The 62,462-nt window shown below is 41.5% G+C and overlaps 6 protein-coding genes across 6 annotated transcripts in view; 5 read left to right on the top strand and 1 right to left on the bottom strand.

The window, feature by feature from the left end:
* Positions 1 to 3,758: 3,758 nt before the first annotated feature.
* psmg3 (proteasome (prosome, macropain) assembly chaperone 3) lies at positions 3,759 to 5,207 on the top strand. Its single transcript, XM_083676700.1, has 3 exons — positions 3,759 to 3,865; positions 4,209 to 4,439; positions 4,562 to 5,207. The coding sequence occupies exons 2-3, from the start codon at positions 4,224 to 4,226 to the stop codon at positions 4,712 to 4,714; spliced, it is 369 nt and encodes a 122-aa protein (XP_083532826.1). The 5' UTR covers positions 3,759 to 3,865; positions 4,209 to 4,223; the 3' UTR covers positions 4,715 to 5,207.
* Positions 5,208 to 5,463: 256 nt separating this feature from the next.
* Positions 5,464 to 16,579, top strand: tmem184a (transmembrane protein 184a). The gene is made up of 9 exons (XM_083676635.1): positions 5,464 to 5,870; positions 6,131 to 6,358; positions 9,524 to 9,689; positions 11,059 to 11,149; positions 11,619 to 11,694; positions 12,616 to 12,707; positions 13,050 to 13,219; positions 13,395 to 13,592; positions 15,531 to 16,579. Exons 2-9 carry the CDS (start codon positions 6,131 to 6,133, stop codon positions 15,761 to 15,763), a joined length of 1,254 nt encoding a protein of 417 aa, XP_083532761.1. The 5' UTR covers positions 5,464 to 5,870; the 3' UTR covers positions 15,764 to 16,579.
* Positions 16,580 to 17,460: 881 nt separating this feature from the next.
* On the bottom strand, positions 17,461 to 28,878 carry mafk (v-maf avian musculoaponeurotic fibrosarcoma oncogene homolog K). Its single transcript, XM_083676337.1, has 3 exons — positions 28,751 to 28,878; positions 21,785 to 21,863; positions 17,461 to 21,687 (listed from the first exon to the last, which is right to left on the bottom strand). The coding sequence occupies exons 2-3, from the start codon at positions 21,827 to 21,829 to the stop codon at positions 21,253 to 21,255; spliced, it is 480 nt and encodes a 159-aa protein (XP_083532463.1). The 5' UTR covers positions 21,830 to 21,863; positions 28,751 to 28,878; the 3' UTR covers positions 17,461 to 21,252.
* Positions 28,879 to 34,580: 5,702 nt separating this feature from the next.
* ints1 (integrator complex subunit 1) lies at positions 34,581 to 50,799 on the top strand. Its single transcript, XM_083677740.1, has 47 exons — positions 34,581 to 34,678; positions 34,999 to 35,094; positions 35,207 to 35,497; positions 35,658 to 35,854; positions 35,953 to 36,090; positions 36,239 to 36,398; positions 36,504 to 36,609; positions 36,710 to 36,896; positions 37,123 to 37,268; positions 37,387 to 37,528; positions 37,647 to 37,823; positions 37,958 to 38,066; positions 38,163 to 38,283; positions 38,444 to 38,521; positions 38,640 to 38,797; positions 39,350 to 39,446; positions 39,556 to 39,647; positions 39,757 to 39,817; positions 39,921 to 40,118; positions 40,211 to 40,340; positions 40,449 to 40,628; positions 40,789 to 40,938; positions 41,028 to 41,207; positions 41,330 to 41,434; positions 41,550 to 41,717; positions 41,859 to 41,970; positions 42,067 to 42,372; positions 42,511 to 42,609; positions 42,776 to 42,900; positions 43,098 to 43,340; positions 43,556 to 43,715; positions 43,814 to 43,945; positions 44,533 to 44,710; positions 44,958 to 45,084; positions 45,236 to 45,351; positions 45,461 to 45,548; positions 45,841 to 46,088; positions 47,281 to 47,410; positions 47,534 to 47,667; positions 47,834 to 48,026; positions 48,269 to 48,393; positions 48,675 to 48,784; positions 49,148 to 49,261; positions 49,349 to 49,419; positions 49,530 to 49,621; positions 49,826 to 49,935; positions 50,110 to 50,799. The coding sequence occupies exons 2-47, from the start codon at positions 35,037 to 35,039 to the stop codon at positions 50,223 to 50,225; spliced, it is 6,558 nt and encodes a 2,185-aa protein (XP_083533866.1). The 5' UTR covers positions 34,581 to 34,678; positions 34,999 to 35,036; the 3' UTR covers positions 50,226 to 50,799.
* A 5,704-nt stretch (positions 50,800 to 56,503) lies between these two features.
* Positions 56,504 to 57,957, top strand: LOC310809444 (uncharacterized protein). Its single transcript, XM_083676703.1, has 3 exons — positions 56,504 to 56,844; positions 57,179 to 57,336; positions 57,495 to 57,957. The coding sequence occupies exons 1-3, from the start codon at positions 56,613 to 56,615 to the stop codon at positions 57,906 to 57,908; spliced, it is 804 nt and encodes a 267-aa protein (XP_083532829.1). The 5' UTR covers positions 56,504 to 56,612; the 3' UTR covers positions 57,909 to 57,957.
* Positions 57,958 to 60,323: 2,366 nt separating this feature from the next.
* micall2a (mical-like 2a) overlaps positions 60,324 to 62,462 on the top strand; it is a gene marked incomplete at its 5' end in the record, with an annotated part of 9,301 nt that continues 7,162 nt past the window's right edge. The window contains 2 exons of the mRNA XM_083676475.1: positions 60,324 to 60,466; positions 61,052 to 61,100. Coding sequence (XP_083532601.1) covers positions 60,324 to 60,466; positions 61,052 to 61,100 — 192 coding nt within the window. The remainder of the gene's footprint in view (positions 60,467 to 61,051; positions 61,101 to 62,462) is intronic.

Raw genomic sequence — 62,462 nt, 5'->3', positions numbered from 1 at the left:
ACACCATCCTCTATTGTAAAAAGTAAATGGATTCACTGTGGAATTTCTAAAATATTCATCCAGAGACTAGGGGTTTGCTATTCTTCATTTCAAAGTGAGTGGGGGGCAAAGGAGAACAATTGTTGCCGTGTCTATCAAGAACAAAATAAGCAACAACCATGCCTTTACACAGGAACTGTCTCCTCATAAGGCTGAATATGCTCACATCAAACTGTTCCCTTACTGACTGAGCACAATCAGCCTTCACGGATGCCCTATTTTTTTTGCAGATTTGATTTGATTTGTTTTTTTTGTTTTGTTTTTAAAGGAAATTGTTTCATTATCACTTCATTATCATTGTATATTGTAAAAAGGAATGTGTTAAGTCATTTAAAAAAAGTTGATCAAATACCTACCAAAGATCAAGCATGACAACAAAAATGACTTATTTCGGAGTAGGTCCTAGGTCTCTGTGTAACTCTTCACCTTGAATTTTGCAATTGGCATAAATCCTTGAAAATGTAGATAATTATTGTACGACTGCACTCAATCACTACAGCAGGTGGTAAAAACATCCACTTAAAATGTGAGAAAAGTGGTACAGTATACACCCATTAAAAAGGTTTTCAACAACAGAGGGATAGTCAATCATACAACCCATTTACAAATTGAAAAAAAAATAACAAAAGATTTTTAGAGAACAATAATCTGATACCTAAAATATGAGTGGATTCCCCTCTAATAATGGAAAAACATGATAATGGGGCTTCTGTGTAACTTTAGATCAATATAATAGTACTAAAATTTGACATGTTTTTTTCTGGTACAGTAGCTTTAAAAACAAAGACATAGAGTACTAATCATGTGTCACATCATCAAAAACATTATTTTGCACCATGGCAAGACAAGGATGCCCTGAACCCTGAGATAGGCTCCACTGTATGAAATTAAAGAGTAGCAACAGAGGAGCAGGTCACTTCTCTGTAAAGTTACTTGGCCTGACAAAACTATTAAGTCCAACTTGCATCAGTGAACACAATCAACCCGTGGTATGCAATTTTCATGACATGTCAATTACCATGAGGCAATAAGATTCCATTCAATATTTCACAACTTTTGTGTGTCAGAAAAAAAAGTACGCTTCTTTTCAAGTGAATGTGAATAGTTGCTAAGATAGCCAGCCATAGCAATTAAGAGAGACAATCAAACCTTAATTATCCCGTTTTAGGTATCCTCACGACTAAATGGAGTTATTCAATGGATTTGAAATGTCCATCATGTCTATATAATCCCAGTCTCATTATAAACCAGCTTTAAAATAAATGAATATGACAAAATACAGTTGAGAAAGAATCTGAACAAACGAGGCTAGGTATGTGCTGAAGTGTACAGTAGGAGTTAACACTAGGGATGAAATGTACTTTTAATTAAATACTGCCATACAATCACACTTATCTCCCCTCTGTGGGCGCAAAAAGAGACAAAACACAATTTTTACAAGAACATAAAACAGATATTACAATGATAGGGCTGTACCACAGGAGGTATTCATGAACAATGAATGGGCTTGTTCTTTCTTTTTAATTTGCATGATCGGCTGCTCCCGTGCTTGCTGTCATCCTGGCACACAACTAAAATCCATAATGTCCTAATTGGCGCTGAAGTATAGCTCTGCAATGATGAATTGCTTTTATACATGTCTACAAAGTGCAGGATCAATTGAATACCAAAAGCTTTGTATTTTGTAAGAAGAAACATTCTATCTGAAATCATGTTCATTCTCTGCATTAACCACTTGCCATTTTAGTCAACTTGAAAAGGTTACTCGTTCTTTGCATACATCCACCTAAGTAGTGAAAATGGTAATCTACCTGTGATCCAAATACAGCAGGTCTAAGTGAATACGTCACAATGACCAGTAAGAGTGGAGTAAGACCCAGTCATGTGTCGATCACCTCTGCGCAACAACAGTATTCTCTGTTGCTGTACTGTAAGTGTAGCCAAGTGATACTACTGAAGTGGCAACTATGGATTTGACCCTATACACTATATAAACTGTACATTCTTTGCTCAGTTTATCTGTGACAGACATTTGTCACTTTTGAGATACTCATTCGAGACAATACTATAGGTAGCCTTCTGACTTTGGGGGAAACCACTGCGTGTTGCCCTTTCGTGTTTAATAAACACCCACACACACCCACGCTCCTCCCCACCCACGCAGATAAGATCACCAGAGACTACTGCATTACAAAAGTCATAAGAAAAGACCTGACTGTGATTGGAATATGTCTCAGTGAAAAAGGGTACACATGGCAAAGGCCCTTGTGGGAAGATAGGACAAACCCTATAGCTCTGGGCTAGGGAGGAATAGCAATAATACTATCATGGAATGTAATATCATGACCAGAGACTGAGCTACCCAGAGGTCTAAATTCATTTGAACACAAATGTGTAGTGTGAAATACACACAGTGATCCTGACATTTAGATGCATTCTGATAATATGAAGGAATTACAAACCAATGTATTTTAGGCCTACAGTATGTGCAAAAACAGTTTATAAATAATCTCAGTTTCTGTCATTCTTCTCTATTCTGTTCTGCAGGCTGTTACCTTTTAACCAACCACAGCTCTAAGTATAAAGTGAGCAAACATACACAATGCTGAATGGATCAGAACAAATAGAACTATCATGTAGCAGCAACAACTAATCATCAATATATACTCACTGAACACTTTATTAGGAACACTACAGTAATACTGGGTAGGGCCTCCCTTTGCTCTCAAAACAGCCTCAATTCTTCATGGCATTGATTCCACAAGACGTTGGAAACATTCCTTTGAGATTCTGGTTCATGGTGACATGATTGCATCATACAATTCCTGCAGATTTTTCAGGTGTACTTTCAAGCTGTGAATCTCCCGTTCTACCACATCCCAAAGGTGTTCTATTGGATTCAGACCCGGTGACTGGGAAGGCCACTGAAGAACACTGAATTCATTGTCATGTTCATGAAACCAGTTTGACACAACTTTTGCTTTGTGACATGGTGCATTATCATACTGAAAGTAGCCATTAGAAGATGGGTAAATTGTGGCCATGAAGGGATGCACATAGTCAGCAACAATACTCAAATAAGTTGTGGCATTCAAGCAATGATTGATTGATATTAACGGGCCCAAAGTGTCCCAAATAAACATTCTCCACACCATTACACCACCTCCACCATGAGAAGGTGTACAGGTGTTCCGAATAAAGTGCTCTGTGAGTGTACATTAACAGTAAACTACACCTCCAACATTTGCCACTTCCAGATGGTCTACTACCGTTGGGACAGCTGCCCCTTCACCCGAGGAGAGACGAGCAGTGGAGGGCCTCGCCTACGTCGGTCAAATCCAAGGAACCAGCACTGTTTACAAAATTGCTAGCTTAGCAACTTTTCGGTAGATGTGAGATTCCCCTGATGTCTGCACTAGGTAGGCTGATATGCCCAAAGAGCCATTCCTGGGAATGTCAAATATAGCATGATTTATGATGATCTATGATACTTAGGGAAAATTAAGGTGGCTAGAGATACTTTGGATAGCCATTTAGTATTTTGCTCATTATTTTTTATAAATAAAATCATGGAATTGTTCTTTGTCTTTCAGAAAGAATGCTGCCCGTGACACTGATCGATATATGTTTTGTTTTGAATTCATGATGATTAATAAACTGATCTCAGATATACGGCTTGATTTTTTTTTATTGTCTGGCGTATTCTGCGCAACCGCGAATTTTAGAGGGACGTTTGAGACACGCGGAAACTGGAAAATACAGGCAGTCTGGGCAGATAGCGTGGAACGAGATTGCTTTCAAACTGTTGAAGGACAACAGACACAAGGTAAGGAATTGTCCACCCCAGTATACAAATCAGTTTATCGTATTACTGTTTTCCCCCGAACCAGCCTACAGTAGCACCGTTACTGCAGGTTGTGGGTTACAGCCTCGGTATATCCTACTTCCCCTAGCCGATACTGATGTCACAGCGCCGGCAGAGAGCGAGCGTCTGCATGGTCCCCTTTGAGTATTTCTCTGTAGAATAGAATTAATGGTGGTTCAATCAGTTTAAATGTAAGATGTTTGACCGTAGGCTATTGCAATAATTACCTACAATAGCGTTAACTTTTGTCTCAGTTTTGTATGTATCAATCTGTAACTGACACCTCTTTCATGTTTTGTTTTAGGTCTTGAGGTTCACTATGTCAACTCAGCCTATCATCAAATCAAAGCAGACAGAGAAAACAATCAATGGCATATCCACCCAGGTTGTTTGCACAGAATTCAGCAACTACATATTTGTAGTTCTCACACAGTATGGAAAAATTGGAACGTTAATATCTGTAACACCTGACTCCAGATCGAATGACATCAGCACTCCCATGTTCACCACCAAAGTATTGCTGGGAAAAGATGAGGTAGAGATTGATAATGAAAGTGGTAACATTTTGATGTGACATTGTTGTTTTCTCATGAAAATGGTTACACTGTTTGATACAGTATGTGGCAACTGTGTAAGTTTTGTTTTGTCTTTTTACAGGCTCTAACACATGTCTGTGCCAAAAACCTGGCAACGTTTGTGTCACAAGAGGCAGGTAACAGGCCTGTTCTACTAGGCATGTCACTCAAGGACAGCTCCATTGCTGCAATAAAAGACATGAAAGATGTAATCAAAAGTTGTCAAGTTTGGTAATGTGTTGGGGGAAGGAGCAACAAAATGGACTACTTGCTAAGGAATCAAACTGAAATTGGGTTAAAGCCAATAACCAACAATTTGTCCTAGCTTAAAGAGCAGAATGTTTATTTTCTTCCATCCATTTGAAACTGTATTTTTGTTGTCTGTTGTTTGGTTATACAGTAAATGTCAAGTGGCTGCATTACAGAAAAACAAATTACTGTATGTCAAATTAATGGGAAGTCCATGTATTATGAATTAGGCCAGGTGTTATTCCTGACCAATTATATACCCAGAGTTCTTCCTGGATCCTAATGATGAATATTTAGTGTGGAATACTTTGCATATTGAGTGAAAGCTACTAAGCCACTTTCTGCTGTTTATAGTTCTATTTCCAGTGTTTTTCAGTACACGGTCATAGCCTTAAATTACTTCAGATTGTCTGTCATTTCCTGTGTACTCTTATACAAACATTTCCAATTTACACACAACATAATAAAGAAATATCTAACTTGCAGTATGCTTTTCTTTTTATAAAAGTTGTTGACTTGTCAAGACAATTAACACGTGTAGAACATGCTGCAATGATGTAGACCTACAGCAGGCTCATGTATTGTGCAGTACAGTACCTTTGACTGTAGTGCAACACTGTACATGCCATGATGTCACATGATGATTACCCTACGTCGTGGATCACATGACCTGCGTCATCCTACCTGAACCTGCATGTTTACCTGAAGTTGTTCGGATTCTGAAAAGGAGTTTGATGAGCAGGGACAGTTAACTGAGAGGTAATGCGGCAGGCTAGTCATCTTTTGATTTGAACAGCAATGATTTGAACAAACATACATTGTAGTTTAGTACTAAAATAAGTTGCTGTATCTGGTCTGGACTTCGACCTCTGATTACCTGTCTGCTACAAGGCAGTATTGGGATTCTCCATTGGTTGGATTTGACGGGAAGCCATTTCACATGGTAACCTCGCCGTGTATTGATACAAATTAAATGATTAAATCATTATTTACATCGTTCTTAGAGTGTAACTGTACACATTCAGATTCAACTCAAGTGTTGAGAGTCAAGTGCAAGTTTCACCGTGCCGTTCCATCTTAAGACGTTAATTTACTTTCTATGTGGATAAAGCTGAACGTAAAGGACAAACGAGATCAGCAAGGTAAGCTGCTACCAGGGACGTTTATCTCTGTCGAGAACTTTTATTTATGGTGTAGTTTTGTTTGGGGGGGGAGGGTGGGGCACAGTCTTAATTACACATTATTAGAATACATCCGTCTCAAAATTCCGTCTTAATCCATTTTATTCAGAGCTCACAACTGCTCTGATCAGAGATATATCATTATGAGCTATACCTTTTTGTGTTGTGATGTCTAGTATAGCTTCCTACTTCCCCTAAACAGCATGTTTTTTTTCTTTCAGATGAACAGCTCTTTGGAGATGGGGTTGGATTCAGGAATCAACCAAAATGACTCATTCGTACATCTTGCAGCCCCAATTCTGCCAGACAAGTCTGATATTTCCAACATGACTATAATTCGAACAGGAAATGGGACAATCATAGAGGACCAGATGTTTTTGAATACAACGGCTGCTCAAGCTCTGTCAGGGATCTTTGTGTGGTCAGCGCTGCTCATCACTTGCCATCAGGTGGGTTTCATATTCCTCTACCCTTGCTTTGATCTTTAAACAAATGCAAACAGGTAATGGCAGCTAGGAGGGTATCCCAGGTCCACTCCACCCTTGCCAGAAGGCAAAGGCTCACTCTCAAGATAAACAATGTGGTGGTTTTCACTTTTACACAAGACCCAGTGTCAGATGATGACAATACCTACAGAACCTTATGCTTACAGCCACTCTATTCATAAGCAAGACAGAGGATGAATTTCTTTTAGTTTGTGCAGTTGATACAGGATGCTATTGTTCCTTCCTTGTTCTTATGCTGTTCCCTTGACTGTGACTACCACAGATATGAGCAGCTCATGCTGATAAGAGCACAATGCAAACAGAGCAGTCATCGATTTATGTGTGTATGTCTATAATCACCAGGATTCAGAGTACATTAAGGGTTGTTTTTTGTGTTACTGAGCTTCACTGTATGCGTGAGACAATGGTGATAGCTTATCGAACCGTAGTTTCATGTGCATGTGTTATCAGCAGGAAGATTATGTTGAGAGGTCACATTTATAGCATTGCAATAAAGGATAGGATGGACTATCAGCAGAGGACTCCTATTGTGTTTTGATGCTTCTCAGCAGTGGGGAAAGCTCTCATATTTTGCTGATGACCTGATAAACCTGATTGCTGAATGTATGTCCATCCAACCTTCTCTAACTGTATAGACAGGGAGGCTCCAAGGAATTCTTTTGTGTGTTTCCTTTGGTACTAGATGATTACAGTCCAAAGTCCATAAGGCTATATATATATAAACACACACACGCGTATCAGTGTTGTGCACATATTACCACAGTATGTACTTCCAAATGTTATTTTATGACTGTGAAGTTTACATTAGTGGGATACATCAGGGGATAGGTTGGTCTTTTTAGTCTGACCTTTACACTGGTTGCATCAACTTTTATGATTCAGCTTCATTTTATGTTATCATAACCTCAGTCTCCATTACTACTGCAAGTAATGCAAATGCAGGCAGGTATACCCCTGCCAGATCATACCTTGTGTGTTAGATTTAAATTGTCTTTGAGAAAGACTTGGGGCTTGAAAAGAGAATTCTACCTGAGCCTTCTTTCCATTTAGTTAATGTGAATGTTAGTTTCTCTCTAACTTTAGTATAATAACCCTGCAAAAAGTGTTATGCAAACAAAGTTTGTTTGAGGCATATCTGTTATGTAACTTGGATTGCAGAGATGGGTGTTCGGGCTACGAGAAATAATTCCTTTACGGCTTATGCTCTCCCTGTGCTACCCTCAGCGGTAGTTGAGGACGCTTTGATTGCTTCAAAGCCTTCCATGTGGGAAGCTAATACCTGTGGAAGCGAATTTAGTTAATAACTGAGAACAAATAGCCCAGAATAAAGGTCGTCCTCACCCAGTCACAATTGTCACCTGGCATTCCAGGATGTCCCCATTTTGTCCCTCTGTTACCTAAGCCTCAAAGTGCTGCACCCTCCATTAAAAGCATGGCATTTCCATACAGTGTGTAGTAGTTGTGACCAGGAAACTTGTGGCAGGTTTGCATAAGGCAAGCATATGCAAAGCTCAGGGAGAATGATAAAACCGCCTTCAGGAGTGGTTTTAGTATTCTGATGTACCATCTGATTTTCCTCCAAAAGATTGGCTCTGGAGAGTTGTCCTCACTCGCTGCATACTAATAATACTATTAGATGGTGACCTTAGCTGCCCCTATTCTCACTGTATTTGGAAGGTGCCTATCTGTAGACATTGTGTTACATATTTTCTCAGACAGGCTGAACCTCCCACCAAATTTGTGATTTATCAATCCCTGTTTTGTATGGCATTGTCATAATCAGTGCCTGGCCCTCTCACTTTCTCACAGTCAGTGCTTGGCATAGAAGACACACACAATGTTTTGGTCCAACCTGGACGTTTGGAGTCTCTCTGCAATCAGGGGGAGTGTTATGAGGCCAGTAAGAGTTATACTCTAGCACAACCCAACTGAAATTAGCCTGGGCTGGAGCTGGACGTGGGCTACTGCTCAGCTGCAGTAGTATTGAGTCAGGCTGGAGCCATTACCCAGGGCACATCTTTGTCTGGCTGTCAGGTCAGCATTATGGAGCCTGGAGGACCACAGCTTTTCCCTGCTATTCCGGGGAAATGGAGGACATCAGTCTGCAGCCTGCCTCACTTCACTTCTCAAGGGGGCCAAATACATCACGCCCCTGCCCTCAGTGGCCAAGCTTTAATGTGCAAGCTCTAATGGACATTTAATCATGTTGCATGCGTCTGTGTGAGTGGTCCAGAACTCAAAATGCCAGGGTGCACTGCTCAAAATGGATAGAATTGTAATACTCAACTGTAGGTTTTGCTGGTATTTAAGATGGATAGGTAGATTATTAGCTTTTAGTTTCAATTGACATTGCCACACAAAATATTCAGGACTCACATGGAGGGGTTTATTGCAGTATTCTGTGCAAACTCAATTCTATGGATGCTCTGAACTTTTATTCAACCCATGGCCTTAAATCGCATTCTGAAAGAAAAGTGAACCATAAATTATGGATTCTTGCTGTGCTATTTAGCCTTCACACTGTGCTATGTCCTTAAAAAATGCTGTTGGACAGAAGAATTTAATCAAATTTAATAATCTGAAACTCAAGTCTAAGCAGTGCACTGCTTAACTTTTGCTTTTATCTGTCCCAAGTGTAAAAATGGCAAAATGACAGATACTGTCAGTACAGAGTTTATCACTTTTCAGTCAAGCTCTTGACAGTTCTGCTTGCTCAGCAGAAAATCAATCTGCTCACCGTGTTACCCCAAATCCACTGTGTGTGATCATTCAGAATTTAGATTTGTTCCCTCCCCTACCTCATTCTTACCTCTCGACCCCAATCTGCAGAGTGTGTCATATTTTTTGTATATTTTAATGAATAATGCAATCTTCTTCAAGTGCCTGTTGGTCTCTATGTGATAGCCAAATCCTGCCTTAAGAGAAAAAAAAGTACCCTTTATTCATTTTATGCCCTTTTATATCTCTTTAAAGCACTGGCCCCCTAACATTGTTCATCAGGTTTAGTTAAATTATTCATTATGCTTGGTCTGCGGGCTAATACATTTTCCCTATTCAGTGCTTGTTGTTATTTTGTTCATATCTCTCGTATTGTTTTTGCTCTCTCAGATCTACACACACCTGAGATCTTACACCGTACCCAATGAGCAGCGCTACATCATTCGTATTCTCTTCATCGTGCCAATCTACGCCTTTGACTCCTGGCTCAGCCTGCTCTTCATCAGCAATGACCAGTACTATGTCTACTTTGACTCCATTCGAGACTGCTATGAAGGTACGGTAAACAAGTGCCGCCCCACCCTTCTCCTCCCCCAGGCAGTTGCCCCATATCTCACCCAGCCCTGCTTACACAACACCCTCATGGCGGTCTCAACTGTATGCACCTGTGAGGGCAACAGCAGGCACAGTGGGAGTGCTCTGTCTAGGCAGTAATATCTGTGGAGCCATGATGAGTTTAGGAAACAAGAGGAGCTGGTATCTATCTGCCCCCCACATATTTGATGGTGATAGAGGCTAAAAGTAACTGACCAAACTTGTTTTTCTCACCCGTCAGTGCTTCCCTAGCGGGAGAGGAGAGCCTATTGTTCAAGGTGTTCTGTTTCCAGGAGGTGTAGCTTTCAGACCTGCCTCTTTCCTTTTTAGGGCTTAGTGGTTTTAGAATTATATTATTTGCAGAGAATGGTATGTATTTGAGTGTAGATGATTTTAATCAAAACGTTTATGTTTTAGCTATTTAAGAGAGTTGTGATTTTTCATTCAAGTTTAAGTGGAAATGTTCATCTGTCTTCCAGCTATTCCTCCCATTCAATTATTCATGTCCCAAAGATTGCACTTTGATTTGCCTTTCTTTAACAGTCATTATGTACTGAGGCGATAAGAAAAGACTGGAGTGCTTTACCAATGGAAGAGGTGAATCACATGCAAAATGGATTAAGTGTAATTTGAGACAGAGAATTGTAAAACTTTTAGTATTTCACATGCATTATTCACTGGATTAATTTTGAATGTGGAGACAAGTTTGTGATTGGTGGAGATTTCTCTCTATGAACAGAATTCAGACAAACTGTTGAATTGACTTCCCTTAGCTATGGCACAGCCACGGTGTGGAACTGTACAGTACTGAGGAGACAGTGGACACCACCTTCATTAGCTTTGTTTAAGCCCTCCTGAAATAGCAACAAATGATTAGTAAGGGTGTTCAGGACAGCCAACCATTTTAAACCGCTTAGAGTTAGAAAGAAAACATTGTTTTTAAAATAACCCTAACCCTGAAATGTGATTAATTGCTTTTATATACAAAAAAGCTAAACTCTTATTGTTCTTAAAAATGACACCAGTTGCTAATCTTGTCTCAATGTGGTAATATACAGTATTATTAAAGCCTCATTTGATTAATTCTGTTTGACTATTCTTGCACTAAATCAGCACAAACTTAACAATTCTTTGCACATAGTGATAATTACATTGGAGTCCAGATTATCAATATTAGATATGCTTTGCTATTAACAAAATATAGCCAAAAGTCTCAGCTTAACCTTCGCATGGAAACTGACATTATTATAAATCCACTACAGTAAAGCACAGCATCATACTGTGTGATACATGTTGAATGTGAGTGACTTTGTCCTCTCTCTCCATTACAGCATTTGTTATTTACAACTTCCTGAGCCTTTCCTTTGAGTACCTCGGGGGAGAGAGTGCAATCATGTCAGAGATCCGAGGGAAGCCCATTGAGTGAGTGCTCTCATTCCCGTTCCCCCAGAGAATGGAGACCTATTGTACTGTGGCTTAATACCACTGTCTCATACTACACATGTTACACAAGTGCTTGTCAAAAGACCGCACCCAGATTGTGTTGGTGTTGTGGTGTTTTTGTGTTGCAAATTTTAACTTCTAAGGTCAGGTTTTTGACTACATTACAATGCATGGGGCATCTTGGCTACCACTCAGCACTTTAATAGCAAGCTGCCAGCAACTACTGATGCACTCATCAAACCTGCTCCAGTTAACACCACTCTTTGCCAATGCGTAATGAACTTTCACTTATAAGACTTGGATGAACATGTAGTTTGAGAATAATATAAAAATGTGTGTGTTGTAAAAGTACTGTATTTTAACATAATTTGCTAAACCAAGGAACTGAGTACACATTTAAAGCTCACATTTGTTTAACTTTTTATTATTTGTACTTCTTCTTCTTAAGATCAAGTTGCTTGTATGGAACCTGCTGCTTGGTTGGAATTAGCTACTCTATTGGCTTTTTAAGATTCTGCAAACAGGTGAGTTTCAATCTTTTTCCTCACTGCATACTAGATTCTCACCCTTTTAGAAATAAATCATTGCAAGATATGGATGGATACATTAAATAGTTATTTTGAAAAATGTCACCTCTATCATTTAGCTTTTTTATGTAGATCGCTCCTCTATAGCGACATGACAGCTGTTGTAAATTGGCTGTCCACTTTTCAGAGAATAACATCCACTGGTTAGAAAAAGAAAACAAAAGCTATCTGAAACAGGTGAAAGAAGCTTGGGAATAAACACAGCAGTAATATGAGCTGTCAGCTTGGAGCTGAGTGTCTCTGGATGTGCTTTGAGTCCAACATTGATGGAAATTGGATCTGAGAGGTATGAAAACAGTGAGAAGACGATGAAATGAATATTTTTGTTAGGAAAAGGAGGTGGTAAACACTTGGCATGCCCTGACAGGACTCCTACGTGGGGTGTTTTCGAAGCACAACCTTGCTGTTCCCTCTGGTGGTGAACTTGTGGATGAACAAATATTGTCTTGTCTCTGTGAGAGGACAAGATCAATACATTTGATTACCATGGGTTTCAGGAAGAGGATTTCTGATACAAAGCACAAGCCTGTCCTGAGGTTACTACATAATTTCACATTGAAGGTCTGCGGATGGCCACTAGGAGAACTAGTAACCTTTGAAACCTCAATGATGGTGTCCTTTTAGGGAACTTTAACATGCTTCCTTTTAGGGAACTTTAACATCACCTTCTTCCTTCTACATCGCTTTGGCATAATCACAATCAATGCATGTCACAGATTTAGTTTTTTTAATTAAGACACATAAAGACATGTGTTTCAGATCCAACAACCGTTATGATGTAGCTGTCAAATGCATCATTTATTGAATTGTATCTGTGTTTATTGGGTGTCTCATCTCATCCTGTATTGTGTCATTTAGGCAACTCTTCAGTTCTGTGTTGTCAAACCCATCATGGCAGTCATCACCATCCTCTTGCAAGCCTTTGGCAAATACCATGATGGAGATTTTAAGTGAGCAGATTTTCATTTATGTCATTTCACACATTGATATTTCCTTTCCATCTGTGTATTTGATATAAGATTTATCCTTCCCCTACTTGTACATCCAATGGCTTAATATGAGTTTTTGCATTTCACATGAAACATGAAATGGTTCAAAATCGGCATTTAAAGATCAAAATCTAACGATCCAAAGATGTATATCAATATTAAGCAGTCCAATGTGGTGATACTGTGACTTTGAGTAATACATGTAGTTCTGCAGACCATAACAAAACCTGCCAAGATAAATGTGGTAAGGTGAATATAGATTTCGCACTAATGTGAATGCTTTCATCCTGTTCCCCTGTGCAGTGTGAATGGAGGATACCTCTACATCACCATCATCTACAACGTCTCTGTCAGCCTGGCCCTCTACGCTCTCTTCCTCTTTTTCTTTGCTACCAGTGACCTGCTGAGGCCATATGAACCTGTGCTCAAGTTCCTCACCATCAAATCTGTGATCTTCCTGTCCTTCTGGCAAGGCAAGTTGGTCCCTTTACTTGCCTTTGTTAAATAGTATTGCTTTAATGTCCCAGTGGTAACTGGAACTCAACTCAATCTAGTTGTTAACAAAGTTTAAGTTACAACCTTATAGTTTGCGTGAATCTTAGCTTTGACTCTCAGGTTTAATTCATTTGAACTATTGTTGTTGTTTAGGTATGGTGCTGGCAATCCTGGAACGCTGTGGGGTCATCCCTAACGCGTTGTTCATCGACGGGCAAGAAGTTGGTGCTGGCACAGTGGCGGCAGGCTGGCAAAACTTCATCATCTGCATCGAGATGTTCTTCGCTGCCATCGCCCTTCGCTATGCCTTCACCTGCACTGTGTACCAGGAGAAAAAGAACGACATACCAGGTAACTGTACCAGCACTCATCCACTGAGAGAGGAGGAAAATTGCAGCTCAGGCTGCTGAAAGGATCGTTTAACATCAGAAGTATACTTGTATCATAGCTAATGGTCCTGTTTTCCCTCAGAATATATTAGATTAAACATGCACTTGCAAAGTGACAACACTTTTTGTTACAACTTCATTAGATACCTCATGAGCAAGAAATAGTTTACACTCAATTAAAACCGCATGTATTTTTGATCATGTTCTTAAGTATCTGAAACATAATATGAAGCCAGAATATACTCTATAATGTGAGGTCATTACGGTTACTCTGAGTCACTGGCCAGTGACAATGCAGTTCTCGGTCACATTCACAGCTTGTAAAGCGACACAGTAAATGGACAGAGTGAACAGTGTTCCAGCCATGTCTGAGGTCAGCAGAGGGTGCTTCAGTCCTCAGGGTATACATCGTTACTCATGGCTCAGAGGACAGTTGCTAGCACAGCACAGTATAGGAAGATGAAGAGGTTTCATACCCCCTCCCTACACTGAATAGCAGGCAGATGGAGGTATCCTGCTGACGTCACCACTGTTCACATGAGTCTAAGACAAATGGAGACCAAGGGAAAAGCCTTCTGCAGAGATATCAATCATTCCAACTCGTTCTTTCCCACATTGGTAATCCCGCAGTGGCCTTCAGCTACAAGACGTGCAGACAGAAAGAGAATTGCTAAGTGCTGATAAAGTGTGAAATGTTTCCATCTCCATTTCATTTGACCTGTGAAAGTATTTTCTTCATCTTGCAGCAAGATCAAAAGAATCTCATGACAAAACGAATCTGTGATTTTCCATGTCTGGTATTCTTCATGCTTGCACAGAAAATGCATTATTCATTTTCCATATTTGCTGTTCATTTAAAGCTATGATAATGTGACTACAGAATGTTGAACAGCAAATTAGATTCTTATTGTGATCTAAACACCTGATGAAATGCATCTGACAGCTAGACTATTCTCTGAAGAATTTTCAAATATGGTTTTGAATGTTTGATTTTTCTTCTCAAAGGGATGCATGCTATTATTTTTTAAGCTCCATTGTTACAGTACATCATTAGGTATGGTTTTGTACGAATGCAAGGGTCGTGATTCTGTGACTGTATTGAAATCTCCTGATCCTGAATGATGACCATGTAGAATCCATCTTGCCTTTTGCCTTTCATTGTAGCTCCTGACTTTAAGGTTAGAGAGTTAGAGTCACATAACAACCCCCACCCTGACCCCAGTCCTTGGATTGAAATGTCAGCAGTGTATGAAGGTGTTTTCTCTGCCTGTGGTGGTTTGAGAGGCTGACATGCCTCCAGGCTGTCCTTTTCCAAGCCTGTATGAGCAGGCCAGCTGTGAGGAGAAGCTCAGGAGAGCATGCCTAACCGTATCTCTGACCCTGAAGCTCACGTAACCCCCCCCACAGCGCCTCCCCTCTAGAGATCTGGCTCAGACTGCACTGCCACTGCCACTGACCCTGAAACAGAAGGCTGTGTCGGCCTCACCACGGCCCAGGCGTTCCCTGGGCCATGCTTAAGATGCCTTGGTATTACAGGGGCAAGTGCAGCCGGCCTACAGCTGGAGCACAGGGAGCTGAGCTTGAAGGCAGAATATTCCAGGCTCGAGGAGGAGAGGAAGCATCTTCACTCTCACGAATACTGCTTCCCTGTCAGCTCTCTCCATGCTCTCATTCATCAACACACAGCAGAGGAGAACACTAACTAGAGGCTTTCATAATGGTTGGGCCCTGGGAACGACATCCTCGGAAAATGTTGTTTGCACTACTTTGTTGCATGTAATTTATATTCTGGAATGAGTCGGCCCCTCATTAAGTGCATTTAGTACATTTACTTGTAGGTTGTCAAGTGTTTCTCTGTATTTACTAGTCTGTTGGTGTGTTATCTTGTCTCTTTCTTCAGACAACAATGCTCCCATGCAGAGCATCTCCAGTGGTCTGAAGGAGACGATAAACCCTGGCGATATCGTACAGGATGCCATCCACAACTTCTCCCCAGCCTACCAGCAGTACACCCAGCAGTCCACCCAGGAGGTGGTGCAGCCCACCCAGAACGGCAAGGCAGGCTCAGGCAGCAGCAAGAGCTCCAAGAAGTCTGACAAAGTCATGCTGATCACCTCCGACGATGAGTTCTAGACAGTCACCCATCATCAGTATCCATCCGTGTGTTTGTTTCCTGGCTGCCACCCCAATGAAAGGCTTGTACAGCAGATCCCAATGTTGAATGAACTGGAATCCATCTGTGTGGTTAATTTGTATTTTATTTAATCTCAGTTTTTACAATGAACTCTTAACATCAGTCCTGTTTATAATGAATAATTCCTGCAGATAGGATCACAAAGTGGATGGAATGAAGATGTTTTAATAAGCTTATATGTGAATATGATAGTATTTCTGCTTCACTATAATGCCATCAGAAAATGGCCTGTTTGCTGAACCGTGTCAGGAAATGCTGGACCTATGCAAAGTCTTTCTCAGTGATCCTGATTGTGTCTCAGTTGTAGCAGTGAATGAGATCTCTGGCCACTGAAGTGTGTACTGATTCATGTAACTTTCAAAGAGGGGCAGATTAATGTGCGACTTCAGGAGGGAACCCAGGAAGCGGCCAGTGGCTGGGACTGACACTTCAGGGACCATCTCTTGCGTTTGCTTGTTTGAAGTATTTGCCCAGCAGTCTGCTGTTGGGTCTCCTGACGAACGGAAGGATTCTTTTCAAAGACACACTGGCTTTGGAGCAGGCACTTCAAACTGTAGATTTGAGCACTTTGAAATCCTTTGTATCTAACATGCCATGAACAAATTGGAGGATAAGCCCAGCTCCCACCAACTGGAGAGTTGTGGTATTTTCATTAATTTTCTCAGCATGCGTTTGATTTGTATATTTCAGCAGAGCTACACAGTGGTTCAACTGATTTAAAAAAAATAATAATAATAAAGAAAATCCAAAATATAGCCGAACATCTGCAGTATTGTTAATGTTGTATATACATTTTTAATTTTTCATGTTAATATTATGGTTCCTGTTCTGATTCACTTAAGAACATGTGTACAGCAATTGGTTGATTGTCAAATCACAATTAATTTAATGTTAAACCAATCATTTCAGCTTATGAATTGCTACATTATGTAAACAATGTGTGTAGTATCACAGTAGTATCGGTGTGTTTGAAGTGATTTCTGCAAACCAGTTTGATTGGTTGGTTTAGAATAGAATTTATTTAAAAATGTAGAATAGTTTGGTTTTAAGTCAGTTGAACATAGTGTGTCTTTGTTTTGTTTCTGTTTGTTTCAGGGTGAAAAGCATGTTTTGGTATGTACTGTAGGTGTGTCAGAGGGGCATCAATCTACCCATTTATAGTCAATACCATGAAGTTCAAGGAATGTGCAATCTGGTTTTGCATGTATGGAATATAGCTGAAGTAATTTTTCCCACTTTTGATACTATATCTTCTTGTGCCAATTATTGCTGCCTTACAGGGAAAAAGAGACATGTAGTGTTATCACAGCCCATCATGAAATAGTAGATTTATATTTGGTTGCAGATTTTACTTTGTGATGTGTCTTAGATTTTACTTTGTAATGCGTCTAGTCACATTTTGCACTCATGTAAAATAAACTATTGATAGTATGTGACTTATACTGTATGTACTTTCTTATTCTCCTTCACGATGAGCCTATGGATAAGCCGTCATTATCCTGCAATATAAACAGACAATTGTTGTAATGAGAAAAAAGCTTTAAAAGTACAAAAACAGACACAGCAGACTTCTATTTACAGGAATAATTTACATCCTTATTTTAAATTGGAACAGAAACAAACAAAGGTATTTTATTTGTACATGAGGGTAGTTCATTGAGGAAACATGTAAATAAAATAATTTAGATGTTGAAAATAAAATTACAGAAAAAATAAATATTGAACTTCAAATAAAGTACATACGAGCAGAGTAATAATGACATAAGTCATGAAGGGTACAGGTTCTCTTCAAAGTTTTGCTGCCTCATTATTGTCCTTATTTACAGTCACCATTGGCTATTAAGCAGTATAGAACTATTCATTATGCCTCATAACGACCACTCAGTAGAGTAGATCTAGTTTTGTTGTGGCTCTACTATAAAACTGGAAATCCCATTCACGTTGAAAGTCTGAACCAACTTATTTCATAGTTAACAAACCATTGCATGATACAAGGTAAGACACTGGGTGGTATGACATCCATCATATTATACCTATCATTCTTTCACCCATCACATTGAAGATCAATCTTAAATGTTGACGTATACAAAGTAATAATTTCGAGCAGCGTACTTTATATGTCATGGAGCTTTTATGAATTTATCGGCAAATCTGCTGAACACAGAACATACAGGTACAATTTCCTATGTGCGTTCAAGGTAAATAGCTGTTAGGACTGACAGAGCAATATATAAAAGATGTGTAGCTGAAACATAGATATACACTTGGGTGTAAAATATACAATAATTTAACCTCACCGGCCTAAAAGGCCACATACAGCAAAAATACAAGACAACAATGAAAAAAAAGTACCCATTAGTTCAAAATCCATAAACCCAATTTCTATAACGTTGCATTGTAATTGACCACACTGTATAAAGAAGATGCTATTCCCCACTGCAGAAATGTCTAGCACTCAGATAATACAGTGCTCTGTGCAAAGAACATTAATTACCATCCCCCGCCAGTCAATCTATCCATTAATGCTCCGACTGTGACCCTGCTATAACAGACTGTGGCCTTTTATTAATAGAAAGTGCAGACTGATTACACAGTGACATGATGTTATGGAAGGGCATGCTTGCTATTACTTCCATACCCTGTCTCCAAATAGAGCTACAGAAGGTGGGTATGAGCCTTCACAAGTGAGTTTCAAAACAATGGTTTGGCCTTTATCTTTACACAGTACGGTATTCTGGCTATGGTTGGAACAGAAATGTATGTAACTGAAAGCAACACAACTGCGATGGGTCTTTGAATTTCATATCCAATTGGGTCTCCATAACAATTTGGTCAACCTTGTGCCTGTTCACAGCATTTATAAAGACTGCCACCAGAGGTCATTGTAAAGCTCAGATAAGGGGGTCCAACTTGGCTAATTTCAAGTGTCACTACTTCTATCTGACAATTTGTGTGATCAAATAATCTCTAAGTATTATTTTGTAGGTTTATTTGCTTTAACAATAGCATCATCAATTAAAACCATTTAAAATCCTAATCAAGCTCAGCAATGTGACACAAGCTGCCTTCCTTAGAGAAGCATGTACACACATGGCAATTACACAAGTTCCTTATCTTCATCTACCCACTACACCTATTCAAAGACCACAGACAGTCATTAAACTGTAAACACAGACAATCTAATTTGTGGACTAACTGAGGGTAATGGGCAGGAAAAAAATATTAGCTGGGCCTAAAAGGGTAAAATACAACTATAAAGTCAGCAGAGTGGATTCCTTATGATATACTGTAAGTGAAAGATAACTGTCCTGCTGAGATCAGTAAATACAAATCAAAAGCGGTTTGACTTTAGATAATGATTACAGGATCACACCACTCCCAGAATATTTAATGTCCCCATAACAAAGACACAATTATAGAAAAATACAAATATATAAATCAATAAAACAACTAAATATCAGGAGGAAAACAAAAATGGGAATTAACAGGTGTAACAACATATAAACCAAATGAAAATACAAAATGAGAATGATAAGAGCACAGCAATGGCCCCGCTTGAAATTGCAGAGGGCCACACAGCAGCGAAGTCCCCCATAGTACTCTTTGCAGCTTTGAAACAGGGGCAGAGGAACAGTCATGTCCACTTGGGTAAGAGAACACTGAGATTGGCAAACTCTAGACAAACTTTGATGATAAGGGATGAAATGCAAAAATATATATATACATATATATACATAGATTCAAGATACTGAACTACAAATGAATCCTTCATAAAATGTGTTCATTTTGTGGGGTACATTTTGCAACATTCTGAGTACTTGGACTTGGTCATGAAACCAAACCAGTTTTGTGTCAGCATTTCTCTTACCCAAGAGTCTGTGTCGAAAGTATTAACGTTCAAGGTATATTGTTTCAGAGTTCCCAACACCGGCAGCAGCACTTTGTGATGACCTAGCAGTAGGAATGATTTCTAAGAGGACGGAGTACTCCATGTAAAGTGACAAAGGAGGCAGTTGAGACCTCAACATTTCCTTCTCTCTCATTGAAACTAAAGCAGAGTCTCTTGCTTAAATCTGTAATATACAGGAAATAATTGAATTGCATTTCATTAGTCAAGATAGCTCCCATTATCACTATATCCAATATGGATTACCTACCACGACATATGGCATTGCGTGTAAAGGAAAGTTCAGAGGCAAGAAATCATAGGTAAGTGCTTGTCTGTTCAATCTAACAAATGTGGCATCCTTGGTAATGGATGCAACAATAAACTAGCTGCTCCTTTAGCAAAGACGATTCAAATCACAAACTATTAAAAGCATCACACAAATCAATCCTCTAATGGGCTATGATATTTCCCTAGAATTTGTCCTGTGAATATGTTGATTTTTCTCTGCAGTTGAATGATTTTTAGAACTGTGCAGCAAGTGCTTTTTGTTAGTTTTATACTGTGACCAAACAGTTTCATAGTAAGTGCCATTCAATGATCAGCAAGTAGTGGGTGTTAAATATTACTTATTGCAGTAGGCTGACTTGTTTCCCTGTACTGTCTCACAGCTGTAAGGATTTGGCCAATGGCCAATTTCATGTACTTTTATGTATGTTATTCTTGCAGATAGGCTATATACTATCTGAATCATCACCATTTAACCAGGATTATTTGACCTGTTATATTATTATGTTATTTTTTCCAATAACTGAAGGGCCCTAAACTTGGGCCATCCAGCTAAACATGCCTTGGGACCATTATTAAACATGTATTGGCTTTAATGGCTTTCAAACTGTCCTTAAAAATTGAAATATAAATGTACACATATTGAACATATTGTAAAAGAATGAGATACCAAAATATATAATATTACAGAGATCACTCATAGATCAGTTTAAGGCAAAAGCTTCAATGGCTCAATTTGTGTTGAGACATCAGTAAATATGTGCTTTCATACAAGAACAATAAGGTTTTTAGGCATAGATCAGCAATTTTTTGTAATTTTTTTTTCATTTTGTACTAATATAAATATTCATATGTTTATTGTAATTATATATTACTTTTATCTCTGATGAATGCAAGACACCACAGGCATCCGAGCTGTCTCAGACCAGTGCTGCCATGGTCGGGTATATCAAGTACTCATTCACACTGCACTAAGAGCTCATCTCTGCTGTCAGTCAAGGAGGGAGGGTCAGAGAGGCCCAATGCCCTGCCGGTGCTGGGGGGTTGTAGCACAGTGCACAGACAATGTAAAATATGTGAGAGAAAAGAAAAAGTAGTGAATGCAGCATATTGTTATCACACAGAGCTAGCCACCCCACCCCCCTTCCCTCAGTCCTATTACTGAGCTTCCTCTCAGCATTGGTCAGGTGGGTCAGTGCTGGGTCAGAACCGGTATGGACCAAGCGGGACAGAGATAGCCCAGTCCTGTCAGCACTAGGAGGCAGCTGAGAAGGCGGCTGGGTTGGAGTTGTGCTTGGCAGACTTGACGATGGTGATGACGCTGGTGGTGGCCACCTTCCCTGGGGAGAGGGGCCCGCGGGTGACAGTCCGGGCAAAACATTGCAGGGCCTCGTACTTAGTGCGGAGGGCATCCAGCTCCAGCCTCATGCTGGCGTTCTCACGAGCCAGCTTGTCCACCTCATGTTGCAGCTCTATCTTTTGTTTCTCCAGCTCCTCCTTCTGGGTGACACGTTTGATGCGGCAACTGGCGGCGTATCCCCGGTTCTTCAGGGTCCGCCGGCGCTGCTTCAGCCGCGCCATGTCCTCCTTGGTCAGCCCGCGCAGGTGCTGGTTGAGCTCCCGCACCGACAAGGCCACCAGCTCATCATCACTGAGCGCCGGGTCATTCTCACCCACCTCCTTCTTAACCTACAACAGACAGATTAATTAGGAATGATGCACCGCTTTTCTGAAGAAATGTCATATTAAAGCTAAGCTACAAATTGCATGATTAATACAAACTTACCTTTAAAGCTTTGCTTGGTTTAAAATTAGTCGTCATACCCTGCATGCATACAACTGGCCAGAATCCCACAGAAGTCACGCTGTAAAAAAATAAAAAAAAGAGTAAAAAAAAGAAGAATAAAAGGAAAATCATTGAGATTGAAATTGACATTGTTATTCAAATGTTTCAATACTAGTGTGTTTTTGTGAAACTGAGTGTTGGTTATAGTATTCTATTGGCATGGCTGAATTAATTTGCAGAAAGCAAAGTAGTCTGTCACTAGTCTGTCACTACCCTTTCCCAAGAAGGTTAGGGTCCCACCACAACACTCCGGAGTTATGTCATGTAGTGAGCTCTGTGAGTGTTCTACTGCCAGAAATGGCCAGCAGAGGTCAGTACCACACTGAGAGATTATTATACTTTTGTGCAACCCTGTTTACTTGCTGTAGGAGGAGGGGCCCTCACAATATAGTTCACCAGACCGTAGCAAGAAAGCAGGAATAGAAACAGGTCAGCTCTCTCCACACAGCTTTGTCTGATCACTCTGCATAGACACTGGGCCTGGGCTATTTTTATCAAAGCAGTTTTTCAAAAGGCCTATCTCTACTCTACAGTACACATGCCTCTGAGACTGCCGCCATGGCCAAAAAAAGACATACTGTTGTACGCCTGTGAAAAGGCTTACACTCGCACTCGCCCCCGCCCCCCCCCCCCCAAAAAAAGGCTCAATTTCAGGACCCGCTCACCACACTGACTCGAAGTGCACAGACTGCTGCCATGGAAACGCCCTGCAAATGGGCGTGGGAGTGCGAGTCACATGGCCAGCCAAAGGGTAAACAAGCCTCATTCATAACACTGCCACAGCCTACACATGCTAGACATTACAAGAGCAGATCAGCAATAGGCAGTCTTTGTACAATAACAGAGCACCATAAAATCAAATTCATTGGCCTTTTGATTTCGTCCCTCCAGACAAAATGAATAATTTTCCCATATCTAAAGAAAATTACTGACATTGCCTGCCCTATACCCTCACCCTCCTATATCAGTACATGGTGAATTCATCAGTAGTAAAACATATTCAACACTTAAGCATTTTCCAAGTGTCACATCAAGGTACATTTAAGGCCATACTGGACTTTACAGTCCTGTAGATACAGTATGTGGAAAATTCCTGGAGGTAGAGTGTCACAGAGGAATAGTTTCCCTTCACAGTCACTGGTGTATTTTTTGCTTAGAGACAATGTACTCTATCTGGGTTAGGACTGTGCCTGGCAGGCTGGCTCCTATTACACTGGGCTTTCCTGAGCTGCTCCATGCCCTTATTTAACTCTGCTGGATATATTTAGCCCACTGTGCTGACACAAAATTCTGCCAACTAAACAATTTAGGTGAACATGTGATAAGTGATACCTCATGAAGGGACCAAGTATTCGACTACACAGCTCTATCAGCTGCACTCTCTCGAACAAGAAACCAGTGGGTGTAGTTTTAATCACTATTCCTTTAGGGATGTTAATATCCCTTTAATGTCCCTGAAAATAAATAGCTACACACATCAGTTTCTGGTAGGTGTTATAGGGTTGTGCTTGTGTTTGACAGCAGAGTTGGTAACCACATTTGACTATAGTCACTTAGAAACTGGTTCTGTTTTTTTAAGGCACAACGTAAGTGGAACAGGGTAGAATGCCAAATGATTGGTCTGATAATGTAAAGTTCATTTGCTTTTGCATCAAACCTGAACGTTTGTTGATCACTTAAAAGCTCTTCGTCATCCATCGTTTTGCCTTTTGTAAACCACACCGGAGGTGTAACCACTGCCTGTCTGCAAGCTTTTGTCATGAAGCAATAACTTAGAAGAGTGACCTTTAATCTTAACTCTTATAATAAACAACGCCTACAAAAACAGTAAACCTAACAAAGAAACACATGAAAACAGGAAACATTTTTGGTGATTCAGAACATCTGATACTCATTTTGGTGATTCCCTTTTAAAATGTGGCTGATTCATTTAGAGAAGACCATAAGGAATTGCATAATGTCATGGCAAAAGTAAGAGATGATGAATACAGTGATACATTTCAAGCTCCAAAAAATATTCCAAGACAACAAGTTGGCACAAAGTGCCTGTTTTGAACACTGTTGCATCAGAAGGAGACCCTGGGTATATTCCTTGCGAGGATCATAGGAAATGGGTGGAAAAAGGCCTCCCTCTCCATACATGGGGCCTCAAGCTTTACAGATCAGAGGCCACGTTGTTTCCTTGAAATTCTTTCTGCATGTGCTCCTCTGTTTTGCAAATGGCAGTAGGTCGTGCTCTCAAGGTCCCTCTTTGCTGCCTTGGTTCTTTCAGAGAGGAAAAGCAATATAGTCCCAAGGCTAAAGCCCTGTTTTTATCATTATTCTGCAAAAGGAACAGGCGCATTTGACAATTGAGCATAGCTTTTAACAGTGCACATTTGACAGTTCTCCAAAACATTTCTTCCCCATTTAGATTTTTGAGCACTGCTGCTCGTGGAAAAGTGTTTGGGAAAAGACCTCAAAGAAAAGCCATAGAAGGTGGATAAAGTGTGGATAACAGAACCACATTCCTGGTGGAGCACACACACAGAGAAAGGAAAGGGGCCCCACATTTCATTTGGGAGGATAAATGCATTCAGAACACATCCCCTGTAATGCACCCAACCCTGGGAATGGAGCTCAGTCTACAGTCTCAGTTGCAAACCACTGCAGTGAAATATTTAAAATGTCTGGAATTCAGATGTGTCTCATACCAGCAGCCCAAACCTATCAAGCACAGGGATAAAGTGTATGCAATCGATAACAAAATCACTTAGGTTAGCTATGTTCCAGTGTCAAGTTAATATGGGATGCTGTGTTTTTCTTTACAAGGAAGATATGGGTAAACCAATGAATATAAAGTATTTGCTGGCCTAGCCACAGGAAGGAATAATGATTTCATCTCCATATTTCATCAGGTCTGAGGTCATGTAGTCCACATCATGGAAGATTACTCATAATATCAAAGCCAATAAATCCAAGTGAAAACACTGTTTTAGGCTCTGAAATGTATGACTGTAATAAGCCCACTGCTTAGAGTCACAGTTTAGAAAACTGAAATTGCCCAAACAGGAAATAGCTTACATTGGCAAACCAATAGACAGTGCCAAATAAAATCCATTTCAATGCCAACATGTAGAAATGTGAAATATTTTAAATGTGATATACAACAGAGGATCATTTTCAATGTTGCTGACAGTGGCTGAAGTACAACCTCCTGTTTCATAGTGAGATCACAAAAACAGCCTTATTAGATGTATGATGTTAACTTAAATCAATTCAAAATAATAAAATATTTTGTACAGTCTCTATCCAAAACAAGTGTAATTACTCAAATACTCATTTGTTTGCCTTTTTTTTTTTTTTTTTTTTTTATTCTGTGTTTTCTGAGCTCAGTTCGCAATATATAAATGAATAGATAACTGCATATTTGACTAGTGATTGTGACCTTCAATCAATAAATGTCAGCCCTGTTACAGTATTAGTCCACAGACACTGTGTGAAATTTCATTCCACCTTGTTTTTGTCATTTTGGCATCTACTCAAATTCAAGGCCGGGCTTCAGTTATGATAGGTAATGCTTTAGGGCATAACCTTTCTCCAAAGTAAACACAGAACATCAAAGACCTAAGTGTTTATGTTCAAGTGATAAATGAAGTGTTGGCTTGTCCTTGCTGTTTGTTTTCCTTCTCTTTTCTATTCATTTGGAGTGTGGGTTCGGCAGAGACCAGACATGCTGCTCCCCTTCACGCCCAGCTGCTACGTTCCTCAGGGAAAGCTGGAGCTCCCCTCTGCCCTGCTCAGAATGTCTTCTCTGTCTCCTCAGGGAGCTGGAGAGAGCCCTCTCCAGACTGTGGTGCTCTCTGCTCTCTCTCCCTATCCCTATCCCTATCCCTCTCCAGCACAGCACATTTGGTGGGATATTATGTAAAGGAAATGGAGAGCATAGCCGAGCTGTGAGTCATGCTGTTTACTGGTAAAAACGAGGACGAGCGGCAGGGAATCACACCCTCCCAAACTGACGTTTCCTGGAAAATCCCGTTGTTTCGCAGGGCGGAAGGAAAAGTACAGGGAACCTTGGAAACGGCTGGCATGACTGCCGGAACTTTTGCGGAAAGGGAGGAGAGGTAGCTAGATATCTGAGAGAGACTACTTTCCAACTGGGGACACAGGGATTTAAAGGAATGTCAAGTATGCACAAAACAAAGACAAACCTGTCCCCTTCTTACCTCATGGAAGCCATTACACAGCCTAGTGTGTAATGAATAGATAGGAATGAAACATTACTTATCCCAACATTTTCCATCTTCAAATACCAAAGGAGAGCAGAACTTGTTTATGCAAGAGACTTGAGATGACATCAGCAAGAAATACACAGACATTCATTAATCCAACCCTGCCTCTCCATTAAGTGGATAACATTCTTATTCAGTCTAAGTAACATTGCTGATTAGTGAAGCCCAGTTCTCTGAAAAGCAAGAAAATACACACAAAAAATCTTGCTTACTATAGCCTATACCTCCTAATACCATAATTACCAAATTACAAAAACAAGGCACTTTACTTCAGACGTTCCCTCCACACCCCAGACCACAGTGTGGTGAGAGTACTGGCCTTAGATCCAGGAATTCAAACAGAGGAGCAGGAATAGGCACGGTGCAGATCATAGTGGGTGGTAGAGCACAGGCATCCATGGGCCACTTATGGAGATGTCAATGTATATCCCTCATGCCTCAGTATAAACTTGTGAATGGGATTGTTTGACAGAATGTGCAATGCAGTCCTTTAAATATTTTGGTTGCCTGTCATACTGTTTGATTAATGCATGTAACTTAATTCTTTTACATAATCTTTGCCTAGCAATAATACCAAGCTCCAATCTCAATCTTAAAAAAAAGCCTAAGTGTGCAGGTAAAAGCATGACGATTGTTGTTTCCTAGTAACAAAAGGATGTTACACACCATAAAAACATGATATTCTTTGAGTCTTTTGTTTCTTCACACGACTACTGTTATTTCACTTTCACAAAACAATTAAAAAAAACTAAAAACATTGTGAGTACTTGCAAGTCTAAATCAAAAGTTTAATCACTATCCTCTAAAAACAAAATACTATACAGAGTTGTCATTTATTTGTCAGAACATTAAGAGTAGGCCCTATGTATGATAAATATAGTGTATCCTTGTGATCCTGATAATAGTTGACGGCTGAGTAAGTTAAAAGAAACTTAGATACCCTCCTCTTCCTCCCCCTTCACAGACATCATCACATTGGTAACCAAACCACATGTTAACCCCATGACAGAGCACAGCACCACCCCCACCCCCACCCCCCCCTCGCCATTCTAAAAAGAGGAAAAAATGCGACATACTTGGGTGAAGGAGGTCACCACCACAGATACCTCATCAATAGTGACTCAGGCAGCCAATAGTGACTTCCGAAGCCCTCATACAGTGTGGAAAAGTGAGAAATAACTACTCTCATATTTTCCACATAAATCAGGACAGAAAGAGTCCAATAATATGATCCTTACCCAAAGCCAAAAAGTCAGCACCAAAAATATGAAATTGATAATGCATTTCTCTCACGTTCCATTCTGCTCAGAAACAGAAAGACTGCATAGACAAAATGTCAGCCCAGCAACAAGCTTTTTTTGAAGAGTGCCATCTAAATAAATATTGCTTTGACAGCAGGTCTGAGTATACTCAGCTATAGCCTAGATTCAGTTTCATTTTGGACTCATACACTGTGGCTTCCAAAGCAGTCTACATGCTTCTGCTGAGCCAGGACTAACTGAAACACTGTCTACTGTCAAATCAGGAGGATGTTGGATGAGAAAAAGAACATCACTGTAGTGGAAAAATTTACGATTTTGGAATCAATTTGTTTCTGGAATGTCTATGTTTCTTGGAGTTTTTTTGTCACCAGTGAAAAGCTATCATATTACTTTTTTTAGCCAGCAAGTTGTTGGTGGGTTCAGTTCATTTTTCAGGGTATAAATGACAACTCTCGCTATGCAAGGAGAAAATAATCATAATCCAGTTATGATGTGCCTGAACAAACACCGTATAGCACCATACACTAAGACATATCCAGCTCAATCAATAGAAGAAACTGCTGAAGACTCCCCCCGCAAAAAAGCTTTCAACAATCTTAGAGATTGCTCCTGATCCAGGAACATATTTAAGAATTTCTGGAGAGGAAAATAATATTGAGAATTACAGTAGTAAAAAAAAAACTTTAACTCTAACTTTAGTTTCTTTTTAACCAAGCCACAATTTATACGCTATAATAAAATGCACGTCGTCTAGGGCGGAGGTGCTCATAACTTGGTGCTGTATGCCTACTTTTGATGATAGTTGCCCCCCTTGTGTCCTCCTGGTGGTCTACCCTCACATCGTGCCCTTTGTCCCAGAACTCTAAAATGCAGACCACGTGTTGTTTCCTTATGTTGTGATATAAAATCAGTAGCAAAAGAGTATAGGATAGTGAACAATATTGCGGTGTATAATTTGGAGCACATTATCATTAAGGCTAAAAAGAGGTTTGATGACTTAATTAAAATAAGTATATCCCGGCTACCTAAGACAAGGGTAAAACATCTGAAAAAGAACAAACACGATCTTAATCAAGTGAAATGTATATTCGAAACCGTTAAAAGGAAATTGGGAAATTCCTGGTGGTTACTACAACACGTGTCCTGTCATGAGAGTTGCCTAGAATTATTATTTTAAAAACCACAAAAGTTTGTAAACTATATTGCGACATAGCCTAAACAATAGTTACCCGTCTGTTGGTAGACTAAATTGTAACCCAGAGAAGCATAATTTTACTGTGGTAACATGCGTAAAATCTGTCACCGTGAGAATTAACATCAGCCATTTACAGAGGAATGTCAAAACATCTTCCAGAAAAACTCACACTCACCTTGTGAACGCGGATATTCTCTGTCGGGAATGCGTAAAAGTTGTGAAGTTACTGCACTCAGATAGGGGTTGAAGTTGCGTGTCGCAATTGGAAAAAGCCTCCAGCAATCGAACGGCAATGTAACTCCGTACTAAATTAACTACAAAACAACAACAATGTATCAACATTCCACTCTTTGCTTCCGCAAGCACTTACGTCACCAATTCCTCGTGACCGCCCCCTCCATTCATGAAAATAACTTTCTGCTGACGTGAGCCAGGCGGGAAACTAGGGGAAGCCAGAAATAGACAGTAGACGCAGCTGGTGAATACTTTTGGAGAGTTAGTGAAACTAATCTGGAGATTAAAGAAAGATCAAATTCTATTTACGATTATGGCTATTCAAAGGTAAATACAAATGTAGGCCTATGCAATCAAACTTGTGACAGAATTAGTTTTGGATTCGGTTGAAGAACATTATCTTATTTATTTTTTATTTTTTTTTATTTTTTATTTTTTTAATCAAAATTAGTAGTTTCCGTTGGAGACATTTGAGAATAGTATTATCAGCCTACAGTACGTGAGATACGAAGTGTTTATTTTTCTTTCTAAAACTTGCTGCCTCACACCAGTTCAATAGTGGTAACAGCGCCCTCTGTCCTCGAACTTTTTTTCGGCTAGGGAATGTGGTGCTGAAAATGGTAATTCCAGTCAATCCAGACTTCTATCTGATGTGTAATCACAGTTTATTATACCAATGAACAATTCAATAGATCGAATTTATCTTAATAACTTTCTCCAATAGTGTTTTCTTTGTGTGACAGCTTGCTGTGCCATGTGCTTTAAAGAAGCTTTTTAAAACTGACTAAGATCTAATGCTACAAAAAATAGTTGATCCATTTTAGAGTGCAGATGCAGGGCAAGTTTAAAACTAGACATAATCATGCAAACCATCTATCTTTGAATGTAAGGCATTCAAATGACAATTCAGGCACCCATTCAAAAGACTGTACATGTGCTCTAATTGGGTTAATGTGTGTTCATCTGCTCAGGTTGCCATATTGATTCAGCTGATCTGAATCAATAGAAACAAAGAACATATGAACAATTTACACAATATTAACAGCAGAGGTTTGAAAATTGAAAAGTTACAAAGAGTACAGAAGGTTTGCAAATTATTTGTTGTATTAATGGCTACACAAAACGTTTCTGGTTTGGGCCACTCCCTTACACCATAAAAAGATGTCCTCCCTAAGGAACTGACTAACTCCAATGGAGTTCATCCACTGTACCTGGGCATGGAGCCAGGCAGGTTGGTGGACAATTATTGTTGTGGAGGCGTATTGCAATGGGTGACTCAACACTTGAGTGGTTTCATCTGAAGAGGCATATGGATTCAATTGTATATCGGTGTGCTTGGATCTTTCATGCTCTGTGTGTTTAAAGTTGAAAGCAAATGGAACTTTATGAGATGAGTAATTGTTAAACTTTGTGTTCTGGGTGGTTCATGCTTCAGCAATGTTCAAACCTGTAATTAAAGCACATCTTGTCAACAGATCAGGTCATGTTTGCAATATCATTTACATTTGTGTTTCCCCATGAGCATACACCTCATTAGTAAAAAATCTCACATAATTGAATCTGCAATGAAGCATAGGATTATGTTTGGCATGGTTTGGAGCTGGGCTATCCGTAATTTATTAGATTTCAGCATGGAGTTTTACAGCTGATAGGCGATTTACAAGAAAAGTGTGTCCTCCAGATGTATGTTTTAGTTCAACCAGTCTAACCCTTTACCTACGACATGACTATCTGATCATGTCATTGTTTTGACTTAATATTATATATGACTTTTAAAACAGGTCAGAGGAGTTGTCAGCTTTTATGTTTACAAGAATCCTAGGGCCTTCCAGCCCTATTGTATGATTCTAAGCTTAGAGAAATAGATCTCAGACAAAGGGGCCCCCTACTGTTGATAGAGCAGGGATGATATACAAGCCACTCCTCAGTCTCTCAAGTGACTTATGAAAATGTTAACTTCACTTGGTGGAACTTAAAAATTACATTCCAAAAAGGCTCAAATGTATTAATTGTTGTAGCATGTTTTATAGCATTATAATAGCATATTTTCATAATGTGTAACACATGATCCTATGCCTCATTGTATAGGTCACATCCCCTCATCTTAAGACATTACAGGTTATTTGCCATATAGCCTGAAAAGTTGACTATCGATTAAAAGGGATAGTTCACTATTTTACACCTTATAGTCAGATACATGCATAAGTAATGGGATAGTGAAGCATTTTGTCTTTGAGTTGGATTTGAAATCAAACAATTACTGTATGGCTAAAGTAGATATTCTCAACTTTTATTTGATGGCATTTGTGTACATATTGGTTTCACCATTCAGAAATTACAACATGTTTTAAGCATAGTCCCCCTATTTTAGGATACCAAAAGTAATGGGACAATTGGCTTGACAGTTTCTGGTAAGTCAGGTGTGTTCTGTCACATCATTTGTGCAGGCATAAGACAGCTGTCAACATCTAGTATTGATTCTAGGCTTTGCGTTCGCCTTTGGAGTCTGCTATTGGTGTCTGTCAACATGAGGACCAAAGTGGGATCAATGAGAGTCAAACATAGCCAAAACCTTTAGACTTACCAAAATCAGTTTGGAACATCATTAAAAATAAGAAAAAAATAAGCAATCGCAAACAGGCTGGTAGGCCAATACAGACTTCTAGAGTGAATGACTGAGGAATGCTCACTATAATTAAGAAAAAAACCCAAACAACTGTCCCACTGATGAGGAACACTCTCCAGGAGGTAGGTGTGACTGTGTTGGAGACTACCATCCACAGAATGTGTCACCAGCCAAACTACAGACGCTTCACTGCAAGGTGCAAACCACTAGTTATACTCAAAAAGGACTTTACTTAGAGTTTGTTAAAAAGTACCTAAAACGCCTGCAGAAGTCTGGAAAAGGGTCTTGTGATGTACCAGAGTAATTGCATGTGGAAAGTTTAGAGAAAAAAGGATCTGCACAAGACGTACAGCAGACCACCTCATCTGTAAAACATGGTGGAGGAGGTGTTAATGTTTGTCATGTATAGCTGCCACTAGAACTAGCTAACTTGTCTTAATTGATGATGTAACTGCTGATGGAAGCAGCAGAATGTATTTAAGTATACAGAAACATCTTGTCTGCAAGTACAAGCAAATGCCTCCAAATTCATTGGATGGTGCTTCATCATACAGTAAGACAATGACCCAAAGCATACTTTTTGTGTATAAAGCCCTACTTCATAATCTCTCGGTTTACCTCACCTCATTATTGAAATTCAAGAACATCAATTACCTAACTCGTTCTCAGAGTTAACTCCACTGAACTGGGTAAATCCACTTTTAGTTGTGGTGCACCTCACTGCTGGAACATTTTAGTTGGTTGCTCTGGTGCCGTTCAGGCAGTTTAAAGTTTTGATTGAGGACCTCTTTGTTGAAAAATGTGTTTGTTTTTTCTTGATTGTGTTTTATAATGTTGTAATTTTGTATTTGTATGGTTATGAACTGTGTGTATGCCGGGCTCCCTTGTAAAGGAGACCTTGGTGTAACAAGGTACTGGGTAGTACCAGTAAAAAGTGAATGGTGAAACCAATATGTACACAAATACAATCCAATAAAAGCTGAGAATCTTTACTTTAACCTCATAGTAAAGTTTTGGAGTGTAAAGCCAAGAGAAGAAAAAATGCTTCACTGCACTGTCCCATTACTTACCCAGGGCACAGTAGGTCCTTACCTTGAAAGTAGTCTATGGGCCAGGAGAAACTGTAATCAATGGATCAGAGTTGTTTCTTACTTCAGCCACCGCTAACAAAAACAATGGGAGTGATTGGGGAACAAAAAAAACATTTATGGTCAGAGAGTTCATTTGAGGTGACCATAGACTACTTGGAACCATCTGAACCATCTGTCTAAGTAAAATAGTGAACTATCCCTTTAATGTTCTGGGTAACAGGTCAGACAATGAAATGAAGGTCGTGAAATCCAAAATGTTTCCTCCGGACCACACACTATGACAGAGACTTAGCATGCTGTTAAAGGAAGCATTGAGACTTAATTAGATAATTTACACAAAAGCAATTGTATAGACTAGACAGTTTCAATTTGACTTAAGTTATCAAGAGGGATAGAATAGTGGGTTGGAGGGAAGCACCTCTATCCTCTCTGTCTTATCTGCTCTGGCTGTTGCTTTCTAGAGGGCACATCTTTTATTAAAAGGTGCCCACACAAGTGCACTGCATCAGTTCAGTAACCTAATGAGACATAGCAGTTAATCAAAGGCCACATACATACTACCAACTTTTGGCGTGACAACTGAAGTTATTAACAGTAGTCACTCCCATTCTTTTTATGTATTTACACACATATCAGAGGAGAGGAAACGCTGCTGTATGTGCGAGAAACAGGACTCGCTCCTAGCTCCTAGCTCCTAGCTCCTAGCTCCTGGGAGTACTGCACAATCTTGAAATAAGATAGCGCATCAACTACCAGTAGTCAACTCTGATAATCGTACACACCCATGGCTTTTCTCATTTGCATAGTAACTGGAATGAACTTCGGTAGTCGCACATTTTCCAGGGCTTAAAACTTCATTGTTATTATCACTGTTGTTTGTAACAGGACTGCGTGTGAACTTGACAGGAATAAGCACTAAAAAGAGTACTGAATTTAAGTGTTGTATGTACGGGGCTAGCACTTCACAGGCCCACAACCTTATGTGTCCAGTCCACCCCATTACAAATGAAAATAAAGTTGAGCTGCCTTCATAAAATGGAATGCTCTGGGTGGATTCATCTTTAAAAACATTGAGTCATGGTGCCCAAGTGTGGTTTTCAAAAGAAACAGAATATTCACGAATTGTTTTTGCAGGTTTGTGGACTTCCCACGTGACACAGGATTTATATTTGGAGCATTGACTAAGCATTCCACTGACTTCACCAAAATATGTTTAACATGAAAAACACTTTATGTAACAAGTTGGCTGGTTGCAGTGGCACATGAAAACAGATGGTGAAATAGCTTCACTTGTAGTAGGAGTAGTCTGCTGGTATTCAGCAATATTGTCAGCATCTGGGGCTGGGGGTATTTTATATATTTTTTGTATGACATATTTGAAGCATAAAAAGTGTTTGATGCATGTCTGATGGAGTATCGAGAATACTGTGACACTCAAGCTTAATGCATATAGGTCTTAGTTTGGAAAATATGAGTACATTATGCGATCATATGTCTGTATATTTGCTTTTTAAGTGATTGAGAACATGGCCTAGAAAAGGACAAACGTCATACACTGTCATTATATAGTTTTTGCATGGCAAAACAGCTGTAACCTTATATATTTAATCTAATAATTCTAGATAAAAAAAAACACATGTTGTTTTCTCTGTACTTTAGAGTTTGTGCCTTGTGGTGTATTTTCTGGGTGAAAGTTATGTTTTCTTTTGTGTCTGGCAGGATCAGTAATGTCTGTTTCCATGAGTGACATCATGTGAAGATTCTTGGAAACTCCTTTTCAAGCGCTTATGTGTTTGTCATGGGAGGCAATAATAATAGAGGTCCTACTTACTCTCTTTGGTTATCCACACTGACACACATAAAAAATAAACGTATTCATATGGATTTTATACACAATGCATGTGTTTTTTATATTCATGAATTGATGATGCCTTTATGGGTGGCTGTTGATGTTTAGGTCTGCACAGCACGCGCACATTTGATGTATTTGAACAAACAGGCTTTGTTAGGGGGGAGGGACTTCCGTTCGCAACACAAAGTATCCCGGTCTGGAAATGAAACATGGAAGTGAAGAGTAGTCGATTTGTTTTTGATATCCAGTAAATTGCAAAAGCCTGTACAAGTCCCCTCCATTTTACTGACTAACTAACACGTAAGAGTTTGTTATCTATTCACAGATCATTGCTGATGAGCTAGCTTATTTTCTATGCGTCAGACAGTAGCTAGTACTCAATATTGCTACTAGCTAGCTAGTTGGCTAAGAGTCGTTTTAAGGCTAGCTAGCCTATCCTGCTCGATCATCATGCCCAAAGTAAAAGTCTATGTGCCAACCATGTATTTCTAGAAACATGTGGCTTTGCTTTACAAATGGGCTCCCTCGATGTCAAACATTATTTTATTGCTCAGTTTGTAGCTAGCCTTAATAGCTAGCTATGTGTTCCCATCTGATGTCAAGCCATTGCTCCCACACAGGTACACAATCTGACAGTGAGTGTACAGTAAGCTAGTTAATGATGAATCGTCCCAAGCCTACAACGATCAGGCGTCCCAGTGCTGCTAAAACCTCAGGTATGTAGCAGGCAAAGACACTATGAACCAGTTAATCTAAAGCATGCAGGAATATTTCAAGCATAAGGAAGTATTACAAATATTACAACTTCTTATAAATGTTGCCTTTTAGGTCACCCTCCTCCAGGAGATTTCATAGCACTGGGGTCAAAGAGTCAAGGTGGAGAGTCCAAGGCACCTGCTGTTCTCCTGAAGCCAGCATCCACAGGGTTGCCCACTGACCGTAAAAGAGAGACCTCCTCATCCCTGCCCCCCTCCTCTGGCCTCTCCAGCCTTACGAAACGGCCCAAGCTATCCTCTACTCCTCCTGTAAGTGCCCTGGGACGCCTGGCTGATGTGGCAGCAGTGGATAAGAGGGCAATATCGCCCTCAATTAAAGAGCCGTCAGTGGTGCCTATAGAAGGTAGGAGAAATATCAAAAACCTTCCAGAGGAATGTTTGAATTTGTGAAACACTGTTGATCTTGGTGATAGGTTATGTTTAACCTCATATGACTTGAATTCAGATCATAGTCCTGTGATGCTCTGGCTGTACTTGCTACTTACAAGTCGGTTCTCTTGTAGTCCCTCCTGCAGTGCTCCTGGATGAGATTGAGGCTGCAGAGGCTGAAGGAAATGATGATCGCATTGAGGGAGTGCTGTGTGGAGCTGTCAAACAGCTGAAGATGAACCGGGCCAAACCTGACATCACACTGTACCTTAGCCTCATGTTCCTGGCCAAAATTAAGCCCAATGTCTTTGCAACTGAAGGCATTATTGAGGTGAGAATTTGGTCCAATGTTTCACTATTAGTCCCATGTTATTCAATTGCATAAGAGGTTCATTCTCTTATGAGGTTGCTTTCTCTTTCTGTGAACAGGCTTTGTGCAGTCTTCTGCGCCGGGATGCATCTATCAACTTTAAAGCCAAGGGCAACAGCCTGGTGTCTGTGCTAACCTGCAACCTGCTGATGGCAGCCTATGAGGAGGATGAGAACTGGCCAGAAATCTTTGTCAAAGTAAGGATCCCTCATCATGCCTATTGGAATTGTTTTTGTTTTCTTTGTTGCATTGTTACTATACTATACTCATATTCTATCTAGAGGAACTCAATATCAAAAATCTGTTGTGCCTATTTTAGCTTGTTGTTGTTGTTGTTGGTCTTAGGTGTACATTGAGGACTCTTTGGGTGAGCGAATCTGGGTGGACAGTTCCCATTGTAAGAATTTTGTGGACAACATCCAGACCGCCTTCAGCACCAAGATGCCCCCAAAGAGTATGCTGCTGCAGGCTGACACTGGGCGCTCTGGTGGGGATCTCAGTGCAGGTACAGTTTCTAGGCATAGACCTGCTTATTCAGGGGGAAAACTACTGTCACAGGATTTGAGTGTTATGTGAGGGGTATTTTGACAAATAACTTTTTGGATTCCAGGGAGCAGCCCTCACCCCTCCACCCCAGACGAGGATGATAGTCAGACTGAGTTGCTGATTGCTGAGGAGAAACTTAGCCCTGAAGATGATGGCCAAGTTATGCCAAGGTACAATAAACAGTAGCGTCATGTTTATATCTAACCAGGAATTGGATTAGATGCATTGTAATGTATGCAGGAATATAATTAATTTATTCTTTTGTTGTAGGTACGAGGAGCTGGCTGAGAGTGTGGAGGACTATGTGCTTGATGTCCTGCGGGATCAGTTGAATCGCAGACAGCCCATGGACAACGTATCCCGTAACCTGCTGCGTCTGCTCACTGCCACCTGTGGCTACAAGGAGGTGCGGCTCATGGCAGTGCAGAGGCTGGAGATGTGGCTGCAGAACCCAAAGGTGAGAAGAGTAACATACACCTACCACTTTACTCTCATTAGTTAAGAATGAACATTTAAGTTGGAATACCCTGTTAGTGAGTCGTGATCATAAAGTTTGCATTAGAGCATCATCTACCAGTTTGGTATGTGTTTTACATCAAAATGTTGTTTTACACCTAAATCTGCTATGTTCAGTTTAAGTCTTACAGTGAACGAAATAACATGAAATGCTTTTGTCTCTGCAGCTGACCCGCCCAGCGCAGGACCTTCTCATGTCTCTCTGTATGAACTGCAACAGCCATGGAGCGGATGACATGGAGGTGGTCTCCAACCTTATCAAGATCCGCCTCAAACCCAAAGTCCTGCTCAATCACTACATGCTCTGTGTCAGGTCTGCTGCCTTTTCGTTATGTTGGTATTTGTGTTATTTATTCAAAAATAGACTCATTTTTTCATACAGCATCGTACACATAACCCACTAACTGTGCTTTCTTGCATTTGATTTCCAGGGAGCTTCTGAATGCACACAGAGACAATCTGGGCACTATGGTGAAGCTGGTGATCTTTAATGAGCTGTCTAATGCAAGGAATCCCAACAACATGCAAGTCCTTCACACAGTGCTGCAGCACAGCCCAGAGCAGGCTCCAAAGGTAGGGAGTATTTCATGCTGACTATTTCTAAATCATAGTGTGGTACATATTATGGAGTGTTATTTCAAAACAGCTTGTCTGACCTCACCTCGCTCCCCTCCTCTCTCTCTCTCCCCAGTTTCTGGCTATGGTGTTCCAGGACCTGCTGACCAATAAGGATGATTACCTGCGTGCTTCTCGAGCCTTGCTAAGAGAGATCATCAAACAGACCAAGCATGAGATCAACTTCCAGTCCTTCTGCCTGGGCCTGATGCAAGAGAGGAAGGAGGCCACCTATGTGGACATGGAGTTCAAAGTGAGCCCATACTCTTAAAACCTCTCATGATCCTATTTGAATCGCAATCCTACACCCTGAAACATCTCCTTAGTCACTTGAATACCCTATGGTCCCCTCAGTATCGAAGCTTATACTTTCTATCTATTCCACAGGAACGCTTTGTCATCCAGGTGACAGATCTGCTCACAGTCTCCATGATGCTGGGCATCACTGCTCAGGTCAAGGAAGCTGGCGTTGCGTGGGACAAAGGAGAAAAGAAGAGTAAGAACTTGCTAATTCAGTAATCAACCCCCAGTGTTTTACATGGATATATAATAGCCTTAAGTTTTTATTGAACATCCCTTTGGTTTGTTTCAGATCTCGAGGGTCTGCGGTCCTTTCAGAATAATATAGCTGCCATTCAGAGGGATGCTGTGTGGTGGCTCCACACGGTGGTTCCCTCTATCAGCAAAACACCTAACAAGGACTATATCCACTGGTATGTACACTACTATACTGGGGCATGTTCATGAAGCTCTGATCATTCAAAGCAGCTGAACAAGTTGCATGGGTTAATCACAGTTATGCATACTGTAGTTAGTGGGAATGTTCTTCTTCTCTCAATGTGGTGTACATACACTCCTGTTTCTTTTCCCCAGCCTTCACAAGGTGCTTTTCACAGAGCAGCCTGAGACCTACTACAAATGGGACAACTGGCCTCCTGAGAGTGACAGGAAGTGAGCGTTTCCACACATTCTAGAATAGATAATAAGTGTTTATGCCTGTGTTATACTGTCAGGTCTGTGTGTTCCCTGTTCTCTTAGCCAGTGTTATTAAGATATGGTTCTCTGTCAGTTTCTTCCTTCGACTGTGCTCTGAAGTTCCCCTGCTGGAGGACACATTGATGCGTATCCTGGTCATTGGACTGTCACGTGACCTGCCCCTGGGCCCGGCTGATGCCATGGAGCTGGCCGACCACCTGGTGAAGAGGGCAGCCGGGGTTCAGTCTGATGGTAAGCAGTGTTTCCACTATATTCCTTCAGGCGCTGATCCACGGCAAAAAAAATGTTATCATAACGCTCCTGCCAAAGCTCTTTTGCAACCAAATAACTTTCCTTTGAGAGTTCAAATCTAAATCGGTCGCACGGGTGTGAGCTGCAATTATGGTCACCGTTTATTCCCAACTCTCCTGCCACTGACAAAGTACTCAGCACTGCACCTGCCTCCTTCAGCTGACTCCACACTGCTGCTAACGACCATAGTACACAGAGCATCCTTCTTTTTTTTTTTGCTTGACCTCTGAAGTGCTCTGGGTATGTGATTGAGGCGTTGTACAAATAAAATGCATTATAACTATTATTCATTTAATATCGCTTTGAGAAGTCATCAGAACTGACCGTCTGTTTTACACATTTTTTCCTCTCCCCTACAACCCCCCACCCCACCACCACTGCTACAAAAAATCCTAGGGGAAACACTGGGTAAGGATATCAACTTGGACTTGGACTTCTTGATCATATTAACCTGAGAAGAGATTACATTAAGCTGACTCTCCTGTTTTATAGATATGGATGTGTTGAAAGTAGAGAGGATCCAACTCATTGATGCAGTATTGAACCTGTGTACATACCATCACCCAGAGAACATTCAACTACCTTCAGGGTATGTCCTTTTTTTCTGCTCCTCCTCTGTGTAACAAGGCTCTTACATTTCTGAGGAGTTGATATCTCAGTGCAAATAATTGATTTATCTTTTTATTATGTTGTTGAAGGTATTCAGCTCCGAACTTGGCAATATCCCTGCTGTATTGGAAGGCATGGCTTCTGCTACTTGTGGTGGCTGCATTCAACCCACAGAAGATAGGTATGAGTCTCAATTAGTTTTTGCTGCATATACTGTATTAAGCAATCAATCAAAGGTACTTGTTTTGGGTTTTTTTAAATATCAATAATTTGTTCTTATTTCCCTTCAGGCTTGGCTGCCTGGGATGGCTATCCTACTCTAAAAATGCTCATGGAAATGGTCATGACAAAGTAAGCCTGAATACATGAATACAAAAACATATACCCTTAAACCCAAACTATGAGTACATACCAAACAACTAACCTATGCTCTCTCTCTTTCCCTGCTTGATAGTAACTACTCCTATCCTCCTTGCACGGTTGCGGACGAGGAGACTAAGACAGAGATGATCAACCGGGAGCTGCAGGTCTCCCAGAGAGAAAAGCAGGAGATCCTGGCCTTCGAGAGCCACCTGGCGGCAGCCTCAACCAAGCAGACCATCACAGAGAGTAACAGCCTGCTGCTGTCCCAGCTCACCAGTCTGGACCCACAGTAAGAGTCCTGTTTGATAGCCTCTCATAACAGGCTTTTAATTAGTCATGTGATAGGAAGTGGGGACCTCATACTGTATGTGTGTCCCCCAGGGGCCCCCCTCGCAAACCTCCACCCCAGGTCCAGGAGCAGGTGAAGAGCCTGAATCAATCTCTGCGCCTAGGCCACCTGCTCTGCCGCAGCCGCAACCCCGATTTCCTGCTCGACATCATCCAGAGACAGGTTAATGCTTGGCGAATAGACCCTCTAACCACAAATTTTCCTAAGCAGGCACAGTAGACCTATGCTTTCTGGATGGACTCTACAACTGCATTCTCTATTTCCCCCCAGGCCTCTTCGCAGTCAATGCCCTGGCTGGCCGACCTGGTGCAGTCCAGTGAAGGGTCCTTGGATGTGCTGCCTGTGCAGTGCCTGTGTGAATTTCTGCTCCATGATGCTGCAGATGACACGTTGCCCATTGAGGATGAGGATGAAGGAGAGAGCAAAGAACAGAGAGCCAAGAAAAGACAAGTATGCTGCATTTTAGCTGCCATCATGTGTTTGCATGTTTTTGCGTAAGTGCCTTTTTGGCTCAAAATACACTATGAAATGAAGAGATTGTAATTATTGTGTCAAGCTTAATTATTTCAAAGTATGTCATCCAGACAAACCAATAAATGCAATTTTCCAGAGGCAACAAAAGCAAAGGCAGCTCCTTGGACGGCTACAGGATCTGCTGCTCGGTCCTAAAGCTGACGAGCAGACAACATGTGAGGTGTTGGACTACTTCCTACGTCGTCTCAGTTCCTCACAGGTGGCATCAAGAGTCCTGGCAATGAAGGTACAGCATGTGAGACAGCAGGCGTTGTATGAGTGAACCATAAAGAGTTGTTTATTAATGGTCTCTCTCTGTGTTTATCTTGTGTGAAGGGGCTGTCTCTGGTGCTGACTGAAGGGGGGCTGAAGGACGGAGAGGAGCGGGACCAGCCCATGGAGGAGGACTCCACAGACTCTGAGCTGTTGCCAGGGTACCAATGGCTCCTGCAGGACCTGCCCAAACTGCCCCTGTTCGACAGCGTCAGAGGCATGACGTCTACCTCTCTTCAGCAGGTCAGTGGGGATCTGGACAATTCACGTGATTTGGCCTTAATGTCAGGCCTTAGTGTCAGGTTTAAGTTTGTGAATGGAAGAGATGTGGTAAGAGCGTGTGTTGTTTCTCTGTTCCTCCCAAGGCCATTCACATGGAGACAGACCCACAGACCATCAGCGCCTATCTCATCTACCTATCCCAGCATGCCCCAGTGGAGGAGCAGTCGTCTCACAATGACCTGGCATTGGTAACCGTGACTCTTTTCATCTGCAGCGATATTACCGTCTCCTTCTGTATAGTTTACATGTGTCGCCTCCATAGAGACATGCTGAGATGTTTTGGATTCTCTCTGGATCCTGTAGGATGTGGCCAGGCTGATTGTAGAGCGCTCCACCATCATGAACAGCCTGTTCTCCAAGCACTCCTGCAGGCCCGAGTCAGACGCTGTGCTCTCCGCCCTCATCACCATCTTCTCCACCTACATCAGGAGGATGAGGAAGACCAAGGAGGGAGAGGACCTCTACAGCTGGGTGAGGAGGACTGACTGATTTTTCGTAGCGGTCAATTCTGGAAAAAAAATGGTTTTGTTCCACTAGTGGTTCTCATTGTGATGTCAAATTAAGTAATTACTTCAAACATGCATTACTCTGATCTTTATATTGATTATTCAGTCAGAATCTCAGGACCAGGTGTTTCTGCGTTGGATCACAGGGGAAACTGCCACCATGCACATTCTGGTGGTCCACGCCATGGTCATTCTGCTGACACTGGGGCCACCAAAAGGTATGGGCATCTGAATATGTGTGTTGTTAACATGACCTACTCAGTATCTGCATGTTACAGTAGTACACTGGATGTATCTTGTGTATCTGTCCTCAGGGGAGAGTGACTTCTACAACCTCCTGGACATCTGGTTCCCCGACAAGAAGCCCCTCCCCACCGCTTTCCTGGTTGACACCTCCGAGGAGGCCCTTCTGTTGCCTGATTGGTTAAAGCTGAGGATGATCCGATCAGAGGTCGCACGATTGGTGGACGCAGCGCTGCAAGACCTGGAACCGCAGCAGCTGTTGCTGTTTGTCCAGTCTTTTGGCATCCCAGTGTCCAGCATGAGTAAACTACTGCAGTACCTGGACGGGGCAGTGTCACATGACCCACAGGCTCTGGAGCAGAACATCATGGACAAGAGTAAGAGCCTGGCATAAACAGCCCTTCACTATCTCCGTTCCACATCAATAATGTTATCAATATCTAGTGTCTTAGTTTGTCTCAGTTGGTATTATGTGCTAATCGGATTCTCTTGGCTGTGTCTCTGTTTTGCAACAGACTACATGGCCCATCTGGTTGAGGTGCAACACGAGCGAGGGGCCACCGGGGGGCACACTTTCCACACGATGCTCAGCTCCTCTCTCCCTCCTCGTAGAGGTCAGTGTTTTAATTCTCCATGATTAGATATGGATGTGCCATTTAGGTTATCAGATGTCTCACTGTGGCATATTCACTTCGTTCTAACATATTTAGAGCTCATTCATTAAACTGTATTGATATTTCTTGGGTACCTGTTTACTCGTGACTGCATTTGCCCAAACAGACAGTTCTGAGGGGAATAGGGCCAAAGTTACAGTGGAAAACCCTCATGGCTCTGTGAAGATGAGAGGAGCCAATCAGATCCCAGTGATTGGGCCTGATGATGATCTCACTGGCATGCTACTTCAGGTACGAGCGTCTGTCACATGAAAACCTGTCTGAAGTAAATACGGATGTTTATTGAGCCAAGAATTCTCTCAGTTGTTTCCCATGCCTTTGTAGTTTGTTTAGATAAAACAAGATCAAGGCATTTTTTGATTTGGCCAATGACATGATTGAAGGAGCTGTTTATGATGAGTTTTTTTATTTGGGCTGTCTCTCCACAGATGTTCCCACTGAAAGTTGACCCCCGCTGGCACGGCCCCCCTCCCCGACTGCTCTCCCTGGGGCTGCAACAAGCCCTGGCTCAGGAGCTGGTCCGCCACACACAGCAGGGCGGGGTGGCACTGCGTCTCCTGCAGGCCCTGGCTACCCTACTCAGCTCTACCCATGCTGGGGCTCTGGTCATGGCCATGCACCGCAGCCATGCGCTTTCCTGCCCACTGCTGCGCCAGCTGCACCTCTACCAGGTATGGCATGCTGTCAGTCTAAATGTCGACACATTCTACAACACATGAAGCAAGGTACGAGTGGATTGGACAGCCATTTCTCATGTCTCATTGTTTCTCTGTTTCTGTCTCTCTCTCTCTCTCTCTCTCTCTCTCTAACTCTCTTCCTCTCAAACTCCCACTATCTCTCTCTTTTACTCCCTCTCCTACTCTGCCCTGATCTCTCTGCCTCTCAGCGGCTGGCATCTCAGGACGTGGCCTTCTCCTCGCTCTTCTTCAAGTCCATCGTGGAGATGCTGACCTGGCTGGAGAACCCAGCTGTGGAGGCAGGGCCACTGCAGACCCTGCTCAAGACCTTCGCTGGACAGTACCCTCACAAGCATCGGCTCAGTGATGGTGGGTGCCCCGCATCTTCTCCTAGTCACGCTTATTGAAGTGATCCACTGGATCTCACCTTGAGCTGTGTGATAATTGAGTGTACCTTTCCTATACAGTCCGTACAGGATTCCTCCACCTTGCTGAGGCCCTGGCTTATCGACGGGACTCTGAGGTGGCAGTGAGAGCCATCATAGCCACGCTGAAAGCAGGGGAGAGGTGTAATGCAGAGGCTGAACTCATCAGCAAAGGTATTGTTGTTTCACTTTCTTTAGTTTCGACTGAAATGTAAACATTCAACACTCTTAGAGGACGAAAACATGAGCAGGCTGTTGTTGACTCTTTGGATGTGGTAACTATTGTTGCGCAACTTCTCCAGATCTGTTTGTGTCTTTGCCGCCTCCGAGTCTCTGTTTTTTTTTTTCTATTGGTTTCTATGATGACTTTAGAAGTCTTCCTTGAAACCAAACCAAACCACCTCTAGAGGGGGTGTGCTGCTATGAGCTTGTTTATGTCCAATATTTTCTCATGTTGCCATCAGGCCCAGATGAAAGACGTTTCAATGTTTCAACTGGTTGCGGCTAAGCTGGCGACCTAGGTTACACAAGAATGCAATAATGGTGGTACATATTTCTGGCGTGTGGGATTGGCTTGGTCCCATGATACTTTTTTTTTCTTTTTTCTTTTGAGTCACAAGATGTTTCTAAGCCCAGTATGTCAAGGGTGGTTTGTTTTGGAATACTTATATTGGAAATATTTCACAGTAGCTTCAGAAATAAAACCTCTACCAGCACACATGTTGGATAGAGGAATGAAGAGGCGTTGTTTGTTTTGACAGTGTTGCAGGGGCTAGTGGAGGTCAAGTCCCCTTACTTGGAGGAACTGCTGTCCCTGCTGATGACTGTTGGCACACAGGCTGCGACTGGGACCACAGCAGGCCCTGTTGCAATGGTGATATCTCTGCTTCTTCATGAGACTGAGGAGCAAGCTGTGAAAAAGGAGGTGGATTCCAATAAGTGAGCATATCAATTCTGTTTTAACTCATGTCATATAAAAAACATGTTTGTTTTTTTACAGACTCCAATGACTACATGATTACTGTAGCATTCACCCCCTGTGGTTTGTCTATGGTTTTCTGTATTACGTGGGATTAGAAATTGTTCTGTATGCTCCATTTTATCTGGACTGTGTAGATTTAGTCAGCAGAGATTCGATAGGTGTTCCACTCCATGTTCCCATCCTTGAATTGTCGATCCCTTTTAGCAGTTCTGAGGTGACAAAGACTGGGTCGAGCTCAGGGTTGCTGGTTGATTGGCTGGAACTTCTTGACCCTGAGGTTACATCAGTGTGTCCAGACCTTCAGCAGAAGCTACTCTTTGCTCTCAACAAGGTAATCTCAGCAGAGTACATGATGAAGATGTGCATAGCTCACTAATATATCTAATTAAATCATAGGTATTTGTGTTTGTTTGCTCGTGTTTTTTTCTTTGTCTTACTGTTATGCATTTCAGCACCTTGCCTTATTGGGGTTTTCATTTCAGGGCAGAGGAACTCCCTCCTACAGGCCTTACCTATTGGCATTGCTTACACATCAGTCCAACTGGATCACTCTTCACCAGTGCATCAGTGCTATTCTCAGCAAGCACAAAGACAAGAGGTTAGTCGCTACATCTAACACAGTAATACTGAGTGTTCCTCAGGTAGTGTTCCCTAAGTTATGAAACGGTCTTGTTATTGTTTGTAATTGTGTGTGTGCTGTTCCTCAGACTGGACCCCTCCTCTGCTCTAGACTTCCTGTGGGCCTGTAGTCACATCCCTCGTATCTGGCAGGGCCGTGACCAGAAGACTCCACAGGTATGACCGTAGACCACTCTGCTCTCTATGGCTTCAAGGCGCTACATTGAGTACATGTGCCCATTCTACTTTTTTTTTTTTTCTAGTTCTAAAGTTTTACTGTTTGGTCATTAATGCATTTTCTGTACAACTCAGTGAGGTGAGGCGCTACCTTAAATTTAGTTACTTAAATTAGATCTAATTTGGCATCAAGTAACACAACACAGACCATCTACTCCCCACCCATGACTGCTGGATGCTGCGCATCACCCTGACTGTTAACCCCCCCCCCCCCCCCCCCCGGTCTCTTCAGAAGCGGACAGAGAAGTTTGTTCTGTGGCTGAACCCGGAGGAACTCATCAGTCTGGTGGACCTGATCCTGTCTGAGTCAGAGCTCAGTAGCCGCGACTCCCCTCTGGGCAAGAGCACCCTGGACCAGGCCTCCTGCTCCCTCATCCAGTCACGACTGCCCCTGCTCCACTCCTGCTGTCACGGAGACCTGGAGAATGTGAAGAAAGTCTCAGAGTACCTCATCAACTGCACCAAGAAATGGGGAGACAGGTATGGATGTTGGGCGGGCTCTAAAACTGACATGCTTAGCCATGATTGATCTCCGGTAATTTGATAATGGTGAAGGGTGGTCTGTCATAATGTCATCTACTCCTAGACAGACACCTTTCTGTGTCGTCCGCCCCCTCTCTCTCTCTCTCTCTCTCTCTCTCTCTATCTATCTATCTATCTCCCTCTCTCTCTCTCTCTTTCAATACACCATCCGCTCCCTCAGCAACAGCAGACAAACACAATTAACATATTTTTGACCCATAAGGTTCACCAAAGTGTCCACTGCCCACAGGTCGTTGAGTTAGACACATTTCTTTGCTCTTTCTAATGAGTCCAAGTATTGAATTTGGATCTTTAGCCTCTCAAAACGTACTGATAAACTTTGGGCATATTACTTGATTTCCCCTCACAGAACAGATGAAATTTACAGACTGAATGTTCTCTGTCAGCCACAATGTTGTGGACCAGGGAAAACTCGATAATTAGGTCTATTGGTGTGAAATTAAAACTAGCAGAAGTCGTCTGTGTTGTGATCTCTTTAAAAGCTCAGTGTATTATAATGAAGCCAAGAGGATTAGGGCTGCAGCTCTACACTTGCCTGTGTTGTAAATTCCTGCTCAGACTTAGCTGTCAGAGATCAGGGTGCAACTCTTTGTGGAGGCAAGACCTCCTTTCATGAATATGTCTGTGGTTATTAAACCACTTTAATGAGGAAACTTTGGCCAAGGTCAAGCAAAATTAGCTTCCGCATTACAATATTTTAAGTACAGCTAAGCTGTCGTGTAAAATTGTTGCGAATGAAAAAACAGTTTGTTTAAACCGTCTTACAAAGCAGACTGTTTGGCCTTCTGTAGGATAAACATTTGCCTGTGCTAGGCATTCTCCTCACAACCTCCTCTTTTAAGCTCACTACTAGATAAGCTGGTGTTTACTCCAATTAGACAATTGTTGAAAAGACAGAGTGGAGTATGACTCTCGGTCAAGGTTGTTCCTGCCTACGAGAAATATACCCAGTGATGATGATGATGATGATACAAACCGTTTGATTTGGAGACGTACAACAGTTATGATCCAACTGACTAGGCTGATAATAAGAGCATAAGAGGATTCTGGTAGGAGGTTTCTGTGTAGTCACTAACTTTCTGCTGTTTATAAACCATCGTCTGATGTGAAGTCTTGGTTGTGTCTCCAGTGTGATGAGTAAGAGATGTCAGAACCTCCTGCTCCAGATCTACCTCCACTTCCCTGAGGTCATCCAACATGTGACGTTACCTGAGGCCACACTGAGCAGCGAGGGGGCCGCCGACGGCAGCACCTGCAAGGTAACCTTCAGCAGGCTCCACTGGCTTTAGTTCTGCAACACATGTGCCTCAGAGTAATGTACTAAGCTCAAGCTTCATACAGTAGAATTGATCTATCTGGTATCTGTTATTCTTGGTTCTCAGCTCGACGTCCTGGTCCATCGTCTGGTCTCATTACTGGCCGATACAGCAGACACTAAATCAGCTGAGGACCGTATGTCAGATGCCAACCTTGCTTGTAGGAAGCTTGCAGTGTCCCACCCTGTCCTCCTACTCAGGTGAACTTTGTATACATTACAAACTAAGTTTTGGAAAGATGCATGAACCTGTCAGAGCAGTTTGCTTTGCTTTGTTCTATGTTCTAGTCTCATCTGGCTGTGGTGGGGGTTGCTGGGAGATGTTAAAATATAGAGAGCAGATTCAGAATGTGGCCTTCCTTTCCAGACACCTGCCCATGATCGCAGCGTTGCTACACGGACGCATCCACCTCAACTTCCAGGACTTCAGACAGCAGTTCCACATGACCTTCTTCATGAACGTGCTGGCCATTCTGGAGCTGCTGCAGCCACTGGTGTTTCACAGTGACCACCAGAGGGCGCTGCAGGAGTGCCTTTATTCCTTCATGAAGATTTTGCAGGTTGGGGAGTTCACGTCATCAATTTATAGGATTTTGGCAGGGTTTTTTTTTCGCCTGAATGTTTTTTCAGTCTCGCTTTGTGATATGTCACAGCTGTAAAAATTACCAATTACTTGCAACTGTCCAAGTATTTCTTGTTGTATATCATGATTAGAGCTAATATGTGTGCTATTTCAGAACAGTGTCTTCACAAGGCTAGATTATTTGTGCATAGAAAGAAGCATGTTGCATGTTTTTTGCAGAACTTCCGGAGAGTTCGCATGACCTTGGCCTTCATCAATAAGTTTGTGCAGTTCATTCAGAAGTACATTACCCATGATGCAGCTGCAGCAATTCCTTACCTACAGAAGCACTCTGATATCCTGCAGTAAGTTATTTACATATAGATATTTTGGTGTTCAACCTAATTTAATCAAGATGTTATTTTATATAGTTTCATTGTGGAAATGTTTAACAGACATTTTTGAAAATATTTAATTGTATTTATTTAAAAGCATCTTATATAGTCCTTTAATGTGATTGACTGACTTTATTTTACTCAATTATTGTTTACCTATCATGTATGTACTGTAACCATTGCTAATTGTTGCTTAGCTTCTAGCATCATGAGTTTTCTTCTGTTGAGCATTTCTCTGTTTCCCCCACTAGGTGTCTCTCCTCAGAGAACCCAGAACTCTTACAGCTCAAGTCCCTGCTGGCTGGGCTCACTCTCCCTGTGAGGGCTTCGTCCTTTGAGAGCACTGCTGAGGACAGAGATGGTAGGCCAAGCGCATGTACAGTACCCGCTCGCAAAACATTTCACCATTAATGAAAACACTATAAGAGATCCAGAAAATGTCTTATGTTTATCTTTACACTAAGGCCTCTTTGTGTTTTAGATAGAAATCTACGTTTAACGAGGAAGTTTACCCATAATTCAGAAATTCTCAAGTGATTCCATACATTGAAACTAATTCAGTGGAGTTTGCTCAACATACCGCTCTCTCCCTGTAACTCTCGACATACAGCCCTCGGAATTTCTGCATTCAGTAAACTGCCCTTTTAATGTAAAGTGTGGCTTGCTTCTGCTAAGTTATATTAAAGGTTGTAATGTGACATGTCTCTGTTTTTCCTCCAATCAGATGACTCCTCCGCAGGTTCCCTGCCCCTGGTCAGTATATCAGCGTCCGTTCCACTGACTGCAGCTGATATGACTAAGTACCTGAAGAAGATCTCCAGAGGAGAGGCAATTGAAGGTAACAAAGATATACTCAGTCAAACGCATTACTTCAGGGATTTTGCAGACCTTTTCCAACACTGGGTGTACCCACTGTGTAATTCAGATGTGCTGGAGGTTCTGACCGAGGTGGATGAGAAGTCTAAGAGGAGTCCAGAAGTTATCCAGTACTTCACTGTAAGTTCACCTCTTGAGAAAGACTTTTATGATAAACAAATGAAACAAGCTCCAACACAATATGTTGTTACACTGCTACCTGTAGATAAAACATGTTTTCTTGCTCTCAGAATGACCTCCAGAGGCTAATGAGTTCGTCTGAGGAGTTGTGTCGTAACATGGCCTTCAGCCTGGCCCTGCGCTGCATCCAGAACAACCCCTGGTAGGTCCTGACTGCTGAAACCTATGAGAGACACTTCTCTGGTCAGAAATCAGTTCACTGATGTGTCGTCTACAGAGAACACGTGTCTGCACATTTACTGCAGTAGGAAGGTGTTGGCTTGTGTTGTCGTTCATGTAAAGTTGTCATAAATCAGAGATTGTGTCTGTGTGCTATAGTAAAACATGTCTCTTCTCTGTGATGCAGCATGGCATCGGACTTCCTACCCACCTTCATGTACTGTATGGGCAGTGGAAACTTTGATGTGGTTCAGACAGCTCTGAGGAACCTTCCAGAATACATACTGCTCTGTCAAGGTGGGTCTCACATCATTCTCTCAACGCTTCTTAGTCTCTGTATATTTGTCCTATTACGTCTTAAGACATGCTTAAGACAACCCCTTTTTTTTCTTTTTTTCTTTTTTTTAAGGAATAGTGGTCAAAGCAAAGTTGCTAATGTTTTTTGTGTGTTTTATTGTGCTTTTTCTCCAGAGCATGCAGACATCTTACTCCATAAGGCTTTCTTGGTAGGGATCTATGGACAGATTGACACCAGTTCTATGATCTCTGAATCCATGAAGGTTCTGCACATGGAAGCAACAACGTGAAAACCCAGAAGTGCAGCGTCTTCTTTTCAGTGGAGGAAGTGTCATTCCGTTTTTGTATTATAGAATTAGACTCATGTCATACTTGACTGCCCTGTGCTGTATACCTATTCGTTTTGTAGTTTTATCAGGATGTAAAGATAGTTCACAAGTGATGCTTGGATTCTAAGATGGAAATGTATGTGATGAAAAAATGTCACTTATGCTTCATGTTCTGCAATGACGGTACTTTCCCGTTATTTTTCAAAATAATGATTACTAACAACCACTGTAATGTTATTTGAATAAAAAAAAAAACATTTTAAAATTATTGTATGTTGTTGCTCATGTTATAGAAATAATATCATATTGTGAGCATATTTTTTGCTGTGTTTAATCCCAAAGAGTTACTGCTGTTGCCAATTAGCTTGTACTATGATAATGTTGCATGTTTAAAATTTGAAGTCAGCTACCAGTTGAAATTGTGTGGCATAATCTTTGAAATTTCATCAGAGCTAATTATTGGCTTGCACATCAATGTGTCACCACCTCAAATGAGAGGAATGGAGGAACGGTTAATAGAACAAGGCCTGGTGCCCTCTCAATTCATTCCAGTCATTCTTGACTCCTGATAAATCTGGAAATGGCTGTCATAGGTATGTTCTTTTCACTGGGGTGTAGAAGACAAATTAAAGGCATGCAGTGAATGCTGTGATGGAAACCAATTTGCCATGAAAGTGTGAGTTGTTTTGCCCAGTGCCCCTGACTTCATATGAAAACATCATGATGGAGTCAAAGGGGTAGGAAAAACAACATGCAGGCATGCAGGTAACCCAGATAAGTGTCCTCACCCTTTAATGGAAAATTAACCAAGGCAGTAATTGTTCACAATCACACAGACCAAAGCGCCCTTTGAAGGCTGCATGTGGGCAGGCTGTTTTGGGCAGCACTGAAATTGACTTTGCTGGTGTTGTGTTACATGAGGGGACATGGAGAGGAAGCTGGTGTATAGTGAAGGGAGAATCTTATGTGTATGTGAGACATGCCCACACTAGTGGGTCAGGGGAAGCTGTCATCCATCGGGACTGACAGCCACTCAACATGCTGCTCCCATAGGGCTGATGAAAGCAGACTCCCTCAATGAGGTCCACACATACCCAGTGATCTGCGCCCCCTTCTCCTTTTAAGATGTCAGAACTGATTTGAGGCTAGGGGTGGAAACTTCTGAGAACCTCAGACTAACTCTGTTATTATTCTGGTTTTCTTTGTCATAAATAAGAACAAAACCATTGATATACATCATATGAATACAAAAAGCAAAAAATCTCTTATTTATTTATTTTCTATACTGAAAAACACACCTAAATGTAGCCTATTATTGTGTCTCAATTGAACTTTACTTTACTTTACTCAGTTTAAAGATATTTAGCTTTTTGTAATTTCTGGTGAGAAACTTCAAATATGCTTGTCTTAGTTATACTTGTCTGTGCTGTCCTTCCTCTGCTTGTTGTTGGATGATGTGTTAATTGCACCTGTAAGGTGTCATATAACGCACTGCAACTAGAGTTGAACGTTCTGTTTGTGGTTATTCATCAGCTTGCAACAGATGCCTGTCTGAGCTGCCTGGGCTCTTGGTGAGGCGCCAGCATCCCATTGGCTGTATGGCAGTGAGGCGGAACAGAGATGAGTGACAGCAAGCGGGGAGGACGTGACAGAAGGGGGGTTGTCATTGAGTAGCCTGATAGGCCACTGACATGCTAACAACCTCTAGCTTTACTCATCACACCAGCGTTTGATGCCCTCAAAAGCAGGTGCTGTGGGCTGCTCTAAAACCATGTCTCAGTGTGCCATGGTGGGAGTTAACTCCCTTATATTACTCTTTACAGCCTCACTTAACTTTGTTACAGTCACATCATGGGTTCATGAAATCCCTGGGGAAAAGTTGTTATTCCTTTTCCTAAAACCATTGCTTAATATCCTGATGTGCTTGTTCATGTGGAAGTGGACAGTGCAAAGGGTGAGGAAGGGGTGTGGGGGGGTGATTGTGCTGGGGGTGGGGGGGGTGACTCCTTGTTTCTCACTCATCCCTGGGAGGGGCCCTGATGTGCTGCTACCTGCCCATGCACACCTGTCTGCTTTGCGTCTTCCTCTCAATGGCACTCACTCCTTAGATCATCTCCTCTTCCTCCACGCATGAGTTGCACTTGGCTGGCATGGAAAAAATGTGGACTGGCTCTCGCCTCTCTTTTCCCTGGCACTTTGAAGTCTAAAGTGTGATTGCTCTTGGATCGTAGCCGCTTTCCCTTGAAGGTTTTGACATGAAAAGCAGGCTGGGCTCTCAGGTTTATCCCATGGCCAGTGATCCAGGACTAAACCAATCAGCCTGCTCACTGTGGGATACAATTACCAGAGAGAGTGAGGCACCAAGCATAGGGGCTTCCTCAGCCGTGAAACACACGTCCCTTTGTCTTCTCCCTGCCACAAACACATACAGCATGATTGAATTATGTTAGTTTGGATCACTAGAAATGGATTTAAAAGAAGAGTTGGTCAACGAAAGTAAGGACGACTGCAACTACGAGCAAGGAATGATCAGACATTCTTGCCGTGATTGAATAGAAAGATATTAGGGTAGTAATTGCAGTTCAGACTGACCCCATCTGATAACAATGATAATTGTACATGTCATTTACAGCAGAGGCACTAGTGACAATCCTTAAGCTTCACTTATGCTCTCATTAAATATTGATCTTATCAGCACTCATTGCTATTCCAGACTGCAAATCATACCAGCTAGATTTACTTTCCCATGACACCGTAACTAATGATTATCATCCATCTTCACACGACATCTGGCAGAACTTTTGTTTTATGTGCAAAAGTGTCACTCTAATGGATGGGTATTAATGATATTGTGCATTGTTCACAATCTCTGTCATCTTAAGTCTTGCTCTAACACATCCAAAATATAATCTGATAGTTGAGCCAGTTTCAAAGGTCCTTTAAGAAAAAAAGAAAACCTTGAGACTCACTAAATGTACTACACTAAATGTACTACAGGCCAGAATTGTACAAATACACAGTTTTTGGTCCTATCACATAATGTGAATCACCAGTTTGTCTTATCTCATATATCATGCTGTAGAACATTGATTGACAATCATTCAGACATCACCTGCACTGGTTATCTTGTCCACTTTGGAAATGTCTCCTCCACCCACTAGTCAATGGCATGAATACAAGCTCAAACAAGTCAATTCACTAAAGCCAGTAATGGAGATGGGGCACACTGTTGGTGGGGTCTTAAGTCCATGAGGAATGTGCCCTCTGTTTAAGGCCCACTAATGATACTTTGATTGTTATTTAAGCCTGCTGCGGATTTCAGGTGCTGCCATGTGATCCAGGGAAATGGGGGTACCTGAGAGACCAATACAGACTGGCGTTAGCCACTACCATTGTTGCCCTAATGCCTCCTTCAATTATCCACAATCAGCTCATTTGTACATGTCCCTTACTGATGGCTAAACCGCCCCCACTGGTTTTTCACAAATGTCTTCCCTGATTAGCTGGATCAATGGGCATTAGAGGAACCTAGGACAGGCGAAACACCGCAGGGGTGGGATCTACTTTCAGACATCCTAGAAATCCCTGTGTCTACCTGTGTGCCAGGGACAAACTCAGGTGGCCATTCAGTATTCAGTCCCACCACACACACAGTGTTTATTTAGCCACCCTTCAAAGTAGACACTTTTAATCTATTTTCCTTTTCTTTAGAAATAGCAAAAGTCTGGAAATGACAGGGCACAGAGAAAATGTATATACCTTTGTCGCACAAACACTCTGCTCTCAACATTAATTTTGTTTCTGCATTTACATATATATATTTTTAAAATATGTTTTTAGGGCACTTCTGCTTTATTGGGATAGAGATAGTAGAGATTGACAGGAAGGATGGGTGAGAGAGAGGGATGACATGCAGGATATGTCGATGGCCGGAATCGAACCAGGGACCTTGCGATGATATGGTATGCGCCTTAGTGTGCTACGCCACTGAGTGCCCCTGCATTTGCATATTGACCTTTTTATACCTGTGCATCTACTTGAATTTTGTGTTTGAACAGGTGCAGATGAAAGGCCCACAGGAGAGAGAGGTGCTTTCCTGGTTGCTGTAGTGGCCTGACTAGACAGTGATTCACATAGCCTTGGTGTTTGGAGCATGGCTTTGACCAGCTGTCTTCTGCTGATGTTCTGGGCTGATCAAAGTCGGCTTGACACGCCAGTCAGTGGTGACAACGATGACAGTGCTGCGTTTTCGCCGCCGTCTGATCCGATAAGCAGTTGGCGGGGTGTGTTGTTAGGTGATATGTATCTCCGGATTAATTGACACACCTGTGTTTCATTCACAGTCCTCATGATCAACTCATCAGAGATCCTTCAACACCAGAGCCACAGCTGGGCCGTCTGTGAAAGGTGTAGAAGGTCTGAGTGTGCACAGATTTGAATGTGGGAAGAGTATGTGTGAAGGCATGACTCACAGAATGCTTGTGGTATTATTAGGTTTTCAGTGCGAGCAGTACGTGCTCTTATGTGAGAGAGTGCTCCCTGTCATGGTCTGTTGAGTACAGTAGTGTATTACCTTCCACAATGTGTGCAAAAGATTTCATTGAGGCTCCTTACTAAGCTATAGGGACAGTTTATCTAACAGCATGACAGAGGGATCAAGTGACACTTTCAAAACCAGCAAAAGTTTCAAAACACTAGCTCACTATTAGAAATGTAACTTGTTACCTTAAAAAAAAAAAACAGCCTGCATCAACAGATATTGCATACTGTATGCTCAGATGATATGTATAAACCTGTGTCTGTAATCATCAAATCCCTGTCTCCATAAACGTTTCAGTAACTCAGTATATTATTGGGATAGAAGGATCGGAGTACTATATGTGGGTGACATGGAAAAAGCACCAAATTCCAATTGAAGTTTAGCTGTGAAAGTGATCTGTTTTCAAAGGCCAAGGATCCCTGACCCACAGCCATTGTCAGTGAACTGTCCTCAGCCGAGGAATAAACAATACAGTCTGTTTGAACAGGTGATGCTATTTTAGATTTAGAAGACTAATTGGTGTGGGGTGTAGAAAGGAAGGTGAAACAGTCATTTAAAGACATTTTTATTATTGCTGTTGAACACTTAAACGATTACCCATTATATCTAAGAAAGCATCCTATTTGTCAAGAAAAATGTGTTCATCTTAGACAAGTTCATAATGCCTTAATTAACAACACTTTAGGAGTAATTCCAACAACCATCAAGATAAGGAAATCAGGGTTAGGAAAACATTTTGATACAGCAAATGAGCTTTCAAATTCATGTCAATTTCAGGGTGTAATTAGTATGAACGTGTTTACCCTGGAAACAGTGGCTCTGTGTTTGGTGCCTGTGAGCTTGTTTTCATCACCTCTGCAAGGCTGAACTAGCCGTGTTCTCATACCTCTATTGGAGTAATTTATTCTTATTATACTTGACAACTGTTAAAAGGGACAGGTAAGCATCTCCAACATGTTGTACGTGTTCCACTGAATGTTCAAGTCTCTGAGACAGTATTTTTTTGTATATCCACACCTTAATATCTGATCCATCACATAGATTGAAATTTCAAAAGGTGTCTTAACTTGTCCAAAGTAAACCTCAAACAGAAACACCATATCCAAGCAGAGTGCAGCATGAAATCAGGGGTGTCAGTGACTGTTCAGGAAGTTGAATGTTCAGGAATCTAAGATTGAGCTGATAAAGAGTTATAGTTTTAATGGACTTTGATTGAATGATGAATGTGAACCAGGGTGTTAAAGTTTACCTTAGGATTAATCATGGGTTCGATTGAAATTCCTCTTTATGTATCTAAAGCCCAACCCTGACTCACAGTGTCTGTTCCCATAGGGAGTCATGTGACCAGGGAAGGAGAGGGGAAAAGAACAGGAGAGGGAATCACACCAGGCTACAGTGAGACCACCTCCACCACTGAGTGCAGTCCTCCCTTGCCTCTTCAACTATCACCTGCTTCTCACCTGAGCTCCTCATCTCCATCTCAATCCTCCAAGGCAATCATTTGGATTAACAATCATTGTATAGCTGATTGCAACTATTGAGTTCTCTGAATTTATGATTGAAGCTTCTGCATTTGTTTTTCACTCTGGACCTGGTGATGTATTTCACCATCTCATTGGCATCACTATTCTATTATACTGTGGTGCAGCATCAAGACTTCACTCTGGTTCATCTCAAGTCAACACTAGCACAAGAAGTGTTTGTTGTTGAATGAAGTACTTCAGAGATTGGATTGTGGCATTCAGTGTTTCCCTTTAACTTTAGTGGATTGACTCCTGAAGAATCTGGACTCTTCTAAGAGCTTGGATATGTTTGGCCCCGGGCAATTGGTATCCACTCTTTTACCTGCAGTCTTCCATTCCTCCGCGGCTCACTTCTTTCCTGCATTCCCCACTAGACTGGGCTCTCCACAGATCCTGATCCCAGGGCCCTTGTTCAGCTATGAGTCGTTGCGGAGTTACCTGCAGCCAGAGCCATGCAAGGAGGCTCTGCTATTGGCCACACATGCGGCTGGGATGGGGCACCTCACAGAGAGCATGGGTGAGTTCAAACCAACAGTCAGTCTGAGAATACCCATTACAATAAGATTGGAGAGAGTATGGAGCCTTTGTATCTGATAGATGTAATTTCATGAGTGAGAATCTAATACAAAATGTGATTGTTTTGGTATTAATGGACTACATTTTCACATTTGAAACTCATTGGGCCCCATCTGAGTGCAGTGCAAATGTTTACAGCTCGTAACTAACAATCAATTATCAAGCACTGTTAAAGAGGGCCTAATGAACGCAGCACTAATTATCCAATCTAGAGCCATTAGTTCCTTGTCACCCGTTGGCGATTGTGTAATTGGCAGTTGTGCTTTGCTTTCCAGATGAACAGAGGCCAGTGAAGCAGAGGCGCGCGCGGGCCAACTACAGCAGCTGGCAGCTGGAGGAGCTGGAGAAGGCCTTTGAGACCACCCACTACCCAGACGTCTTCATGAGGGAAGCCCTGGCCCTGAGACTGGACCTCATCGAGGCCAGAGTACAGGTATGGTCCGAGCACCCTCTACCTCACAACCATTTAACTATTCTTCGCAGTGCTACTGTACAGTATGTAATTAGAACTTACATTCAATTCTATGTGTGTAACATCTTACTTAGCACAAATGTAACATATTTCTGTGTCACATATTATATTTTCCCAAGGTGTGGTTTCAAAACCGTCGTGCTAAGATGAGGCGTCAGCTAAAGCTGCAGGGTCAGTTGGGAGAGCCAGTACCCAGGAAGGACAACGAGGACACAACTGACAAATCCAACAAGAGTTCACAAGAGCCAGAGGGCTCTGACAGTGAGCACTGGGAGAAGAGGCAGAAGGGAAGTTATCCCTGGACTAAAGTACCCCGTGCTGTGGTGGCCCTCCCAATCCAGAGTATGATCCAGGGGCCAGTGGAATGGGAGGGGACAGAGAGGCCCAGTCCAGAGGAGTTCCGGTCCTGTAGTATAGCCAAGCTACGGGCCAAGGCCAGGGAGCATGAGGCTGAGATCCACAGCACTGTGGCCAGGGCAGGAGGGGAGAGGCTCTCGGAATCACAGAACACTGATGGCATAGAGAGCGACTGATACGCCTCTTTCTTTCTGCATGGCTTCTACACTACCAAGAGGTCCCTACACCCTAGGTCTCATCACTGTTGCACACCCAAATAATGTAACTCCTGAGTTTTGTGATATGGATATATTTAGCATACTATTGATTGATTTAGCATACTATTGGTGCTTTTGTAATGTTATACAGATATATTGAATGTTTTAAATGTCATTAATTTTCTGTACAATGAGGTGAATGCATTCCAGAACTATCTACTACTACTACTACTTATTAAATGTAAATATTCATGTCTCTCAAACTTTGGCTTGAGCTATTTCCCATCTTTATCCTTACTCCGGGAAGAAGCATTGTTATTTTGAAAAAAGAAAATTCACATGTCAACTTGAGATAATGGACAACCTAAGATAATGTGAGGTTTTATCCAAGGTAACATTTGTTTCATTTGCCTTTTTTGCGAAGCATTCATAATTTCTCTGCTGAATGATTTTTACAAGTATTTTTTTTACATTCTATGCTATCTTTCATTCTCATTGAACGGGCTGGAATGGTTTAGCATACTTTAGGAATAAATCTGTTTTAACATTGTACATGTAAAGTTCAAAGACTGGATGAAATGCTCTTAATAGATACAGGGCCTTAACATTCTTCTGTGTTCATGGTGACTAAATGCTCTTACATTAGCCATAAGATTAGGGTAAAACTGAAAGAGGAAACGCTCTGATGAGTTCTCAATGATCTCATGGATGACAAGCCCATCCCTGGGCTATCCTGTTACCTTCACTACAGACAGAGAGGCAGGATGTCTGCATGCTGCCACAAGCCCTTACAGGAAACAATGGAAGTGGCTGAAAAATGACTGCCCTCACTGACAGTGACGCTCTCATTAGATTACATGGCAAATACATGTTGTTGTTTTTTCCTGCAAGAGACACACTTATAAACAAGTCTGTCACTTACTGTGGATCTATCATTGTTTCTTTTTATTGGATTGGGATTGTCACAGTTTCTCAAAAGAGGGCTCAATTGTTGTGTGATCTCAAGTTATTATAAAGTATAAGGATAATAAAAGAGCAAATATACAGTGCTAATACAGCATATGTATATGTTGGACTGTTTGAAGAATTCATCATTATCACCAATTTTCAGGGGTGATATAATATGTCCTACAAGGGCTATAATGTTGATTTTTCAGATCACAGAAAGAGCAGCTGTTCCATGTCCATTGCATTTTGAGCCTCCCAGTAAGACTACTTCCTTTGAAATTGTTGGCCTCGTTGGACAGGAGCTTGGCCATACAAAGCCAAGATTCTGTCCAACATCAACAGCCTTCCGTTATGTGGAGGAGATGGGATATGACCCCATTTGTCCAAGGCCAATGCACATTCAATCAGAGAACACGGATGGGTTCAATCATCTTAAACTACTGTAGCATGTCTGAGAATATGAATAGCGAATAGTTATAATTTAAGTAAAGGGAAATGTAACTGAGGCAGTTAACTTGATTATAGTCTATCCACAGTTCTCTAGTCTGACAGTGCCCCCCACTGGCAATGAGCACATTTTAAAAATGTGGACATTGCTAAGCTTTAGGATCTTGAACAATTTAGTTTGTACCTTCAGTGAAACACTCAATATCGTCTTCAGTCGACCATCAAGGCTTCAATTGAGAACGAACTCATCTGTTCGTCTAGTCTAGGTCCAATTTGAAAGCAGCTCTCAAAATAGGTTATGGGGCTGAATGCAGAACCACACCGTTTTTTTAATTTTTTAATTTTATTTCTGTAGCAGCATTTTCCATTGTTGCCAATGATAGTGCCATCTAGAGTAGATAAACCATGAAGTTTATTATTTACAAATATGTCTCCTTTGCTCTTCTAATGAAATTCCCAACTATGCAAATGAGAAAAGGGCTCAGCGGGATCCTTTGTATTCTAATTGAGACACTCATTAAGGCTTCAATGTGTCTGCCACTGTCAGTGCTCATTAGTAAGTTTATGTATACTCTGGGCATGAAACCATTCATTGTGTTCATTAGTTGCCACAGACCTATGGTGTAAACATGGAATTGAATTCTTAGCTCTGTGTGATATACACACGCCATCTTACAACACTATAAAGACAGTTGGGAATCTACCACAACGGCAAAGTTTACCGGTGATGTTAATTAAGTTTCTGGATTCAAAACTCCACCCCCTGGCGTTACGACAATTGTCTTTTTCAGGTATCAGTGCCGACTGCCGATGCATCAGCAGTGGATAGTTAGGTTAAACACTGAACAGCAGCAACTGGGCTTTTTACTTTCGGCACACACTTCATAAACGTTCAAGCCTGACGGATGAAGTAGAAGTCGCTCACACTGGACTAGTATTTATTGTTGGTAACACTTGTTACTTCTCTATTTATACCGACTGAACATTACGCGCCGGAGGATGGCCGCCATCAAAGCGCTACAACAGTGGTGCAGACTTCAATGTGATGGGTACCGAGATGTAGCCGTCACCAATATGACAACCTCATTTAGAGATGGATTAGCGTTCTGTGCGCTTATCCACAAATACAGACCGGACCTCATGTAAGCAATGCTCAGTTCTTTGTTCAACTTGTTGCCGACTTTTACTTAAAATAGACAAACTGTATGTGAGTCTTTCTCCAAGTCTAGTGTTAATTAATTGCATTCAGCTGAAATCAATCAATAATTGATTGTCACATTGGACAATGTTGCGAGGGGCTTGGTATCCTTTTGGGTGTAAGGGGATAGTGTTTTAACTAGTCTAACAATGCCAGACTTCGAGAAAGTATGAACATCCCCAAAGGTTCCCTGACTCCAGAACAATGCTGCGGGAATCCCGTTCTCAGCATCCATTTTTAAAAACCATTGTCTCCAGATGTGATTGATTAATTTAATAAATATAATTAATTTGATAATTAAAGAAAAAAATCGCATGCTTTTATCATACCAATATGTACATTGATTAAATTGTTTCTGTCATGTTCCTTTTGATTTCTGAACAAAATTAAGGAAACATGTGCCCCATTCAATTGAAACTGGTAACCAGGGCTTGATTGAATATGCGTCCAGCCACTAAATGCACATGAGGGTGACCTCAGATCATTTCCACATTGTATGACTGATTCATTTCCATGTGTTCTTTTACAGAGACTATGACTCCCTCAGTAAAGAGGATGTTTTCAACAACAACAACTTGGTAAGACTCTTTGCATTGTCAGCTAGGTCATCAAGTATAATAACGTCAGTGCTATTCTTGCCAAGTTTGTGTAGTGTGACATGACCTTATTGAACTGTTTGGCTATATCAGGAAGTCACATTTGGTGTGTGCTTGATGTGATTACATTGTTTCAACTGCTTGCAGTCCTTTGTGATTACATAAATTCATCAGCAGTAGACTCCCAGATGGAATTGTGCATTAGTCAATTCAAAGTTATTTTGATGTATGCCTTATGTCTTAAGAAGGTGTATCTTTAGAACTATAGTAGGGTGAACAATTATTTAAAAAAGGGTAATGGTATCGAAAAATGCAACTCATGAAAACCATGAGACTTGCTGTATATAAGTGGTTCAACTCACACAGCAAATCTGTGGTGGTCGAATATGGTTCACTTACATCAGACTTGCATAAGAATGTTATTCCCAATGTATAATTGAATAAGATCTATGATATGATTATACAGTACGTCAGAGTGGAGACAATTTCATATGATTGTGATTCTAGATACCAAACGTTGTCTGCTGAGTCTCTTCTTAGAAAACAATTTCCATGTTGTGCAAGGGTAACTAACTGGGCATCGAACTTGTGTTCCCTGCACAAAGCAAGGCAGTTGAGTTAGCCCACTGAGCTAGAATCAACCGAGGCTTTAGCTGGAGCTACTGTAACAGGAGGCCTCAGGTCTCAAACAAAGTAGTTTGGTGGAACACATACTGTGACTGTAGTGTGGTAAAAACAAACCTTGGCAACACAATGTCTGAATCTTGGACGCTGATTCATGTGAGGATGGCTTTAGAATGTCATGTGCACATTTTCAGTTACCAGAGACACTCTGGAGTTGTCTACTTCTATTCAGTGTCAAAGTATGAAATCTGTCAATCTTGCACTGCCTCAGATTTCACTCACAATGGTAAATGTGACCTGGGCTGCTATTGATACTTTTACGTAGACACAAGCCTAACACCTGAAATTCACTCAAGTTTGACCAGGCTGTATTTAGAAGACTGTAACCACCACTTGAATTATTTGTGAGGTAAAGCCTGTCCGCTGGACCGGCCCTGTTGACCTAATTTTTATGTTGCCCCCCATTTCCATATGTCAGGAAGTCTGTGTGATGACTGTTGGACACAAAATGACTCAAACAACACAGCTGGGACCTCTCCATTATTTAGTCCTCCTTTTTGTACTGGTTTCCTCTGTTTTGAGGATTACAGGCCTCATAGTGTGCTATGCACTCCAAGACCTGTGGCAGAACACTACTCGCTAGTTGTACGGATACCCCTTACAGTGTCGGCTAAGAACTTGAGCTCAGAAGAAGCTCTCCAGGGTATTCATTATGAATGA

Source organism: Argentina silus (assembly GCF_951799395.1).
Source record: "Argentina silus genome assembly, chromosome: 9".
Lineage (NCBI taxonomy): Eukaryota > Metazoa > Chordata > Actinopteri > Argentiniformes > Argentinidae > Argentina > Argentina silus.
The sequence above is the reverse complement of the archived record's forward strand: the minus strand, read 5'-3'. Positions and strand labels throughout refer to the sequence as shown.

What these genes read in the sequence shown, in the direction of transcription:
- ints1 (XM_083677740.1), top strand. Translation starts at nt 35,037, where the DNA reads ATGATGAATCGTCCCAAGCCTACAACGATCAGGCGTCCCAGTGCTGCT. An exon ending in CGTCTACCTCTCTTCAGCAG is followed by an intron (nt 41,208 to 41,329) that starts GTCAGTGGGGAT and finishes GTTCCTCCCAAG; the next exon opens with GCCATTCACATGGAGACAGA. An exon ending in AAGTTATCCAGTACTTCACT is followed by an intron (nt 49,420 to 49,529) that starts GTAAGTTCACCT and finishes TCTTGCTCTCAG; the next exon opens with AATGACCTCCAGAGGCTAAT.
- tmem184a (XM_083676635.1), top strand. Translation starts at nt 6,131, where the DNA reads ATGAACAGCTCTTTGGAGATGGGGTTGGATTCAGGAATCAACCAAAAT. An exon ending in ATCCGAGGGAAGCCCATTGA is followed by an intron (nt 11,150 to 11,618) that starts GTGAGTGCTCTC and finishes CTTCTTCTTAAG; the next exon opens with ATCAAGTTGCTTGTATGGAA. An exon ending in TTTTAAGATTCTGCAAACAG is followed by an intron (nt 11,695 to 12,615) that starts GTGAGTTTCAAT and finishes TGTGTCATTTAG; the next exon opens with GCAACTCTTCAGTTCTGTGT.
- mafk (XM_083676337.1), bottom strand. Translation starts at nt 21,829, where the DNA reads ATGCAGGGTATGACGACTAATTTTAAACCAAGCAAAGCTTTAAAG. An exon ending in AACCAAGCAAAGCTTTAAAG is followed by an intron (nt 21,688 to 21,784) that starts GTAAGTTTGTAT and finishes TGTCTGTTGTAG; the next exon opens with GTTAAGAAGGAGGTGGGTGA.
- LOC310809444 (XM_083676703.1), top strand. Translation starts at nt 56,613, where the DNA reads ATGTTTGGCCCCGGGCAATTGGTATCCACTCTTTTACCTGCAGTCTTC. An exon ending in GCACCTCACAGAGAGCATGG is followed by an intron (nt 56,845 to 57,178) that starts GTGAGTTCAAAC and finishes TTTGCTTTCCAG; the next exon opens with ATGAACAGAGGCCAGTGAAG. An exon ending in TCATCGAGGCCAGAGTACAG is followed by an intron (nt 57,337 to 57,494) that starts GTATGGTCCGAG and finishes TATTTTCCCAAG; the next exon opens with GTGTGGTTTCAAAACCGTCG.
- psmg3 (XM_083676700.1), top strand. Translation starts at nt 4,224, where the DNA reads ATGTCAACTCAGCCTATCATCAAATCAAAGCAGACAGAGAAAACAATC. An exon ending in TATTGCTGGGAAAAGATGAG is followed by an intron (nt 4,440 to 4,561) that starts GTAGAGATTGAT and finishes GTCTTTTTACAG; the next exon opens with GCTCTAACACATGTCTGTGC.